The 72,089-nt window shown below is 41.9% G+C and overlaps 1 protein-coding gene across 4 annotated transcripts; it reads right to left on the bottom strand.

The window, feature by feature from the left end:
- Nucleotides 1-14,032: 14,032 nt before the first annotated feature.
- On the bottom strand, nucleotides 14,033-49,864 carry LOC116283279 (trafficking protein particle complex subunit 9-like). Of its 4 annotated transcripts, XM_072955142.1 has the most exons (8): nucleotides 49,835-49,864; nucleotides 47,126-47,350; nucleotides 43,932-44,068; nucleotides 40,419-40,540; nucleotides 23,014-23,105; nucleotides 18,481-18,555; nucleotides 16,899-17,112; nucleotides 14,033-14,284 (listed from the first exon to the last, which is right to left on the bottom strand). In XM_072955142.1, the coding sequence occupies exons 3-8, from the start codon at nucleotides 43,979-43,981 to the stop codon at nucleotides 14,250-14,252; spliced, it is 588 nt and encodes a 195-aa protein (XP_072811243.1). In that variant the 5' UTR covers nucleotides 43,982-44,068; nucleotides 47,126-47,350; nucleotides 49,835-49,864; the 3' UTR covers nucleotides 14,033-14,249. The 4 variants fall into 4 exon arrangements, 2 of the variants coding, with proteins under 2 accessions (XP_072811243.1, XP_072811244.1); XM_072955143.1 differs by lacking the exons at nucleotides 14,033-14,284; nucleotides 40,419-40,540; nucleotides 43,932-44,068; nucleotides 47,126-47,350; nucleotides 49,835-49,864 and adding exons at nucleotides 14,435-14,767; nucleotides 29,879-30,167 and having other exon boundaries at nucleotides 23,014-23,142; XR_012067195.1 differs by lacking the exons at nucleotides 14,033-14,284; nucleotides 16,899-17,112; nucleotides 18,481-18,555; ... (2 more) ...; nucleotides 47,126-47,350; nucleotides 49,835-49,864 and adding exons at nucleotides 18,876-19,058; nucleotides 29,879-30,152 and having other exon boundaries at nucleotides 23,014-23,142.
- Nucleotides 49,865-72,089: the final 22,225 nt, after the last annotated feature.

Raw genomic sequence — 72,089 nt, 5'->3', positions numbered from 1 at the left:
AGCATGTGGAGAGGCGTTCATTCATGCAGCATTGAAAGTTAAGTGACATATAAGGACACTTTCTCAGATTTCTCAGCATGTTTCTAAAAGCCAGTTTCATTTAAAGTGGTTTGCAATGTAAAAGCGCCCTGGAGCTTGTGCCTCTCCTTAGATATGTAAGTAGCTTAATTCCCCGAGGCCAGAATCTCTGGGTTCCCTAAAACCTAAATTAAAGATGGGTTCTACATAAATTCCGTTCCCAAAATGGAACATGTGGAGAAGGGTTCCTTTATGTAACCTAAACAGAAAGGCTACTTCTGAAGCACTTACCGTGATTTCTCAGCATGTTTCCTAGAGTAGGTTTAAAGCCCAAAGCATTTTTTGCTCAAAAACCTACTTAGAGCTTGTTTCTACTGTTATATATATCGGTCAGGCAGTGCCCCTAACACCATAATTCTATGTTTCCCACAGTATTGGTGAAGGATGGTTTTCATATACTTTCAGTTTTCTCTCTTCCTCACTCTTCTGCTAACAGAACCATGCAGGTTGTGTATTGTGGAAGCCAAGGAAATTTTTTTCATTTAGGATCAGCCTCGGAAAAAACTGAGGGCTGCTCCTGCTTCTTTTCCCTGCTTAATTTCCTTTTGGTTCATTTCCAGATCCTCACAAGTGAGTTCCTTTAACCAAGTAATTATTTCAAAGACAATGAGCTGTTTTCCATAGGGCCATTATTTCTTTTATATTCTTGCTTTTTAATATCTCCCTTTCATCTCTTTATCTCCAGGTGTCTTATTTCTATGTTCTTTGGTTGGGACTGATGGCTAATCAGCATTAGTGTAGAAATTGTTGCTTCATATTACTGACCTAATTTCTTTCCATGGATATTTGAATTATCATCAGATTTTAGGGAAGATAGTTTCTTTAAAAAAATTCTGGTAAGCATCTTGTGGGGGATTCTGATTCTCTTGGTCTAATTGAGAATTAAGCATTCTCAATGCTTAATTTCTGAATAAGTGATGCTTTCATAGAGTTCAAAATTCCAAAGCTTTGAGTGCCACCACTGTCCCAAAGCCTTACAAACTTTTCATTGGGGGCACTCAGAACTGCGTGTGTGTGTGTGTGTGTGTCCTTCTGGAATTAGTTTACCCTGAAATGAGCAAAGGCAAGTACCTCCCATTTTACACAAACAACAGACAACTTTCACAATTTTATAACTTTTAAAAATATATGAACTGTAATGTAGAATTTTACAAGAGGCAGTGAGCTTCAGGGCTGTCAGCAATGGAGGCAGAACAGTTGGAGGGACAGCAGGTGCTTGTGCTCAGTGGCTGAAGTCACACAACATCCACAGCCACCTCTGGTTACCCTTATAGTGTTGGTGCTGTCTGCAGGCTTTCAGGGCTGTGCCCCCCTCCCAACCAAATACATATATTAGGAAAAGTGGAGAGCCTCAGTGTGAGAAACAATAAAGAATTAGTAGGGGAAATTGAGTTTATTGTTTTTAAAAAGAAAAATTAGCATCCAGGTAGTTTAATTTCAGCTCCTAATAGGCTGATGTGATGACACTGACAAAGATGCATAGACACCTGCAAGATCATGGGGCAAGACCAGAAACTCTGAAGCAGCAATCACTGTACACAAACTTCACTGCTGTCCTTGACAGCCTTATAGAATTACTTGATTAAAAAAATGCCATAGATGCCAAATATCATCATTTTGAGAAAGCAGTTCTTCTGAAATCTTGTATACTAATGTAACTGAATTAGATAAAGAAATGCTAATTGTGTAATAAAGTATCCAAAGAGATAATGATTACTGAAAACACCACAAATTGAAGAGGACCACAGGATAATGTGGATATATATTTTAATGATCTGGAAGAATCAGCTCAGCAGTGTATTCAAGACATCTAGTGATGATGTCAAAAGGGAGTGTCCTTGGATAAATTTTTGTGAATATTACAGTGAAGTCAGGGTCAAGAACACAAGTTTAGTTTAAAAGTAAAAGGTGAAACAGACTTCTTTTCAAAAAGCTATTGTGTCTGGTTAGAAATCATCGAATCCATGGGTCAAGGGAAGAAAAAAATACCTAGTGACCACGTGACTGTTTCAGGACCTGGTAGTAAAGTGACAGTTGACAATTGTATAAATTAGATATAATATTGATGTCTAACTCAACCAACGACTTTTAGTCCATGGGCCAAAAATATCAAGGAATAAATAGTGATCTTTGTTTCGTCAGCTCAGTTATAACCCCTTCAATCCTGCATTGTGATTGGGAAATTAAGAACTTCTACTGCAGGGAGGGGAATTTTCAAAACGGAATGTCCCCGAACCGAGAAAATAAAGAAAAAGTAGATGTACACTGTAGAAACACAGGGAGATATGTTGAGCCAGATGACACTTGCTTTACTGTCCATTATTAGGAGGCGCAGCTTTTTGATGACTTGGGCACCACGTTGCTGCCTTTCTCAAGGTGTTGCCCACAGCTCTTGAGAAGGGATGAAGTGGGGCCAAGGAATTAGCCTCCAAATGTCCTTTTCCATGGATGTTGTCTCCATTTTCCACTTTTAAGCTTTAGCTTAGACAAGTTGCAGTGCCTTGCCAAGTAAGCTACAGACAGTAAGTGCGTCTTGAAGCATATGGCCCTTTCCTCCTCACTGCAGCAGAGAACCTCTGCATCGGAGCATGCTGAGATGTCATCGATGGTCATTTATCATGTTAGGAATCAGTAAAGGTGCTATGTCCACATGGATGTGGAGGGTAAGATTTCAGCCTCTAAAGTGGTAATGATGGGTTGACCTTTTCACATAAGGAGACTCACATCAACAAATTCGTTTCTGTTGTGGACCAAGAAGAAACAAATGTTTGAAAAATAATAGCTTGAAAGGTCAGTGGGACATGTCAGGCATCTTCTTCATGTCTTCAAGTTTGGGTAACAAACATGGGTTTCCTATCCTGAGTGATACTGACAATTTGTCATGCTCTGTGCCTCATGTATAACAAAGGCTTTCCTAAATAAAATATCTAGAAATGGTGTCATTCTTGATATCTGTAAAACAAGTGGAGATGAAGGAATTAAAATTAGTCCCTAATGTGCATTGAGTTTTTTAAAGACATCAATTTTATAGAAACTTTTGAAGAATTAAAGTGACAGAAAATTGCAAAGTGTGTTCTCCTTCTGGGTGAAAAGGGTTCTGTTTTCCTTTTTTGATGAATGTAACATAGAATCAGTACTAATATTGTTTGTATTGTACTTAGTGTTTACAGAGTGATTCACAGATATTCTCCTATATCATCTGTGCATTGACCTCTGGAAGATAAGATTTCCAAGTTATGTTTTTTAATGTCTATTTCTTAACTCTGTCTAAAAGCAGATTGATTGAGCTCCATTTCCTCAATTTAGAAGGCTGGACTGATTAATTGTGTCAGAATATTCCAGGAGGCAGAGGAAAGGAAGAGACAGGGGTTCTACACGATGGAAGCTGCTCCTGAAATGATTTGACCAGCAGTCTATCCATTTTTCCCAAGGCTGGAAACAAAACACAACCCAAGACAAGGAAAACAGGGAGCCCATGTGATTCCAGCCTTGGCACGTAGAGTCAAAGCTGTCCTCCTGTGCCTTGGAGAGGAGGATGTTTTGGGACTCTGCTCTACAAAGTGTGTTTTGCTTTTTCTCCACAGTGTCTTGTTCTACTGGCATATGCTGAAACTTGATTTACATTTCTTAACATTAAAACAAAAGTCAAGATCTCTTTATCATTTATTAAGTATTTGGTAAATACTTTTTGGTGAATCTTTAACTTTATCATTAGGACTTACCATGGCAATGTACGACACCTAGTTCCCCAGACAACAGCAGTGGCTTAAACATGCTCAAATTGTATTTCCCTCTTACATACAGAAGTCAATCAATCGGTACCCCAGGGCCGGTTTGCATAATGGCCGCAGGGTCAGAGAGCCAGATGCCTGTTATCTTCAGCCCATCAACCTGATGGCCCAAAGTGGCTGCCTGAGGGTCAACCTTCAGTTCCACATTCCAGGCAGCAGAGAAGAGGGAAGAAAGAAGCTTCAGTTCCCTTTTGGGATGGTTCTGTGAAGTCCTAGGTAGCTTTCCTACATTTATCTTGCTTTAGACTTAGGGCTGAGAGAAAGCTTGCTAAGAGGTAAGCTCAGCTCAAGACCAGTCATCTCCCTTGAGATTGGGGAAGGAGAGGGTGGAGAGTCACTGCTCATCCTGCACATAGTGTAAGGCCACGATGAGCCACCGGGGGCCTCTGCAGTCTATCCATTGCTTCGGGCTGCACTGAGCGGTTGGTAACGGTTGAGATTTTCACATAGAGTTGCGTGTATACTGGAACAATTGCTCGGTTTATTTCAACTAGTGACTACCGGAGCACGTTGGAGAACACATTTGTTCTCACCTTCTGGCCAGTGACATTCCGGCCAGGTTTCTGTCCTGCTGTTCATTTCCAATTTATTTTCCAAGACTTCCATAGGAAATGTAAGCAGCCTGATGCTCAAATGCTTTTCTGTGTGATTCCCCCATTGTTTTTTGTAGGAACTACAAATTGCCTAGAGAACAATGGATGAAATGCCAACCCACATTTCTTTAAATCTCTGAGATTTAGTGTTAGGAAATAGAAGAAAATTTCAGAAACACTCTGAAGAAACTTATTTTTTCTTTCAAATGTGATTTGGAACAGCAAAGAACAGTACATTCTATAGCACTAATTTTAAGATAACTGAATTGGCAGTAAGTTCACATAGTTAAACTTCCAACAAGTATTTATATTTGTCCTGGAACTTCCTTGGTTCTTGGTGTAAATTTTTAATAATTAATATCAGCTTTCTGTACTTACTTTCCGGTAGTTGCAGAGTTAATTTGAAAATAGCTCGTTGTGTCACTGAGAAAGCCCATTGGTCAGACTTCTAGTTAAACAGCTTGTGTACATTTCGGTGTCAGGTATGCTAAATAGTAGTTTTCAGGCACTTGAGGGATGCCTATCACACCAGGACTGTGGGCGCCTATTTCTCACCCACGACCAGGTGAGACCCATCTTTCCTCAGCTGCCTCGCACAGACCCCCGCATTCTGGTTCTTTCTCACGACCCATTTTCATCAGGTTCATCCCTGCACCAGCAGGGCAAGTCTTGGTTTCTCAAAGACCAGGATCTCACTTCTAGGTTTTCTGTTAAAGGAGAGTGTATAAAATCAGGCAAATTGATATGTCTTTTGAGGCCTCAGGATCTCTGCATTCAAACAAGACCTTGAGTTAAAATAGTATTCTTTTCCACTTCTGAATTTCTATAGCTCCACACAATAGCTTTTTTTCAATTAGCTAAAATTTTTCCGGAATATATTTTCCTAAGAGACACAAATATCTGTTTATTTATATTTCAAGATGCAAAATTTAAGAAATGGAAAAATTATTTACTTTTAAAAGGAATTAAAGTCAAGAAATGTATGATACTGAATGTTTACTATGAGTTCAAGTATGTAAGCTTAATTTTTGTGGTACTGTTAATAAACCACACAAAGTGAGGGTTGTGTGTTAAGTTTTATCTGGGGCAAAATGAGGACCAGAGCCCACTAGACAGCATCTCAGAGAGCTCGGAGGAACTGCTCTGAAGAGGAGGGGGAGCTCAGCATTATATGAGAATTCAGTGAAGGGGGACGTGCGGTCCAATACACGTTTAGGCAGAGGCTGCTGCTAGTCGAGGAGCAGGTGTCTCTGCTAATGATTTTAGTGCTTTTCCAGATAGGAGGAGATGCAAGAATTTGGACTCATAAGATTTCCTGAAAATGTCTAACTATCTGAAGGCTTTTCGGCCCATTTTCCCAGAGCACAGAGCACCCCATTCCTGATCTCCACCCTGAACTACTTTCAGAGGGTGTTGAAATCAACAGCTGCAGTGGCTCATGACTTAATCAAATCAGAGGTAGATGACAGGTGCCAATTTTTAGTTGACAATATGTATATATTTTAGGGAAAACTGTTACTTTCCAAACATACTGCTGTTTTACTTTTTGTTAGAGATCAACTGATAACAGTTAGATGACTTAAGCCCGACGAGGGGGTGAAGGAGTCGTCTCGTGAGCCGGCCAGTGCTCTATGTCAGCCTCCTTGATCACATTCAATTTTCTTTCTGTTCAAACACCATGCATCTGATTTTATGAAGTTTGGGGCCTGTTCTGAGCACATGGTGTCTGGAGGTGGCCCTGTTCCTGTGGTCTTTGTTTATTCTGTGAATTATGGTGTGAATATTTATGTGCACAAGTTACATCATAATTTCAAACTTCAAGGATTTAAATATGGGCGATGGATGCCAAGTTCTGGGAATAGATTTTCAGAATAACAGCCAGGATTGGTAAAAAGTAGGGAGAATGGATACAGCCTTTAAAAAAGAAATGCTATTTTACAATTTCTGGCTGATAAATTAAAGTGCTTTTTGGGATTCTATCAGGAATGTTTAATTGGGAGACTTACCTCCCATTTTCATGAAATAAAATAATTTTATTATTTGTTTAGTGTCCACTGTCTGGCAAATAAGTAGCTTCTTTGCATATAGTTTTATCTTTTAATCTCTATTAAGATTCCCTGGAGAGCACACCTGTCACAGGTGAGGGAACCAAGATCATCCAGGGCAAGTGGCAGGAAGGCAGATGGGCTGGAGGGCTTCCCCTCCTTCAGGCTGAGACAGAGACACCAAGGCTTATTGACAAGCGTGTTGCTGGAGTGGTTTATTTAATACTTTGCTTCCTTGATTAAGTGGATCTCTTGAAACTGTTTATGTCTGGCTTGTCTGCCCCTCTCTCCTCTGCCTCAGGACTTCTCCTCGTAAGTAGTATGAATTCAGCCTGAACTGATTCAGGAAAATCAGAAAATAAAAAATTAGCCCACACAAATGTCTACTTAGTCCTTGTAATTCAGTACTTCCTAAAACTCTTAGAAACGCAAGGAAGGTGAGTTACCTCGGGGACTGAGAGCATTTGGAGATTGAGGAGTGTAAGTGTGATCTGGTAAAAGTACAGGCTGTATAGACAAAGATCCGGGTTTGGATCCTGGCTCCACCAAATACTGGAAACATGACTACTCAGAGCCTCAGTTTCGTCGTGTGTTAAATGGGCTGATGGAGCTCACCTCCAAGCGGTCAGTTCAAAATGAGATGGTACGAGTTATCTAAGGCAGAATGCTTGGCATTGTGCTAGTTGCTCTTGCTGCTTTATAATGTCTTCTTAGGTAATTCCGTTGTCCATTGGCTTGTGAATACCTCCTCATTTGATTTAAGAAAAATAGCATCCCTTAAGAATTTTAAAAATGAGTGAAGATAAAATGATTAATGCTGGGTGTATTTTTATAGGTCATATATTAAGGAAAATAGTAGGAGTTCTCTAAATAGAATGTATTCAGTGTGCCTAGAATATGATTCAGTTACAAATGATTTTCCTTTAAATTATTTTCAGAAATTTTCTGTGATATTTTTATTGAATAATAGTTGCAGTTTTCTGAGGATGTGTTGCATTTTCAAAAGTCTATTCTAGTAACAACTGATACATTACAAAAATGATTCATATTCCTAGATAGAGTAAGGCCCTGGCTGTTTTTCCTTTTTTTAATATATATAACTTTGTGAGTAAATTCTATGACATTTATTGGGTAGAAGTATTTCCCATTTCCATTTTACAGACAGAGAAGATGAGTCATACGATACTCATTATAAAAGAGCAGCAGAGGCTGATTAATTTGGGCAGAGGAGGAAAAGGGTGTGGAGAAAAAAATCCTTCATTCTCAAACTGGACACGGGTTTGGATCCTGGCTCCACCAAATGCTGGAAACATGACTACTCAGAGCCTCAGTTTCTGCGGTGCTGTGCAGCTGAAACGGTTTTGATTTTGCTTCTGGGTTGTCCTAGGGTTCGGCGCATGTGACTGGAAAGGTCTCTCGGGCAAAGATGCTAATTTCAGAAGGTTGTCATTCTAAATGCTCTTAAGAGGATTGAACAAATCCTACAGCAAATAAATGAACATGTTTGGAAGGTTTTCCACCCTCATGTAATTTCCAGAAAACAGACATGATTCACTTGCTAAACCAAACACACAAGTATATTAATGAGCCTGGCTCACGTGACTGGACAGCATGGAGGAAGCTTCATCTATTGGCGTGGGTTCCGCTGCAGGAACCGCACCTGAAATTTTAATTAGAATTTATTTCCAGTGAGTGCTGCTTCCGCGTTTTTCTCCCCAAAGTAAGGAAGCGCCCTCCTTGCCTGGCCGTTAGTGTGCAGAGCCCCGCGGCTCACACACTTCCCTGCTCATCAGGAGGATATTGGAGCCAGTTTGCTTAGAAACACTTAGCTACACTCGCAGCGGGGATCATCAGTCTCGTCTGTGTGTTCACCTCCACGTGCAGGGGAGAAAATCGAGTTTTGCTGCCGACAAACGCTAATTGACCACCAGTTGTTTCAGAGGGACTGTGATGTTGAAAACTGGAGTCCCTTTCATTTTTATATGTTGGATGCTGACAAATTGCACGGCGACACCCCTACTGTAAGTACACCCACCAGGGATAGGGTCGGAGTTTGGATCTGCATGTTTTAGTATTCAGATCCTGGCACTGGTCAGCTTACAGTGTTCTCGCTGGGTTTAGGAGGCTGTTTCTGTAGCAATTTCCTTGGTTTCCAACATAAACTTGCACAGCCGTCCCCTTCAGTTGCGTTCTGATGAGTTCAGTTGGGAGGGGCATGTGAAATTGGGGCTGACAGAGAGGTGCAAGGAAAACTAGCCACCATCTGGTTACCTCTCATTGTTAATGGGCCAAAAATGCTTGTCTTGTTTTCTTTTCTCCTCCATCCACCCCTTCAGGTCAGGGAGTCATCTTCAAGAATTTCTTCCTAAAATGTAAAGTAATGATGAAGGCAGGGTGTTTCTGTGTTTGATTTCATTTCACTTGGGTTCATTGTTAAAGATTTTCCTGTGAGGTTCTTGTGAGTTCTTAGAAGCTGGAAGAGCAGCACAACCAAGGAGAGAAAGTCGGAGAAACGTGTCAGCGGCCCCTGTGCAGTCTGGGGAATTAGGGTAGGAGGTGCGGCAGAGGCAGCACCGTGGCTTCCCCTGCAGCCCTGAGGGCAATGTGTGCATGTAAAGCTAGAGTCTCTTGTCGTCATGTGTTCTACTAGGACTCCCACTAAAGGAATGCGTGGAGATTTGGGGAGGCCTTACCTTTTACCCTCTTGTCAAACATATTTAATGCTGACCGTATTTATTCAAGATGACAGAGAGATCACCTGCCGAGCTTGAGGGAGAGGTGCTTGCTTCCTGTCTTGCCCGCCCCAGGCTCACTCATCAGATACCTGATTCTTACAGGCGCTGCAGTGCCTGTGGGGGGAGCTCTGTTCCTTGGGGACTCTGCTCCTGTGGCGGGAGCTCTGCTCCTCAGGTAGGTGGACATGGGAGTGCTCACATTGGAGCCGGTTGCACCAGCGCTGATCCCACTTCACATGATGAGCCCATGGTGTAAGGAGTAGAGTTGGGACCCAGAGTCTTCCTGTGTCTATGGAGTTCTCCAGTAAAGCCAACTTGGAGGAAAGAAAGAAAATGCCTACTGTTCCATGACTGTGTCCTAAGGGTTTAAAGCTCACTGGGGAGCACACGTGAGATCTCATCCAGTAAATACTCTGGGGTCTTGACTCTGACTTGCCATGAATTTGGCATTCTCATAATGTTATTTCTCTTAAAATACATCTAATCAATAATTTTTGTGTGATGGTTATGTGTGCGTAAGGGTCCTGAGGAACTGTTGTGGATGGAAGTGTGGGCATCAGTGGTACCAGAAGGGCTGGTGGCCCTGGGGGCTGCCCGAGCTCCACAGCATTTGTTGCCAGCAGACTTTCAGATTGCATCTTATTCCAGAGCTCACAGGGGCTCCCATCTCTCACTATATGTCTTGAGAGAATATTTGTTCAGAGGGGAGGGGACGGGGTGCTTCCAAGTCTGGGTTCTGGGGTTCCCTGTCGAAAGGTGGCACTGACACAAATCCTTTACTCATGGAGTAATGAAGGCCCCCAGTCCTGTGGATAATTGGGCCTCCCTGTCCTTCTTCATGTGAGGAGATGGAGGGCTTGGGTAAGGCCCCCAAACCTGTTTTTGGTGAGCTTTCAGCCCTATCACACCACCTGGGTTGTCCCGTTTCAGTCACATGACTTTGATTTTTGCAGGTAGGTGTGAATCCTGGACAGTGCCTGGGACTTCCAGGTTTCCCCTACAGTAGGGACAATAAAGAACGTTCACCCTGTAAGGTGTGTTCGGGGGCCTCGAGGACAAGTTGGGACCCACAGACAGATACCTGGATGGGTGGCAATCAGGACCGAGTCTTGGGAGAACAGAGATTACATTACTGTTGTAATGTGAACATGAGGGAGAAATCGGGAAGGTCTGATGCAACTGAGATTAAAAATATTTTATGGTTTTTATTGTTATCAGTAGTGTTTTTTAACCCTTAGACCCAGTCCCTCCTTTTTATAATAAATATTTTGTAACCTGTCTTTTTTGGTGCCCAGAAGTGAACGTCTTCGAAAATGTAACCTAAGTATAAATATGATAAACAAATAGGTAGATGGAAATTGGGGTACCTAAATTCTTATATTATGCGGTATTTTATATTCTTTGCTAATTAGTGACCTCTCAGGAAAAAAGGAACATACAAAGGAAGTCACTTATAATAAACTATTTTTCCAAGCCTTACCTAACTGGGAAACAAGTGGCTTCACAATGTTAGAGCACCTCCCAAGTCCGCGGGAATGTCTCCTTGTCAGAGTTACACTTGCTGATGGTGTCCTGTGCCAAGTGCAAGCAGATGCGGTTTGGAAGCTGCCCGGAGGCGGACTCCGGGGATTTCTTCTCTGTCGCAGCTGTGAGGGAGCCTTGCCTTTCCTGGCCACAACCACAGAGGCGGTTTTAAATCTCTGAAAACTGCCATATCATTGTATGCCACAACACCCACAAGATATGTTGAATAAAGTAGAAAACTTTAAGTGTCTCCTTTAAGATAAAAATAGGATGTAAAATAAATCATGAATTAAAAAATTCTAGTGCCCAAATAAGCGCTACATTACAGTGGCTGCATTATTAGGTCAGACATCTTCACTACTGCTTTTCATACCACATCTTGTAGTTAGATTTTATTTATCTTTTTTTCTTAAAAAAATCATTTGATGAGTTCTTGTGTCTGAGGTGACGAGCAGAGAGCAAGTGTAAAACCAGGAATCGTGATGCTGGTCAGTCTAAGGCCAGCTCCGTCACAGCACAGATAATCTTTACTCATTTTATTGCACTTTCTGGAATCACCTTCTCGCTTGGAAAAACCCCTGTGTCAGTTGGATTTTTTAGTAAAATAATTCTTTTTCTTACCTAGAGCATCAGTGATGTTTTCAAGATGATAAAAAAATTTGCCCATGGCATTCAAACAGTTGCTTGTTCTCGTAATTCATGGCTCACTGTCTCGTATTTGTCACAATAGGAGAACAGTGTTTTCTTTGTGCAAATTCTCATTGCTTTGGTGATGCAGGGACACGTGTCCTTACGGATGGAGTATGATAGTAGTTGTTTGCATTCTCTCCCTAAATCTGGAGTCCTGTATTATGTTCCCTGTTAACTTAAAAAAATAGGAGTATTGTTATTTACCCAAATAGCTAACCTCGCACCAGTGATGCATATCAAATTGGTCCAACTAGGAATTCCAATATTAAATGAGGCAGTAATTTCACAACACACTGTTCCAAAATTTTGAATTGATGGTTCAATTATACCAGGGACATTAGCTGTTTTAATTGAGTCTATCATTGCTTTCTTCAATAAAGCTTTCCATTCCATCTGCTCTTTTGGTTTATTGTTCTTCAGTGTTTCATTTGCTTTCTTTCCCCAAAATATATGAGTTTTGCTTTTGTCATTGAAAATCATTGCTTTTTTTGCTACCTCATGCTGGAGAGGAAGCCTTATAGCTGTTTTATAGTCACTGGTTTCATGGTTGTATGAGGGCTTAATGCCACCTTGCAGGGGTGTGGAGACCTAAAGAAGTGTGTACATAAAAGGTTTAGTCTACACTGAGTGCAGGGTTAGTGTTAGCAGCTCATGTCATAAGTATCATAATTAATCCATTCCAATCATCCTCTTTTAATCAGTGTTATCCTTGTAACGTCTCCAGGAGAGGAATTCTAGTATTCTAAATGCAAATCTTTGCCAAACTTTTAGTCAATTCAACACCTTTAAAGCGTTGCTGTCAACAGGACTGTGTGCCTGGTATCCCCACTTCTGCTACTCCTGACCCAGGACGCGATCTCCAAGACTGATGATCCACGAGACCCTGGATTCTTGATCCCATGGCTCTGTGTGTTCTGGGACATCTGGGGACTTCAGCACTTTTTTAGGGGCTTTTGGTCCCAGCTCTTCATAGCGTTGCTGAGATGAGATCTGTGCGTTCACCCTCATTCTTGAGTGTGCGGTGCATTTTTTCTAGAACCAACACACACCACCATGGCAGCACTGCTTTGACCACGTGCTGGGACAGCGAGTGCTTGTCAGTTCTTGGGTTTAAAATTTTCTGTTCTAATTTCTAAAATGGGGTATATTGACAGATACACTCCATGTAAACAGAAGCTCTGTGGGGTTTTCAGCAGCTTCTAAGAGCATAAATATTCCTGAAGCAGCTAACCTTCCTCCCAACAAGTGAGGAGCAAGCCAGCAAGTCCTGGGTGCCTGTGGCATCCAAGCTGTGCAGCCCAGGCTGCTCACTGAGGAGCAAGGAGAACATCATTAAAGCCCACTTCCATGTAGTCTTTAACAGAATCTGAGAACTGAACGCTTTAATATCTAAAGAGGGGTGATTTTTTTAAATAAATTATTTTATTTGTTTCCTTTTTCAGTTTTATTAGGTAGAATTATTACAGTTCAACTCCACATATACATATTGCATGTAAATACATGTACAGAGTATACTGCATTTTTCTAGTTTACATATATGTACTAATTATTGTTTCTAAGAACAGATTAGAGCTTTAGATTTTTAAACTTACATAGTTACCAGAGGAATAAAGCCAACTACAAAAGAATAAACAAAATATGGTAATCCAATCACAAAGGACAGTCAAATGTGCTTACACATGTTCAAGAAATCAAAGTAATAATTAGTTCATTTGTGGTCTTATTATTATTGCTATTAATTTTAGATTCCTCATAAATGAAGTCATATGGCATTTTTCTTTCTCTTTCCACCCCACTTCAATTAGAATGACAGTCTTCAGGTCCATCCATGTTGCTGCAAATGGTATCTTTTATGGCTGAGTAGTATTCCATTGTATATATGTATCACCTCGTCTTTATCCAGTCATGTGCTGATGGACATTGTGTTGTTTCCATGTTTCTTGTTCTATGTCCTTTCTGGCAACAATTATTAATTTTAAATATTTTCCACCTTAAAATCCTTCCTGAAGGAGATGTGGTAACAGGAATCAAAAACATTTACAGCGCAGGGCTGTGTGTAATGGGCCCTGGGGGCTTTGTAGAAAGGTTGGCAGAAAGGATTTCAGATTCTGATCAAATGATTCCTCCTCTTGTAGCCCTGCTGACCACCTCTCTCATGGCCTGCCCTACAAGTCTGACCAGTCCCTTCTGTGAATCCTACTGTATTGTGCACAAATTTTGTCCAATTGCTGTCATCCAGCAGGGACCTTAGGTGAGGCACCTAAGCTTCTGTGTTGGTTTCTTCCATAAACCCTTAACTTCCTTGGGAGCCAGGACTGTCTCATTGCCCCAAGGATCCCTAATGCCTAGTGAGATGCCTGATACAGCTGGTACTTAACGAGAACATGGGTCAAATGGAAAAACCTGATCAAAGAAAAGGCCCTCGTTTTTCAGACATGCCTATTGAGTATATAGGGTAAAATGACATGTCTTCTGGGATTTGCTTTCAAATACTTCAACAAAGGACAAATAAAAGAAAAAAGGTCTGAATAATGGAAATATGGAAAGGTTTGTGAATTCCTTAATCTGGGTGATGGGCTTATTGTTCTATACTTATTGATGTATTCTTAAGTTATTTTATAATTTTTATAGCTGAATAGTAAGTATTAATATGTATTAATTGAAATCCTTAGAGCTGACCAAACATACCCCACACACAAAAAATTAATGTCCTACTAGTCTGACTTACAGAAATCCTTTCCCAAAAAGACAGGAAAAAAGGGAAAATCAGATCCGTGCAGCATTTCCACGTTGTCAAAAGACCAAAGACCGACACAAAATAAGAGATTCTAAAAAAGAGAGAGAGGCTGAAATCAATGTCCTGAAAACCTAGCTAAGAATTCTAAACGGCCCAACTTAACTAACCTCAGCACTGAGGCATCAAGAATGGGGCAAATAGAATCTAGTGGATTTTTTTTTAATAAATAAATAATGATCCAGTACCTACTACAGGCAATTATGGTAAGACTGCGTATAAGTTCTAACACCAAATAGTGTACAAATCATAATTTCTAGTTGATTCAAACTGCTTCTTCTAGAAAATTTGAATTTTTTATTCTTAAGACAGATTTGTGGCATATGACCTAGTGATAAAATTCTCAACTTGCTTGTATTCAAAAAGTTCACCAATGTGAGAGTTTATATCATCAACTATTGCTTTTTGGGAAACCCATGTGTCTTTGTCACTCTCTTTCATAAGATTTCCTGTGGAAAATTCAATCCCTCATTCAGGAAATGGCTGAGCAAAAGTTCTGATGGAAAACCTTCATACACTGCAACACAAGAAAATGAAAATGACTGAGCAGTCCGTGAAGCCGGCAGACACACACAGCACACAGCTGTGTTCCAGCCTCGACTTTCTGTAACCAACAGGGAAAATGTGCATTTCTTGAAATAGACATAAACACTTTTCAGGACCTGAGCACACAATTTCCCTTTCAGAGTTTAGTGGGCTTCCATTTAATTCTATGAGAAATGTTTAAAACAACAGAACAACAGCTGAGATAGGGTTTAAAGTAACTTTCATGTCTTAGTGAAAATAAAGCCAGCTGATAGTAATTATTTTTACTTTATTTGATCACACTCTCTCACTTTAGCTCCCCAACCTCCTCCACAAAATGATGGTGAACATCCTCTCCTGGATCAGAAGGCTAAGTAGAAAGTACCAATCACATGGAGGTGTGTTTTTTGTTTTATTTTTCAAAAGAAATATGTTTCATTCATGCGATTTAAAAACTAAGATCAAGAAAAAAACTCTATTCAATAAATGGTAGCCAACACATATCGCCATAGCTGCTCATCAGGTTTGGCCCCACGTTACACTCTTTTACATGGACATGTGCCATGTGATGTCATGGGACACGGTGAGTGGGGACAGGGCCTCTGCTCTTACAGGGCACACAGACTGGCGGGGGAGGCGGTGTTCAATCACTGCCCTTTTATTTGTATTTCATGTACTTACAAATTATGGGAAATGCTATTTAAAAAGAACAAAATGAGTCAATGAAAGTGAAAAATACAAGGACTGTATTTAGGCTGAGGGAAGACAGGGAACCTCTTTGAAGAGCTGACACTCCTCTGAGATGAAAAGGACAACTCCGGTGCTGCAGGTGAAGGGCAGGGACACACTGATAAATGGCTGATATCCAGAATGTACCAAAATCTCTTTAAACTCAACAAGAAGAATGAATAACCTGATTAAAAAATGAGCAAAATGCCTGAACACACACCTCATCAAAGAAGAAATCTAGATGCCAAAGAAGTCTATGGAAAGATGCTCAACAGCATCTGTCATCAAGGGGATGCAGACTGAAACAGCGAGGTACCACTGCACACCTGTCAGAACTGCCAAAATGCAGAACACTGACAGCAGCGAATGCTGGTGAGGATGTGGAGTGACAGGAATTCTCATGCATTGTTGGTGGGAATGTAAAATGGCCCAGATACTTTGGAAGACGGTCTGGCAATTTTTCACAAAACTAAATGTACTCCTAACATATGATCCGGCAACTGTGCTCCTTGGTGTTTACTCGACAAAATGGAAACTTATGTCCACACACAAATCTGCATACAGATGTTAATAGCAGCTTTATTCATAATCACCAGAACTCAGAAGCAACTAAGCTGTTCTTCAGTAGGTGAATGGATAAATAAACTGTGGTCCAGCCTGAAAATGGACTATTATTTGGTGCTAAAATGAAATGAGTTTTCAAGGCATGGAAAGACATGGAGGAACCTTAAATGCATATTACTAAGTGAAAGAAGCCAATCTGGGAAGGTTCTGCAACTGTCTGATTCCAACTGTATGGTGTTCTGGGAAAGGCAAAACCACAGAGACTAAAAGATCAGTAGCTGTCAGAGGTTAGAGGGGAAGGGGCAATGAATGATGTGCAGCACTGAGAATTTTTAAGGTCACTAAGACAGACTACTCTGTATGATGCTGTGATAGTGGATACGTGTCATTGTACATCTGCCCAAACCCACAGACTGCACACCACCAAGGGTAAATCTTCGTGTCAAGTGTGGGCTCTGGGTGATGATGACGTGTCAGTGTAGGTTCACCCATTGTCACAAATGCACGCTCTGGTGCAGGTGTCAACAGTGAGGAGGCTGTGGGGACAACTGCAGTTCACACCCCCAATGTGGCCCCAGCCACCGCTGTGAATAAAGCTCTGTGGGTGTGTGGATTGTCCGGCTGCTCTGGCGTCTGAACAGCAGAGCTGAGAAGCTGCACCAGAGACCAGGAGGTTTGCAGACCCTGAAATATTTACTCCCAGGCCCTTGACAGAAAAAGTCTGCTGAGCCCTGTTCTACACGAATCAGAATTCACCCTGATGAGGCAGGACAGCAGGGCCCAAACCAGGCATGGTTAATGGGACTGAAGCAATGTTTTAGTTCCAACACCTTTGCTGAAGTCCTGCAGGTCCAGCGACAGACTGTAGCCAGGAAGCGTCTGCAGGAGGAGTCGGTAGCAGGCCTTCCCGCCAGGCTCCGGGATGCTGGGGGACGCGCACTGCACGGGGGCCACCCGCTTTAAGAAGGCGGACTTGCAGCGGAAGCCGATCAAACCATAGAGCTCGGAGAGGATGCTGCACTGCTGAATTCTCTCCTCGGAACGCTGGAGCACAGGGAGAAAAGCAACAAGCATCTGAACAAAACGTGTAAGTGAAAAAAGGTATGTAAAAATGGTTTTCCCATGAAACAGAGACTGGATAACACAGGAAGGAAGAGGAAGGCTGACTTAGCGCACTGACGGGACCGGATGCAGAAACGCAGGGAAGCAGCGCTGTGCAGACTCTCCAGATCCCCTCTGGGCCCCACCTCTCCGCGTTCAGCCTGTCCTTTTACTAGAAAGGCCCATATTCCCTGAAACAGAGGAATCTGCTACCTAAACATGGGACACAGAGAAGGGAAATAGGAAAAGGAAGGGAAAGTAAAGGAACAACAGTTCATCTAGTCCCTAGGGTTTGGGCGGGACTTTCACCAAACACACAAACTCTCAAAGCACAGAGCGCACAGGGAGAGGCTGACAGAGTGACTGCCACTTCTGCTCCTTAAGCACCAGCTACCTGCCAGCACACGCTGCGCCCATTTCTGAATCATTACAATCACCTCAGAAACTATTACTACCCCTGCAGGACTTCAGCAAACTCGGGGAGGAATTGTTATCATCCTGGAAAAATTCCCATGACCCAGAAGTGTCAGAGCCACCGGCAGACCCTGGACTAAAATGCTCCTCATCACCACGGGCCCTGAGCCTCAGGCTGAGGCCGCGTCAGGTCTGCACGGGCCCAGAGCATGAGTCTGTGGGACAGGGAATGCTCCCACTCGAAGTGCCAGGCCAAGACCCTCAGGAACCTATGAAATGAAACCAAATCCCCAAACTCATTTCCACCCCACTGCCCTGTCCGGGAGGACTGCTCGGCACATCTGTGCTGTCACCTGTGCACAGGCTGAGCAAGGGGCCCAGACAGTCACGTGACGTCCCAGTGGAAGTGGCTCGGAGACCACTTCGTCACAGGACAGTCTCTCCCAGCTTCCAACATTAACTCTCCATTCCATTTCCAACTGGAAAGTAAGCTTAGACTTGTTTTCCTCTCCTAGAAACAAAGAGAGTGGTAACATCAGCAGGAAACTCAAGACAGAGGAAGAGTCTCCTGGCCATCTGGAAGAATAGGCCGCGGAGTGAAGAGAGACAGGAATCAGAAAGACCCGTGTTCCAGTCCGAAGTCTGCACGGCACTCGCTTTGAAAGTTTCCTTATTAATACAGGTGATAAAATCTAATTTTGATTGTTGGGAAAACTAAATGAAATAACGTATGCCATTAGCATAGGTCTAAAATCCTCCATGAGTGTCCCAGAAATGGACGTGATGGTGGTTAGTTACTGTCTGCCAAGTCTTGGGTGCAAAGCCCACATCAGCCAGCCAGAGATGTGCCAGAGAATGCCTCAGCAGCCAGCAGCCTTCTCCAACTTGGGAACTCACAGTATCTGAAGAACAGGCAGTGGTGGATGCTTTGGGACACTCTGGTGGTAGCACTCCAGTGATGACTTTAAAAAGCTGGGGAGAAATTAGGGGACAATACAGTTCAAGTACATGAAACACATTCCATGTCTACCCACATTCATCTCAAGCCATGATGATTCAGAGGGGAAATACATATTCAAACTCACACCAATTTCCCACAGAAGTGCATCCAAATAATTTGGAAGGAATGTAACTTTCTTCTATGGATCACAAAGCGGGGATTACAAGGTTTGTACTGAGAGCCCTACTTGTAAACCATCTGCTAACGTAACTGGGTCCACTATCAGTCATCATCATTAAAAGAGAAGGATGGAAAAGAACAAAGCCAAGCTCATATGTTCCACCGTTTGTTGGTTTACGATGTCACAGAGGAGACAAACAGGTCAACAAGGAACCACTCTGCCGTGATCACGGAGCCGGGGAACGGGATGGGCGGCAAGATGTATGACGCAGCCGCAGTTGTGCCCGCGCTTCTAGGCAGGTACCCAAAGTCACCTCGACAAGGTGTCAAACGTTTGTGCCCACGTCCTCATCACCTGACATGTATTAAAGAGAAATGAAAACGTATAAACTGCCAATACCCTTGGTGGATACACCGTCCAAAGAGCAAAGTCACAGTTTGACAACTGGCCATCTCGGTTCCCTGGGATTCATTCATGGAGAACCTTCAAAACCACTCCTGTCCTCAAGAAGTGCTGCCTACTTGCCCTATCTTTGGCTCAGCGATGGAGCTCGTTCACGTGGACTTTAACACCTGCACAGATTTGACTGTCTTTCCTCAGTTTCACATGTCCATTCTGAAGAGGCCTGAGTTAAGTCGATCCTCCATAAGATCAATTCCTGATGAGTGACAACTCATCGAGCCTGCAATTAAAAGCCAACTGAACAGGACTTTCCTCAGCTAAAAATGTCACCCACCCTTCACTGCTTTCTTAATCTCCTCTCCTGGCTAATTGCAACAGACTAACACCTCCCTCCACCCAGCTCCCCAAATATGTCACTGCGTCTCCCCAAACAGAAAGTAAGGTCCATAAAAGAGGAGACAACTCCATAGTCACCTCTGAATTCCTAGCATATAGTAATGTCAATAAATAGAACTATTATTATGGCTTCTTTCCTTTAAAACCTTTCTGGTTATTTAAATGAGACCTTGGAAGAGAGGTGTTTGGGTCCAGTATCTTGATCCAGGAAACTCTGGAGGCCTTTTTCGGAATGGCTGTCCACTGACTCATTCAAAACACAACTTCTCATTCCGGGAGGGGCTGTGAATTTCTGTCAGGAGTTTGTGGTCACTCTCATGCCAGAACAGTTTTAAACTAAATCCTTACTTTGGATTTGTTATTTTTCCCCTCTTCCAACAAAATTGACTTTCCTTACTTTCTTGCCTTGAGGAATTTTTTTTCTTTCTTTCTAATTCACCCTTTAGTAAAGCAGGCTTCTCAGGATGGGCTTCGCCTTACATAGGATCAGCCATCCAACTCCCAGTGTGAGAGGCCTGGGGCTAAACTCCTGCCTTCCTGTCAGGGCAACTGAAAGTCAGTTAAGGAGCCAACAGGCACCACAAGGCTTCTAAGGCTCGTGTATCTCCCAGAATCCCTGCTTTCTGGTTTGTCTTGGTTTCTGAGGATTTCCCCTCACTTTCTTGACAATTAGCTATGCAGCTTGAAAGATGAGGAAGGAATGTTTTATTTCTTAATCAGCATTTTAAGGAACTTGTGTAATGAAGGTTTTCATGAGTTTCTAGAACCATCCAGAAAACACACAAGATATTTTCTAAATTTAGTTATCATGTGCATTTTTTGTTTTCCTTTGTTTTCTTAACTGCTAACAGATATTTTTTAATTAAAAAAAAATAAGGCCCCAAATAGGATAGAACCTGGAAGGGGCAAACAAAATTAGAGGACAAAGACAGACAAATGATAAGTACTCTACAAAGTTAATAGAATACAGACACTATGGATTAGATCAGCAATTCTCAGTAACATATAATTGAAACATTACCATGAGGTAAAACGTCTCTCCTGTCAGGAGATGGCCAACAGAAAATAGAATTAAAACAACAAACTTAAATTCTAAGTCTGGCGAGGTACAGAAGGCTACCAGCTAAATGTGTCTTCTTCTGGAAAAGAGGGAGGCTCACCAGCTCTTTACAGTGGAGCCTGAGCCCAGGAGAGGGCGATGAAGTGAGCTCTGTAAGTACCCAATTAGCAAACTGAGTGATGAATAAACAGACATGAGCTTTGATGACAGAGATGATACTACTCTTCACTTGTCCTTAAAGTATGTTTCACATTCAGTGATCAATACCTCAGGGTCCTCAGTGATTGAGATTATAGGGAAATGCACAGCCCAGGCCCAGACCTCCTCTGTGAGCCCGTGACACTGCACTTAGATGTCTCAAGGGCACACCCAACTCTACCTGCAATGAGCTGACTTCACAGTGCTCCTCCCATAGCCGTCCTGCCCAGGGCCCCTGGTCGGGGGCAAGGTCTCCCTATCCCTCATAGCTCAGGCCCATCACTCACAGATGTGACTGTAGCCCCCTTCATGGCCCACTGAGTCCCACCGCCCACACCTGTTCTACCAGGTACTCACTGGCACTCACTCAGCACTGACTCTGTGCTGGGGACCACGAGGCACACTGTGCACATGTTATCTCACTGGATCTCCACAGCAGTCCTGGGAAGTCTGTACATCACTGCTTCAATTGATTAGATAAATTGTTTCACTTCCTTGAGTGCAGCATCCAAGGTGACATGGCTACTGAGCCACAAACATGGGACTGAAAACCACTTGAAGATTGAACACTGCTACACCTTGCAGCCACCCTACTTTGACTCATCACATCACCTCCTGCCGAGCCTTCTAAATGTTTCCAAGCATTCTAAACAATAGTGATCTACGAGAGCACTGCACTCCCCTACTTAAAATCTGTCAATGACGGTCCCCTGCCCTTAAGAGAAAGCCCCACTGGGCCTGAGCACAGCCCAACAGCCTGGCATCCTTGTTCCCTGTGCAGCCACGCCGCCTCACCCACCACGCAGCTCTTCACATGCCATATCCAGGACAAGGATGCTGACTCCGTACAACCCGGGGCTCGTCTCACTCGAACAATGATCACCCTCTTCAGTGGTCACCCTCTTCACTGCTGACCCTCAGAAAAATGTTTTCTCAGGATGAATCAATATCTTTTTCCTTACAGCTTGCAGTCATTGATAATGAGCTCCCACCAAAAGAGAGAAGACCTAATCCTCAGTCTCCTTATCTGTAAAGTGCAAATAAGAAGGAAATATGTGTGGTTTTAAGAGAAATAATATTCATGTGAGGCTGAGAGACAATTCCCAACAAACAGTAAGCACTCAATATGTGCTTACTTAATATTAATAAGAATAGATTCCATTCCAGCAACATTAAATCAATGTTTTATGGCTTTGTCCAACAGACTACAGACAAAGTGTTGGACGAACCCCTTTGAGCAGATCAGCACAAGCGTACTGGGAGAGGTAAGCGCTGACTCCAGTTACAGCTGCAGCCACCCAGCACTACGGGGCGGGGGCAGTTTGCTCAAACTCTTACATGTTGTTTGAGCATTTAGTTGTAGTTATTGAATAAATACAAGTGTTCTATAGTCAAAGCTCCTGAAACATGAATCTTCAAAGATTGACACAAAATAGGTTTCAAGTACAACTCTCTCACAAGAAATCATTTGAAAATGATAGCCTTAGATCCTCTGCACATCTAAAGGGCATTTTCTTACTGTATCTGACTATGTACAATGAAACGACTGGTTAAAAAAATTAAGATGAAACCATCCTGAATAAGCTCTCAGTATCATCTGCACAAAGCCCCGTTCAAGGGTCTCATTTCTCACTTCCACATATGTGTTCAGGTAGCTTAAACTGGGCCTTGGTTTCTTAAATCATGGGGGAGGGAAGAGATGTGGATAGATTTATGTAGCAAATATAAACCTAGGGTATTTGTTGTGTAGGAATCCTAGAAATAAACAAATTGATATATAGTCCCACACTTAAGAAGCTCAGCCTTTCCATTTACAACAGGATTAAAAATAAAATGAGAGATACATTTAACAAAAATTTACAAGGTTTGTACATTGAATATTTTGAAGTATCGCCGGAAATAAATTTAAAAGATCTACATATATGGAAGACATCCCATGTTGTTGGAATGGTAGACAATATTGTTAAAAATGTTAAGACTCCCTAAAGTGATCTACAAATTCAGTGGAATCCCTATCAAAATTCCAGCTGACTTCTTTGCAAAAATTGAAAAACTGATCCCAAAATTCATATGGAACTGCAAGGGACACAGGTTAGCCAAAACAATCTTGAAAAAGAAGAGCAAAGGTGGAGAACTCACTTTAAAGTTTACTAGACAAATCTATAATACTCAAGTCATTTTGGTACTGGCATAAGTTTGGATACATAAATCTATGAGACAGAATAAAAAATCCAGGGGGGGGGGGAAACTTACATTTACAGTCAGTTTTCCACAATGATGCCAACAACACTCCATTGAAAGAATTGTCTGTCTATTCAACAAATGGTGCAGGGACACCTGGGTATCTGCAGGCAAAAGAATGAATCTGGAATCTGGACCCCCCTGTAGTATATAACAAATAAAAATTAATTCAAAATGGATTACAGACAGAAACGTAAAAACTAAACCTATAAACTTTCTAAAAGAAGACATAGTATAAATATTTGTGGTCTTAGGATAGGCTATGGTTTCCTAGATACAATACCAAGAGCACAAGTGATAAAAAAAAAAAACAGATAAACTGGACTTCAACAAAATTAAAACATTTTTGTTATAAAGGACATCATCAAGAAAGTGAAATGAAAGTGGAAGGCGGTAGCTCAAGTGATAGAGTGCGTGCTTGGCAAAAAAAAATAAAATAAACTAACAAATCTAATTACCGCCCCTATTAAGAAATTGTTTAAAAATATAAAAAATGTAAAGTGAAACGACAATCTGTAGAATAGGAGAAAAACTTGGCAAAGCATGTTTTGAATAAAAGGCTAGTATCCAGGATATATAACAAATGCTTACAACTGAACAATACAGAGAAAATCGACCCAATTTTTAAATTTGCCAAGGATTTAAATAGATGCACACATGACCAATAAGCATATGAAAAGATGCTCAGCATCACTAGCTAAATCAAAATCAAAATGATATCTCATTTTACACCCACTAGGATGGTTATAATCAAAACATGGACAATAAAAGGTGTCGGTCAGGCGGCAGAGAAATGGGAACGCTCATATGCAGCCATTGGAAAGGGAAAATGGTACAGCTTCTTTGGAAAAGTCTGGTGTTTCCTCAAAAGTTTAGGGTTATCATATGGCTCAGCAATTCCACTCGTACATATAGAGTCATCCCTCAGTATCCTCAGGGGGTTGGTTTCAGGAACCCCCCACCCTGGATACCATAATCCAAGGATGTTCGACTCCCTTTACAATCAGCCATCTGGATCCATGAAGTGGAAACTACAGATATGGCGGGCCAACTGTACAGCCAAAAGAATGAAAACATTCTCACAAAAACTTGCACATCAATTTTCATAGCAGTATCATTCAGAGTAGCCAAAGTTACAAACAATATCCATCCATCAATGAATGGATAAACAAAATGATCAAGAATAGTCCCACAAACTTTTGGTCATTGAAACTTTGACAAAGGAGGTGAAAACATACAATGGAGTAAAGACAGCCTCTTCAGCAAATAGTGTAGGGAAAACAGGACAGCTGCATGTAAATCAATGAAGTTAGACTACTCCCTCACTGCATACACAATAATAAATTCAAAATGGCTTAAAGACTTAAACATGTAGACAAGACAGTATAAACCTCTTAGAAGTAAACATAGGCAAAACATCTGACATACATCTCAGCAGTGTTCTCCTAGAGCACTCTACTCAAGCAATAGAAATACAAGCAAAAATATACAAGTGGGATCTAATTAAACTTAGAAGTTTTGCACAGCAAAGGAAACAACAAGCAAAACAAAAAGACAACTTATGTAATGGGAGTAAATATTTGCAATAAATGAGACTGACAAGGGCTTAATTCCCAGAATATATAAACAGCTTTTACACTTGATAAGAAAGAAAAATAAACAATTCAATCCAAAAATGGGCAGAAGACCTAAACAAACTTTTTTCCAATGAAAACATACAAATGGCCAATAGGCACATGAAAAAATGCTCAATATCATTATCAGAGAAATGCAAACCAAAAGTACAATCAAGTATCATCTCACACCAGGCAGAACAGTCATCATTCAGAAGTTCACAAACCTGAAATGCTTGAGAGGCTGTGAAGAAAATTGAATGTGCTGGGAATGCAGTTTTGTGGAGCCACTGTGGAAAACAGTATGGAGATTCCCCAAGAGACAAAAAATTGACTTCTCATATGACCCAGCATTCCCACTCCTGGGCATATATCCAGAAGGAACCCTAATTCAAAAAGACCCCTGTCCACCAATGTTCACAGCAACACTATTTACAATAGCCAAGACATGGAAACAACCTTAATGTGCACTGACAGATGACTGCATAAAGAGGTTGTAGTATATTTATACCATAGACTACTACTCAGCCATAAAAAAATAATAAAATAATGTCATTTGCAGCAACATGAATGGACCTGGAGAATGCCATTCTAAGAGAAGTAAGCCAGAAAGAGAAAGAAAAATACCATATGAGATCGCTCATATGTAGAATCTAAACAAAACAAAACAAAACAAAAAAAGACAAACTTATCTACAGAACATAAACAGACACAGAGACATAGAAAGCAAACTATGGTTACCAGAGGGGAGAGGGTGTGGGAAGGGATAAATTGGGAGTTCAAGATTTGCAGATACTGACTATGTATAGAATAGACAGCAACTTTATACTGTATAGCACAGGAAAATATATTTAATATCTTATAGTAACTTATGTTGAAAAAGAGTATGAAAATGAATACATGTGTGTTACTATATAACTGAAGTGTTGTGCTGTAAAGAAGAAACTGATGCAACATTATAAACTGACTAGACTTCAATGAAACTATTTTTAAATAGACCAAAAACAAAAAAGAAGAAAAATGATATTATTAAACCAACAGAAAAAATTACTGTTTCAGTCTACAACATGGATGAACCTTTAAACAGTATGCTAAAATAAGCCAGACACAAAAGGACAAATACTGCCCTTTAAGTGAATTGTATCTAAGTGTTCATTGTACTACCCCTGTAAGTTTTCTAGAGGCTTGAATTCTATCAAAATAAAAATAAAGTGTATTATTCATCAAAAACATAAATCGATTCCTCACAGGAAGGCTTTAAATATTAAATGAAGAAATACATGTAAAGCAACTGGAACAACACTTTGCATGTCCACAGTCACTGATGTCACTGCCACTCAGAGGGTGGTGCCAGCGATAATGAGAGCTGCCTCCACTCATTCCCATGCAGACAGGAGTGAGGGCCTGGGCTCTGACAGGCAGGGTGACCATGAAACTGGGTCAGACACAGCCACTCCCCAGACTTGGCGTTACCCAACTTTCTTATACAAACTGCTACATGTAACGTAAACACGCTAGAGGGATGTATCTTACAACACAGGGAATACAGCCATTCTTTTACAATAACTATAAATGGAGCATCTATTGTACACCTGAAACTTATATCATATTGTAAATCAGCTATACCTTTATAAAAAGTTAAAAAATAATTTTAAAATGTTATCACTTTAATATTCCATTCAGTTTTTAAGTAACTACTAAACAGCTTAGGATATATAAAAGCATTTAAGTGTGATAATTTTGTTTACATATTTATTTACTTTCAGCTTCCTGCTAAAAGAGAAATTAAACAATTTTTTAAACACAGCTTAACAACCATAACAACAAAAAGACAAAATGAGAGTGAAGAGAAAATGGACATTCAATACTTAAATGAATCCAGGGGGAGGCAAAGTCATAAAAATGGATGCCATGAAGTCAGGGTAAGTGTTAAATGCTGACTAGAAATTCAGCTGTAAGATTCTTGGCAGCTAAAGCAAAAAGAAAAAGATGATGGGGCGGGTGGTAGAGCTCAGTGGTAGAGCGTGTGCTAAGCGTGCACGGGGTCCTGGGTTGAAGCCCCAGGGCCTTCACTAACAGATAAATACACCTAAATACCTACCCCCCAAAAGAGCCCCAAAGAAAAGAAAAAGAGAAATTTCTTTCCAAAAACACCTGATATTAAATTTAGATTAAATACTTAGAAAAAAAGAAAAATAGAAAAAGATGTGTGACAGAAGCCATAATTTCCATGAGATAAATCTGCGGTGGCTGCTAGCAGGTCCCCATGTCCCACGTGGGAAAATCTGAAACATCCTTCTCACCACTCAATCATCCTCAGCCCACCCCACCCCACGCCCTGTTAAATGCAGGAGCACAGGCAGGACCAGGCCTTTGCTCTCTCTGTGTCATCACAGTGAGACAGGATGGAAGGGGGCAGAGCACAGCCATTCAACGGAGGCCACAGTAATTAACATCAAAATGGTGAAGGATTCAACCCCAATAGGCCTTGAGGCTCAGGATGAAGAGATTTAACTTCTAGCAGATCTTGAGCTTCATTATACACCCTTTGTAACAGTAACATGGTGAATAACACGCCCCCAGGCACCATGGCAGTCCCAAGGCTAGCCACAAAAGGTCAAAGTGTGGGAAATGGCCAACTCCCTGGGAAACCCAGCCCCTTGCCCTTAGGCAGGTCCTTCTACTTATTAGCATATGAAACCACCGAGCCCATGAAAACCAGCAACACAGCTCCGCCTCTCGGTCACCCCTCTCTCTCCCTCTTCGGAGAAGTCCCACACTCTGTCCGTGGTGTGTGTACCTACTTTTAATACGAGCATCCAACCCCCACACCTCATGGCCTTTCTCTTGCCTTTCAATATATCTCTCTGAATAAATCTACCTTTACTCAACAGTGGCTTTCTCTTCAATTCTTTCCTGCACGAAGGCAAGGACCCACATCTGGCGGGGCACGTCCCAGAGGCTCAAGCAAAGCCTGGGAAACAGCCCTTCTTATGCCCTACGATTTTTTCTTGTATCAACAGGACTGGGTTGTGAAGGGAGCTCTGAGGCCCCAGCTAAGGGACAGAAGCAGCCCCGAAGGCTCGAATTTGTGGGCAGGCCCTCCACCAGCAGGGGCCCTGGGTTCGGCCAGGTTCTCAGTGGTTCTCTGTTGTGCTGACTCCCCAGCCAGGAGCGTATTCCCTAGGCCTGTCCCCACAAAACCCTTCTCCAAAATACAAGCACATCATGTCACAGTCCTCTTGTTCAAGCAGGAAATGTTCAGCCCACGTTTTCCTTCCCTAGTGAAAACCTAACTGTCCCAGCTCCCATCCCACCATTTCTTTCTTTGTGAGAACTCTGCACTCCCCACACACCATCCTGAACGCAGGATCCTTGCTGGCTGGGACCAGAGATGTTTCAGTCTCACACAGCCTGCATCCTTTCACTTTCCCCTTGCTACCTTAAAAAAGCCTTTCCTGAGTCTCCCACCCCTCTGATTCTGAACTTCACAAAGTGCGGAGGTTACAGTCACTATGTGCCTACCTCCCAGGCTTTGGCTAGGTTACCTTCGCAAGATCTTCATTAAGGAGCTGCATCAAGAAGTTTAAAGGGGCTAGTCTCACATCTGAGTGGAGGAGCCTGCATAAAATTTAAATGACCTTGAAGAGAGAGTGAACCAGGGACAGAGAGGTCGCAGGTCTTAGTCAAAAGTGCCATGAGGCAAAATGTTCTTCAAAGGCTCAGAGTGGCTTCTGAACACGGAGTCAGCAGGGAGGAGGTGCCAGGCAGTGAGTGGGGTGGGTGACATAGGGTACGCTCCCCCAGCTGGGGAAGTATTGGATTTGATTCTAGTTTTCCAAACAATTTCTTACTACCTTTTTCACTAATTGTCACATAACATTTCCTACTAATTAAAAAAAAATCAATGTCAGTCATTTGGGCCACTTGGGAGAAGCTACACAATGCCATTCACAGGGCTGGGACATGACAGCCACACCAGTCTAGGTGGAAAGACCAGTGGGGGTATTTCCATGGTGATCACGGGCATGCAGCAAACTCCCCAGCTTCAATGACCTCATCTCAAAGGTGGGGCCAATAAAACTACCAAGCAAAATGCGTGATGATTATGGCCGACATCTGCTTACTAGGTAAGTGCCCGTGACAGCTGCCGCTTAATGGGGAATGAGTATGATCAACGAGGCCCGGTCTACCTGGTCACACGCGCCCTGCCTCCCTGCCTTGGGGCAGCAGCAGAGCTTGTTTAGCTGAGACGAACGCCCCCAGAGCAGCCCCGACGGGAAAGCTCCCAGCTCTGCACGGCGAGGAGTGTTCCTTTCCTTCTCAGAGCTGATCACAGTTTGCAGTCGTCCGTTTTTACGTTTATCCCTTTAGTACCTGTCTCCTCTCCGGAGTTTTTGCTCAAGCAGCACAGGGCCAGGTGTGTCTTGCTGCCTGCTGGATATTGTGGGCTGGGAGACAGGTGACCCCACGTCTGGCTCTGGTGATGAATGGAGAGGGCAGAAAGCCCAGGGGCCCATGCTGAACTGAGGCCCCTGCACCCAAAATTATGGTCTGACTTTGGGCAAATTACACAGTCTTCTTTACCCTAAGATTCCTCATCTGTCCATGAAAATAACTGCCAATGGAACCCAGAGTTACAAGGATTAAAGGAAATCACCAAATTCATAACCTACTCAAGGGGCTACCACTGCATCCTCAACAGACACATGCTGCCTTTACGGCTCTGACACACGCCAAGTGGGGCGGACGCACACAGTGAACATTGCTAAGTGCCAGTGGGTTGTTTCATGTGTGTTATAATACTGTTTAGAACTTACAACAAACCCAGGAAGAACCAATATGATCATGCCCATTTCACAGATTCACCAACAGTTTATGGGAGGTTACATTCAAGTCCAAGGCCCTATGGTGAGAAAATGGCGATTTAAACCTGAATCTGGGCCGAGGCCTGGGCTCCATCTCTCTCCCGTCCCCCTGACCACTTGCCTATGAAATCCACCTGTCCAATACACAAGTTTGCAGCCGGCCAGCTCTTAAATGCAATGTGTGCCACAGTTTATCAATGTTGGTTAATTACCATAAACTTTTCTCAGAAAACACTACAGAAAAGAAAGGTGGACTCACGTCCCTACACACAAGGAAGAGGAACTTTGCCTTGCCTTCTTCTGTAATGTGCAGAAACCCTTCCCTACACCACCAAATCATTTTGTATGCTTCCTCCATGTTTATGTTTGCACATGGCTTATTAAAGTAGAAGTTACCTGCAGTAATTCCATCTCCGTTCTTTCCAAGGTTCCAGATTATCCATAATCAGTCTGTGAACGAAAATACTACAATGTGAATGACAATACCGCAACCATATCAGTAAGCAATACCGCAACCATATCTGAAACCAAGACATCAGTGGCTGCCGCCAGACCCCAGCAAGGACAGGCCTGCAGCCCAGCCTCTGCAGCCAGTCACAATGGTGCCCTCTGAGCAGACTCATAATGAGAAAGGACAGGATACTGGCCCTAGATAGCTAGGTGCTTGTCTAAAGGATGAATTCAGTGAGCCCAAATGTATGCTTCCTCCGGTACATAGAAAAGCACTAAATGCTTGAACTTGAGATAACTGGCTTTCTTTAGATAACAAGCAATATTTTATTGTTTCAACTACCTGGTCGTTGCTGTAAAGCTCCTATATATCCTAGCTCCTCCTCAACCTCTTGGGAGCAGTCCCTCAGAGTGATCTGAGAGGCTGTCATCCCGGCTCAAGTCCTCCCTCCAAATAAAACATAACTCTTAACTTTTAGGCTGCACATGTATTTCAATCAACAGTTTTGGACACCATGAAGGGACCCAGAGCAGGCTTCTCTCCACCTGAACTCTCCAAGTAACCGGAGCCTTGGTACCAGCAGTGGCCCTTTGTGCCCATCCGCCTGCTCGGGGAGTCCAGATGAACTTGGGTGGGTCTCTCCTGGTTCTCAGATCTCCCATATTTGTTGATGATCCTGAGTTTTATTTGGCGGTGTATCCAGGTACCTGGCCCTCCAGTTGAAAGAGACTAGGGGGAATTACCCACCCAGTGGAGACATGCTGGGTGGGGCCTGGTTGAAAAATAACGGGAAATACCCACCTTGAGGAGACGTCCGAGGTGGGGCTGGTGGAAACATACCAGGAAAATACTCACCCAGTGGAGACGTCCGAAGTGGGTCCAAGTTGAAGACACTTGGTTCAGGACTGAGTGGTTAGGTAAGAAGCTGGTCTAATGTTTTCCTCAATTTGGTTACCTCTATTAAATTTTTTGGGATAAAAGTAAAACGCTTATGAGGAACCTTTCAACTCCAAAAATGGGACCGTCCTCCTGGCTGGTAACAGCTTTCTTGGGTGACAGAGAAACTTGCAGGAGTGGTAGGGGCAAAGAATTCATGGCATAGAGTTGTCCCTGTGGGAAAACTTACTAGCAATTTTATTCTGACAACCCGAACTTAGAATGGGGAATAGAACTTTCAAAAAAAGAAAAAAAAAAACCAGAAAACAAAAGAAAAGAAAAATAAATGACAGATTGCCAGCCTCCAACTAATACCACAGCCAGGTTTATATACGTGCAAAACTTACAAAATTACTTGGGAATTAGAAAAAATAAACTCATTCTGAAAATAAATAACCAGGCCGTATAAAAACATTTTTTGGAATTCTTAACTTATAAAAACAAACTCCCCTTTAGGGGGAACTTGGATTTCTCTTCCTATGTCTTTGAAATGTAAACATTTTATCTTTCTCTGAGTATTTTATGTTTGTGTATGTATTTATATATGTGTTTCATTTTTTTTTAAAGGAAGCTTTTAACTCTGCCATACAAAAGGTACAAGTATTGTGTACATATTGTGGCCAAACAAATAAACTGGGATTCTCAACAATCCTTTGATTGTACCAATTTTTAGATATGTTGCCATCTTAACCTTCGGTTCATCAGCCTGGACCACAAAGGCCTTTAGCTTTTGGAGAGTAAACTTTTGAATTTTATTTAGGCAACACCTCCACTCTCATGTGAAAAAGCCTCTTCATCTTATTGGTTTAAAATATACATGTATATTTTATTTTATTTTAGTTAACATATATATATATATATATATATATATAAATTGATAGCCATATGATGGATCCTTTAATTTGGAAAGTTTTAAATTGGCGAAAGTTGAAAGAGCTCCCATTATAAACAGCTGTTTTATTGGTAAGTATTAAATTCAAGTTTAAAGGTAGGAAAATATATCTAATGGTTAACCTAAGAACTTAGTTAAAAAAAAAAACTGGTTTGAAAACGTACATTTGTGTTTTTCCTTTTAGATCAATGGTTTTAGAGATGCTAATAAATCTTAGAATAATTAATGTTAATTAGGTTGAATAACTGGAAAATGGACTGTAAAACTGTAGGTAAAATAAAGATGAGCTTACCCCTAATGGATACATATTTTTAAATGGTTTTTTTGAATGAGATAAATAAAATGGACATTTTTGGATTTAGATACAAGGTTTTGATACTACATTATGTAAAGTTAAGAAAAATAGGGCCAAAGAGATCACCTCCTACACCCCAACATTAAAATTCAAACAAGGCCGTTTTAATTACAACAGTTTAAAATATATGTATTTATAGGGTTAAAAATATATGTATATAGACTGAGATACTTGATCAATGATTGGGACAACAGACCAGTTAATCAAATTAAAAATTGAGAAGGGCCTGAGCTCTTTTGCTGAAACTTGGGGATCCCAGAGACATTTCTATAAAATTAGATACAATGAACACACACACACACGCAAAAAGGCTTGTGGCACTCCTTCTAGAAATAGGAATTATTGATTAAACCTAATAAATATAAAAATTAAAGGTATAAGATTTAATAAAATTGAGGTAAAAATTTGTAAAATTGGTATATTTAAATGGGCTTTATATAAAACTTTTTCTTAATTATGTTGTGGGATAGATATGTTTCAATGGAAAAATGCTTCCTCTTCTTGGTATTACAAGGCTTGGCACATATCTGTCCCTCAGATAATATTAATTGAACACAGTAAAGGAAACCAATAGAGTTACATGAGCCCTCCAATATAACGAAAAACTAAAAACTGATATTCAGTGGCAAATAAAAAAATATAATAAGAGTTTTACCCTGGGTTTAACTTATAACTCAAGGAAAAGAGACCTTACTAAATGCTTTATGCAAGGTTTCAAAGACAAGATAAAGTAAACCTTAAAGTTTTAAAACATGGAATTCTTTGTTTACAGGTCTTCTCACTGATACAAAAAGCAAATTAAGGAGATACAATTGGGCCTGGGTGACAGAGCAGTTCTCTGGGGAACTGGAAGCGTGTGTCTTTGTCTTGCAGATCAGAAATGTAAATACAGCAAACAGTGACTTAGGACTGAGCCTAATTAGCTCAAAGAGATAAAACTGTAGGCCAAAGAAATTTTTGGCATTTTATAACTCAGAACTCTGACGAGTCCTTCAGACTTTGTCAAGAAATCTTAAATGTCTGTTTCATAAATAGTAAGCCTTAGTGATTTGAGCAAGCAAATTCAGCTTACTCCAAGTATTATTATACCTATCTCATAAGTAAGTTTTAAAGTGAAGCTATGAGATCTCTAGCTTTTGTCTGTTTATAAGCCGGCATACACATTATAGATGTGAGATATTTCTACAGCTAAAAATAAAAACAAAAAACAAAGTCAAAGAGCTCTGCTTAACTGACATAAAAAATAAGAGCTTTAAAAATTAAATATTTTTAAAATAAAAAGTGACCAAATTGACCTTCCGGTTCACGTGAACTGGAAAATATTCAATATTAAGATAATATTTGATGTTGTTTCATTTAAGTATGTTCTAATTAATATAGACATCTTTAACGTCATCAATATTAAGTATTAAACCTTTACTGTACCTAGGTTTAATGAAAGTCAAATAAGATCCTGTTATATCTGTTGCAGAGTTGTCAAAACAAAAATAATAGTAAAGTGGTGTGGTAAAATTTTAAGTAAATTAAATGCAAATGAGATGAGAGTTTTGGGTAAATTCTTTAAAATATATTTTTTAAATGTATGCTTAAGATAATCTCTAAATGTTTGGTATCTTTAAATTCTAGAGATGTGCTAAATTAAGTTAAATGATAGGATTTTATTAAATAGCTATGCCATTTTCAGATAAAATAAGATTGAAATATGAATTACTTAACATTTAACTTCCTCTTATAGAGAAACTAAAGGTGTTTAGAAATATTAATAAATGGTTGGTGCCACCCTGAAATATTCTCTATAATAAAGGGAATGATCTCAGAATCCTAGGAAAGTAAGATAAATGTGTAAAGGAAGATATAAGGAATGGAATTATATTTTGTTAATGAAAAATACCTACTTTGTCCTGAAGCTGGTTACTTCCGAACGGAGGAGGAATTAAGGGACAAACTAATATGAGAATAGAAAGCTGTGGAAGGCTCGCGGAAGAGAAACCCTGAGGAAAGTGTTTTCTACGTGGTCGGAATTGGCTAAGTTTAGAATCATCTTGGGCAAAGTAAATGAATCTTAGAATTAAGCTGGTACAAGACTACATTTGGTTTTCTCTCTAAGAGGACAAAATTTTCTTAAAATGTTAATTCACCTTCAGTAACTAATTGTAAAGCTTCTTATACCACTTAGCTGATCTGTTCTGGCTTTTCCTTTGACATATTTTCTTGTTAATGAATAAGTACTACTTTACAGTGGTCTATATGTTTACCTGACCAAGTGTTTTTAAATCATTTAACAAGCTCCCCAAATATCAATTTCTAATTAAATTTCTTTTAATCTCCAGTCATCCTTGGGATGCTACAGAAGGCCCCTGAAACATCTGAAAGAGAGATTATTAACTATTAAGTTTCATTTGGCATGTTAAATAACATGGTATTGTCAAATTTATTATAAACTTTCCTAGGTTATACTATATGAGAAAATATTATTAACATAGATATTCTAGAAATTACATGGACTCCCTAAAATTCTGGTATATCTAAAATGTTTCCATTCATAATTGTGGTTATAGTGACAAGGTTCCTTTACCGATTGTAGTGTAATGGTGTTTAAACATGCTTTTAAATCTTTTGTCATTTATAGACAGTTGATTGTTTTCTTCTGATCATTTTGCAAAATGCTTTCTCTTCAAGGAGATTTACTGGTTCTAATAAATTTCAAACAGTAGCACTGAACTAAAGTGGGTAAGAAATTTTAAAGTTCTAATGAAAACTCTGATTAAAAGAATTAGTTTCATGGGACTGAGTAAAGTTGTCAATATGGTTATAATTTTTCATTTTGTCTGAAATACTACTGGCTTTTAACCTGTTTCCCAGAGATAAAGAAACCCTTCTCATTAAGCTACTTATGAGTCACAGCAATTTCATAAAGTATACCTATGTAAGCAGACTTTGAACAGTTACCTTTTCTCTCTCTCTGATCCCTCAAGAGACTAAAACCTCTTAGGTCCCCAGTGGCTCTATCAGACAAATGAGGGAGATCATCTCCTAACAGATAAAGGAGTCTCAAAGTATTTTAAGGATTTTAAAGAGAAAAGAATTTACCTAAATCTGTAAGACAGAAACCCATGACAAGCCCTTGATGTGGCTTTCCTGGCCTTAGCAAATCTTATTAACATTCTATCCTGAGACTCCTTATTCAAAGTTCCAACACAGCCAATTTGAAAAAGCCTATATGATCAAATAATCAGACTTAAATTGTAAACATATTAATCTTGATTTGGTTATATTTGAGAAAAATGAGGGTAAATTTAGAGAGAAAAAAGATTATATTTTAGTGGATATTAAATTCAAGTTTTGTTAATTGAGGTCTATATTTACTAAGACACTTCCCATATCATTCCTTGCTGTTATGTCACATTGCTGTAAAGTTTAATTGAATTATGGAAAGGATACACTCGGTTTGTTTCTGAAGCTCAGTAATCGATCCTTGGGTAAAGTTCCAATCCCCTATGACCTGCAGCCAGGGGATTATACATACTGGAACAGGCATGACTTAAAGAACTGTCTCCAACCTGAATGGAAGGACCCTCTATCAGGTACTCTTAACTAGACCATACACACCAAAGCTGGAGGAAACGGAATTTTGGATTCATTTCCTATCAGAAACAGCCCCTGCAGTGCACTGGCCTATAGAGCACTGCTCACCTTAAAACAATGCCCAAATGGAGAAAAAGCTACCCACGCCAGGATGAGAAGAAGACGTCGTCTGAGGTAGACACCTGACCCAAGACACCGGAACAGACCTGTATGCCAATTATTTTGATAATTTCTCCTACCTTTGATTATGAACTACTCCACTTGTTAAGTTTATGGTAAATTAACTATGTCTAGTACTTCTTTGTTACCTTAGTGGGTTTCTCTACTCCAAGGCTATAACTAGATAGCCCTCAGAAAATTTATTCTAAAAAGAAATTATATTTCTGTTTAGGACACTGTTGATCTTACAACGTGGGAGACATCACCTGGCCAATTAATACCTACTCTGACCCTGGCCATAAAGATGAAATTTCTCATAAGATTACTCAAACTCAACAGAAACACAAGCAGAATTTTTACGCAAAAGTATAACTTCTCGACTATTAAATTCTTACTCGTGACTTTATTAACGTTACTAGCTGTATTACTTACATCCTGTCTATTTTATAAAATTGTTGTCTGTTACATTTCTCAATGTGTAACTAGGCGTACAACAAGATTGAAGATGGCTAAACATCTTGAAGAAATAGATAACATTTATAACCCTGCATAAAATAATTGTAATAGTGTGATTCTAGGTATGGGAATGAGCAACGAAGGGTAAACATTTACTGGATCATAATAGACTAGTAAGACCGGTGATCCAGAGAACTTTTACTATCAACAGGGCCTGATAAAAAACCTAACACATTGAATGGCAGCTCAGAAGATTCTTCACCTGAACTAGGAATGAGCCATACTAGCACCGTGGGGCAAAATTCCTCATGAAATGTCTCTCAAAATATTGGTCGAATTTAGGACCAAGGGGGAGCACTGTGAATGAAAATACTACAATGTGAATGAAAATACTGCAACCATGTCAGTAAGAAAAGAATGCTGAAACCAAGTCATCAGTGGCTGCTGCCACCCCCCAGCGAGGACAGGCCTGCAGCCCAGCTTCTGCAGCCACTCACAGTGGCGCCCTATGAGCAGACTCAGAATAAGAAAGGACAGGATACTGGCCCAAGAAAGCTAGGTGCTAGCTTGTCAAAAGAATAAATTCAGTGAGTCCAAATGTTTGCTTCCTCCTGTATATAGAAAAGCACTAAATTCTTGAACTTGACATACCTGGCTTTCTTAAGATAACAAACAATCTGTTATTGTTCCAACTACCTGGTCTTTGTTGTAAAGCTCCTCTATATCCTAGCTCCTCCCCTACCTCTTGGGAGCAGTCCCTCAGAGTGATCTGAGAGGCTGTCATCCCGGCTCGAGTCCTCCCGCCAAATAAAACATAACTCTTAACTGTTAGGCTGCACGTTTATTTCAATCAAGTCCCAGAATAGACACAACTTGTCAATTCTGCAATGAAACCCAATGGATCAGGAACCAAAAGCGTGTTCTAGTCCAGAAAAAACTACGGGTCCCTATTTCTTCCTGTCATTATGAAATCCCACCAGAACTCATTACTTTGCTGTCTGCTCATCTGGCAACCAAACTCAGAGAAGAGTCAACTCAGCAGAGCGCCGTGCTGGGGAGAAACCCCCGCAGCAGCAGGTCGGGCTGCCTGCCCTCCCGCACGCTCTGTTGACCCCTAGTGTCCTCCGTGGAGAACAGGCCAACAGAGCTGTTCCCAACAGCTGCAAAGTCCCACACATTAAATAAAAGCATTTTATTTTATACGATATGTTACGTATATACCCATCTCTGAAAACAGCTTTGCCAGAAGCCCAAAGCTTCAACATTAATGTGCAAAGGCAATTCCGGCCCTCAAGGGAAAGCAAGTCTTAAGACGATGCTAAGGCCTCCAAAGTCCTCTCCACGACCATCAACCAAACTCCCGCAGGTCTGCAGCTGAAGGCAGCTACATGTGTGCTTTTAAAGCAACCCCCTCCTACCTTCGGGTGCTACAATGTCCCTCTGCTCCCTCCCATCTCAGGGTAAGAGCAGCCGCTGCGGAACCTTGCAGGGCAGCACTGACAGGACTGGACAAAGGGGATCAGAGCTAAACTAAGCCTTCTGATGACACGAGATTGTCACACTGTCACTTTACAGATGAAGATATATATAGAGAGATGTGGGGTGATATTGCTCAAAGTCACACAGCTAATAAGTGGCAAAGTCTATAACTCTAATCCTCCCTCGGGCGGGACGCACCAGCTGGGACGCCCACAGGGTTCTCTCGTGCCTGCCTGACCAGTCCTTTCCTGTCACTCATGACCCACCACACGGTCTGATCTTAGCCTGCCTTGTCAGCATCTTTCCCCTCCAGTTTCTAAGGAACAAGGCTGCTCCGGCCACTGTATGGCTTCCGGCTCCCCAAACCCTCCGTGCTCACGCTGGTCTTGCCTGTGCATCCAGCCCCCAGCTCAGAGGCTCTTCCTCCCCTGCAGGAGAACGTTTCCACTCTCCCCAGGGACACCCCCTTATGGGAGCCCTCTTCTTGCCCTCAGCACGGCAGGTGTCCCAGGCCACATCCCGAGCTGCCCCATTAGGACTGTGGGTGCCCAGGTCTGCTAGTCAGACCAGCAGCCTCAGAGGCAGGGATTATTCCCAGGTCACCCTGCAAACCTACTGCCCGCCTCACAGCCCCCAGCCAGCAGGTCACCTGGAAGTCACAGCAGGCGCCTCACCCAATCCAGAAGTCTCTTCATTTGCCAGCAACGCTAATGACTGGTTTCCAACCTTTGGTCAGTTTTGCACAAAACAGCCGCTTCCACTGTGAAGTGGAGGGTTTTCGCTTCTGCTCCCCATCCTTACTGGAAACATCAAGGGAAACCAAAAGGCCTTTTCTGAACCCTTTTCTGATGACAACTTACCACCCACAATACTCACATGCTCAAGAACTTTGGGTCCACGTGATTTTGTTTCCCTTACACTTAGTGGCTCAAAACACTGCGAGATTCTTTCTCTTTTGAGGGTATTTGTGCTCAGTTTATCGGCTTTCATCTTTTTTTGTCTCTGTCTCCATTATCCCTAGCAGTTGACACTTCTTACTCCCTTCAGCAGCCTCCCTCCCATCATTTAGCCTAGGAAATCAGCTGTGATGAGGGGCCCAGGAGCAGTCACAGAAAATGTAACTAAGGCACAGAGAGGCTACATAATTTGCTGAAGAAGATCAGCTTCCACCCCCAACAGTGTGTGCCATGTAACTCTGTTTAACGCTTATGCTAAGCATGTTAACTTTTTGTAGATTATGGTTATAAACAGATGAGGTATCAAAATACATACAATGACACTCATCAACTCTAAAATTTTCATTAACTTCACTATTTTGTTTCTATTTATTTTATTTCTATTAAAAAAATTAAGAACCTCTGCACTCAATATAGCAAATGTTACTGGGTTTTAAGTCCAGAATATACAGGTGTTAAGTGTGTCATTACTCATACTTATTTGTATGTTCACAAGACAAAATGATTTGAAAGTCGCCCTCCCCTCCACCTACTCACTAATGACTCTCACCTGAGCTCCCAGACCACACATCTATAACAGCCTTTCACTTTACCCACAACTGAACTCATCAGTTTTCCCCCAGAAATCCCTCTGCAGCTTTCCCTCCTCAGAGCGCAGCAGGACTATCACTTACCTGATTAATCCACCCAGAAACTTGGGCCTTACTCCATCCCTCCTTCACAGACAGCATTCATCCTTGCCTTTTTACCATCTAAACATGCCTTCAGTCTGTTCACTTTTACCCACTGACCATCCCACCGCTCAAGTGGAAGCCACCAACGCTGCCCACCTGGACACACGAGTCTCCCAAGTGGCCCCACAGCTGCTCTCCCCTACTTGAGACAAATGGGATTGTGTCATTCCCGCGCTTTTACGGCTCTTTCCAAACCCACTGTTCTTAGAAGAAACTCCAAGTTCTTCACTTGGTGAAGGTTTTGCCATGAATCTGTCAGCTCAGGGAGGGCAGGACCTGCCCTCTCCACTCGGCCCTGCCCTCTGGCAGAGCATCAGCTCGGCAGGACCTGCTGAGTTACACCAGCCTGTATTCTAACCCTGGTCTTGAGTTCTTAGCAAACTGCTTCACTTATCCTTACAAATTCAAGGTAGATTAGACAGATTTTAGATGTTGAGCTAGAGTATTGATTTGGGGATTTTGCACTAGCAACCTGCATGTACATGTTCTAATGATTCTGTCTTCTAAAAACCACACCCAGATTTAAGTAGTATTTGTGGGATGTCTTTAGAGTAAAAGGGACTGTACTTCTACAGACTTTATGTTTTATAACATGAACAATCCGGACAGGGTGACAAATGGAACTGCCTCACAAGTGACAGAAGACAGCTGAGAGGCATACAGCAACAGGTCACAAGGATGGTAAGAGCAAAGTTGGTTCTCCAACCCCTGAAAAAATTCCTGAAATATCCGAAAACTCTGAATTTTGAAAGTAAAATACTATCATATAAAGAAATAAAATAAATAATCCTTTTCATCAGGGTTTCAAGATCTGACGCCAGAGTTTTTAGCAGGCCATACTGAATCCTAGCACAGAAAAATCAGATGGACTAGTGGTGAGTAATTCCAGGAAAACTGCAAAACTCTTTCACTTCTAAAAGGACATACACTCACCTGTCAAAAGTGAATGTAAAGCGCATTCTGGAGAAATTTGGAAGCTTCGACTCCGCTTCTGGATGGCAAGGACACGGACAGCTTTGAAGCATGCTTCTAACTGAGTCACCTGCATTCTTACACTGCAGGGGGAAACGGAGGCCCTCAGTCAAGAGCAGAGATGTTCCTGTCGTGTCTCCCAGGCCGTATCTTGGGGACTCAGTGCCCTGCAGCAGCCTGGTCCCAGGCGAGGACCCGCAAAGTGGCCCACAATCAGGAGGGTCACTGTTCTCGAGAAAGCCCATCCCCGATGGGGGCAAGAGGGACTGGTGGGGTTGTGTGCACCTATAAATGCTCACAGAAATACACCTGCATTCATTCAAGTGATACAATTAAAAGTAGCAGGCTATTTAACAAAATTTCAAATGTCAGTGGAAATTTTACCATTCCTTTCCACTTGTCCCCTGCACTCTGAGACAGGCTTAGGCTCTCTCACACCCTCATCTCTGATGCAACAGTTGTGAAGTTATTTTACTTTGCTGCAAGTGTCCTCACTCCCTGTGTCGCTGTAACTGTCGTCTCTTAACACACTCAGTTGTCTTCCTGGATCTCTTCCTGAGTTCCTTGCTCCTGTTCCTCAGATCCTAAGATAAAGGACAAGTGAAGACACATGACCAGAAAAGGCACTGTGGACCAGACCAAAGTCCTCAGTGACCCCCTAGGTGAGTGCTTCCCACCCCTTACCATCGATTCTCAAGGTTCTGCCCAGAATGACATCCAGACAGGAGAGAGTCCTGGGCCAATTAAAGGCTGTGTGTCTTGGGCACGGGGACAGGTGCAGGAGCTGGTTCTGTAGCCGGGCCCCTCCCCACCTCTGCTCCCCTCTCTCCCGAGGCCCCGCTGCCAAGTCCCAGGCTCCCTGAACTTCTGTCCTTCTCTTCTACTCTACTCCAAGCCCTTTTCCTCTTCCTTTATTCCCTAATTATCCCCCCAGGTGGAGTGATTTTTCAATCACAGTATCTGAAAAAATTTCCTGCAGCTGAAAAAGAGGTCTCCAGAGGTAAATGCCCTTATGCTGGTTCCTGAAGAGAGCCCCTGGTTAGGGGGACCCTCACCAACACTTTCAGGACATCACACATGTTGCAGGGTCAACCACACCCAACAAGAATTTGCTGTGACCCCAAGGCCCGCACAGCATACCTGCTCACAAAAATGTAGTTTACACACTTATCCATTATTAAGAAGCAAAAAAAAAAATTGCTCATGTTTCTTACTAAAATTATTAATGAGGTGGAAAAAGCAATTGTAATAGAAAAGAACAAATTTGACTCTATGTTAGATGTGTTCCTTTGGCTTTAAACCTGTGCCCTGTTTTCTAGGCTCAGACTTGCTAGCTCTGCACCTATTGTAAAAGAAAGTTGCCTTTAGCCTGAAATATCCAGGAGAGCCTATTCTCCGGGCTCTGATCTTTAAGGATGTTAGCTCTTCTGCACTTATGTAGAGTTGGCAAGTTGCAAAATAGAGAATAAACTTTGTTTTTCTTTTTTTTTTTTGGAGGTTTTACAGGTGCACCATGATTTGACCCACATGGACAGCTGCAAGAACAGAGGATTCCAAGGACAAACAATTCCTACATCAAGAAGTTTGCAACAACCAATCACACCCCCGGCCCTTTTTAGTATAAAAGGAGACTGAATTCTGTCTTGGGGAAGAGGGTTCACCAGGATATCAGTGTACCATCTTCTGGGTCTGCCAGCTTTGCAAATAAAGTCACTATTCCTTGCTCCAACACCTCATCTCCCGATTTATTGGCCTGTCATGCGGCGAGCAGAACGAGTTTGGACTCGGTAACAAAATGAGTGCATTGGAGGTAGTATGTCTCCACTGTTTCCTCGTTTCCAATATGTCACAACCTATCAATTTTATGTGCTGTTTAACAACACAACCAAAAAACCTATTAGATGGAATTGATTCCACGGAAATAAACATATTTCTACTCCTTCAAAACTATTTTTTCTTTTCTAATTTATTTTGTTTTGCTTATTGAAAAGAACATAAAAGTCAGATTTTTTTATTTCACGTATTCTTGTTACAGGAACATGTTTTAAATACTACAAGGAGATTTATGTTGCAATAAAAAATTGTTCACATAGTAGTAGAAAGATATATACACATTCAGTGCAGATTAGGAAAGAAATGGATATTTACTACAAATCCACTGCACATCCAGGCTTTTACAAGCATATTCTGGAATATAAGCTCTATGCTCCAGGGGCCACCCCCCCATTCTCACTGCCGAGTCCCTTAGAAATCAACTACCAAGTCACCAGCATAGAACCACCTGATCAGTATTTTAGGTATAAATGAGGGAATTAGCTCATTCAGTTCTAAAACAAAAACCTTAAAATACATACTGAACTTATTTACAGACAAAGAAAATTGTACACAAAAAAGTACAGTTTCTTCCCCAAGGTCACTAAGCTAATAACTGGTAAAGGCAAGATTTGAACTCATGTGCCTGAATCTAAAAACTAAGGTGGAAATCCCATTTGATTGCGGAGGGTCCAGCAGCACAGCCTATCACCCTATCTTTGTTCAGATCTAGCCTTAGACAGCCTGAGACAGCACCCCATTCCTGTGGAACCCGTGGGCAAACGATAACACTAAGGATTTTGTATCCAGGACTTTCTTAGTTCTCATTTATATAAAGTGTCAGCAGGTCAGCAGAACAACTCTGGAAAATATGAGTGGGTCCAGAGCTTTTTGCTGATTAGAAACTCAGTCTATCAGAACAGAGTGACCTTCCCATGAGAGGCCACATGGACATAAACTAAAGGCAGCTGAGCAATGAAAACTAGCAAGACCCTGGAACTCAAGCAAGAAGGATCCCTGCCATCCCCTCCCAGTTGCCTCTTCATCTGCGTGGACATAATGGAAGGAGACCCAGGTTCTTGTCCAAGTTACACTATCATGGATTCTCGCCCATAGAAACTTACGACTCTATGCTGTCTTAAGGCCTTTCCAACTCAAATATGATGACACAAATATCTCAGCAGAATGTATGTTTCTACTTCCTCTCTTCTATTAGGAGAATATTTCTATGGCCACAAAGCAGAAATCCAACTAAAAACACCATGTACGAAACCAAGTGAAAATCTGCGTAAGAGGCTTTGCTCTCACGCTCAGTGAATGAAAATTCAGAAAAAGTGGTCCTTTTCCCTCAGCAAGTGGGAGGTAGCCTGATTGTGTGTGTGTGTGCGTGTGTGTGTGTGACTAAATCGAATACAATCAAATTTGGGATGTGTACATATTTTTTTTTATGTTACTGTCATTTCATGAGGATGAGACAACCTTTAAAGTAATTTGAATGTAGTGTTCTGAGAGAGTCTCAGGCTCTTTTGGTGGAGGAGGGAAAAGGGGAAAGTAAAGGAGGAAAGAGGGAAATGAAGCAAAGTAGTAAGGATACTGCTAGGTAAAGGCAAGACATTAATTTTGTTCCTACTTGCATCACACACAAATTAGGGTCTGGCTTACCCCCATGTCTTGTTAAGCACTGTGTTGCAGAAGAAGAGGCGGCAGCCCATGTATAACTGAGCTTGTGACTGTACGTGGCATCTTAGACACAAATCATTTACCCTGATCAAACACTCTAACAGCAGGCCGTAATTCTCCTATTTTGAGAGACAAGAAAACAGGAGTTCAAAGAGGGTATATAACTTGACAAAAGTCAGAGGACCAGTAAACAAGAGAGGATGAATTCAAACTCAGATCTGAATGCAGAGTCTGATCTTCCCACTCCCAGGACTGGAAAACCCTTAACACACCACCTCCCCAGCTCACCTGCAGTGTTCCTGGCACCAAGCATTTCCCATGGCATTGGTCTCCAGTTCTCACAGACACAGCACTTTGTGCAGTCAATGACCTAGATCGGACCTGCCACGCCCAGCAGGCTTCACCACAAAGGCAGGAAAGCTGGCTTTCAAGTGCATACAAAGCCATCCCTGGTCTTACCTTGGCACTTCTGTGGCTTCTCCAGCTTAAAGGCACCAATGAAACAGCTCACAGTTTGTACATGAGCCACACTACCTCTCTCCATTTGTCTCCCCACCTATACTACTAGGCTATGACCATTTTGATAATTTTGGAAACAAATTTTTAAAAACAGAAAAGAAAGGATTCTGAAACAAGTACTTAATAATAACAATTTTAAATGACAAGTTACAAAGTGAGTATTTAAAAACTGAATCTGTCTTCCTAAGTGTCAGTTTAAACAGTTAAAAAATCTAATAGCAAAAAAATCTCACTTACAAAATTAACAAAAACATGAACAATAATCTGGAATAAACTCAAAAATAATGCCCATGATATACTTGGAGGAACTACAGGACTGTACTGAGGGGTAAAGTAAGATGTGTGAATGTAGAGACATCAACATATTGCAAGGAGGAAAGCAGTTTTGTAAAGATATAAGTTCTCCTAAAGATAATTCAAAACTTACTAATAAATCCCACAAAAACCCTTATCTGTTTTTTTAACTTGAACAAAGTATTTAAGAATTCTTCAGGAATAATAAAGTCATAATACTAGCCAAGAAAATTTGGGATGGAAGAAAAGAATCAAAAAAAATTGCACTGTCAGATATTAAATAAATTTTTATGATATGTAAGATATAGTACTGGAGTAAGAAATTAAAATTGACAGAAATAAACCATGAGTTCAAAAAGAGACTCTAGTGTAAGTAAGTATTTTGTACAGGTGGGATTTCTAATCAAAGAGCAACGTATGAATTCAATAATTGTCCTGGGACAATCAGAGAATCACCTGGAAAGAACAAATTCTATTCCTGTCACAATGACCACAAGAAAAATTACAAATAGTGATGTAAATATTAAAAAGTAGTAATAACAGCAGATACAACTCTTTGCTCTTATTAATTCAACTTCCCCTCACTATAACAAGTACTATTATCCTCTCCATTTTAGAGATAAAAAAACCTACAGAAGAGATTTATACCATTATAAGAAAGTATTTCTAAGAATAATGCCAAAGATAAAACCCAAAAAGAAGACATTTACGATCTTAAGAATATTTTGGGCCACAACAAAAATAAACCAACTGAATAAAATGAAAGGCAAGAAATGACAAGGAAAAGATCTGTGATACATGATGATGAAGACAAGGGGTTAATGTTCATAACATACAAAGAGCTGTTACAAAGCAACAAGAAGCTCCCTCACTTAAATGTGTGCAAAGGACAAAAGGGATCATTCACTTTTTAAAAGTCAGGTGGCTAATGAGTGAAAAATGCTCAATACCTCACTGGTCATCAAATGCAAACTAAAACAATGAAAAACCACTTTTGCTTATCATATTGGCAAATATTTTCAAAAGATATTCTAGCTAGTGTCCATTTGTGAGAGAACAAACTGTGAGTGACCTTTTTGGAGGATGACATGTCAATGGATATGTAAACTCTGAAAAACATGTGTATACACAGACTCAACTCCACTTCTAGGAATCGTTTCATTTAGAAAAAAAAAATCAGTTCAAAAAGATGTACTCGTCAAGGCATTTTCACAGCACTGTTTACAATGGTGGGAAGAAAAGCTGAAGTGAAATCATATCCAGCGACAGAGAATTGGTATCATAAGTAATTCCACATCTTTTCTTTTCCCACTGGAGAAGGAGTTTCTAGGGTCACTTGAAAGGAGCCTGTGATGAATGTAAATGTCACATCCAGAGACTAAATTTCCAGAAGCCTTAACTAAAGGAATACTCATACAAGATCACAGGAATGTTTGTACAAGAAGGATGCCAGTCAAACATCCTTTCTGACAGTGGTAAATGGAGAAAACTTTAGTGTCCACCATCAAGACAATGATGCGGTAAATCACGGTGAGCTGTGGGCTCTGAGGGGGCCAGTGTTTCATCACGGTCCAGGGCCTTGTCCACAGCACTCTCCCACCTAAGGTGTCCTTTCACAAGAGACCACACCTGCACATCAGGAGACCCCTCCACTTCATCTGAAAGGACCGGGTGAGTCTGGAGTGGCAGGACGTCTATGATATTCTCCTGAGTGAATAAAGTGAGCTGCAGAAAACTTATAGTATGGCCTTATTTTTCAACAAAGCATATATACACACACATATACATAGATTTCTCACATACGTGTATGTATCTATGTATGTATGTGTATATATATATATATGTCATAGGCATAAACGTCATGAAATATATATACCACATTGTCAACAGCTTTTACTCTCAGGAAATAAGGGGAAGTGATGAAGGGGACTTCTGGTACCACCAGAGTTCTCTTTTCATTATTTCAGTAAAGTATACTTGGAATTTAAAAGTTTATTTAAGTTTGAAGTAAAATGGACGATGCCTCCACAAGACAGAATGCTATACTGGTCATTAAAAATCATGCCAGGGGAGATAGAATATTGTAGAAAAACATGTAATAAACCGAATGGAAAATGGAGGTCTCCACACAGAAAACATGCACAGAGTGCTCACTGGTTTTTATGACAGAGGTGATACACATTGACGAAAAGAACAGAAAATAGATGTTATAGTGTTAATTATTATCTCTGAGTAGTGGGACCAGGATAGCCTCTTTTGTCCCTTTTTTCATACATTATATTAAATACACATTATTCTTCATCAGAAAAAAGCATTTTTAGATGTATAGTACCACACATTGTAGAAAATACACAAGTACTTACAGAAACAAATAACTAGGAGAGACCGCAGCAGCGTCACATTATGTAGAACGGGCGATCCTGAATAACGCCTCGCAGTTACATAAGGACCCGCAAAGTGAGAGCACCTGCTGTAACAGGGCGTGGCCCCCTTCTATTTGTCAGTTGTGTCTTCAGGGCTGAGGTAGTTTTGAGCCCGGCCAGTGTCAGTGCTGGTGTCTGGATGGATGCCACTGGAGGTGAGGGCACCTGCAAGCCGAGAGGAAGAACAGAAATCATCCTCTGGTTTTTCTGTCTTGTTTCTTTGTTACTTTAAAAGAGAGGCATAAATAAGATAAACTGAATCTTTCCTACTGAAATTTCAGTAATGAAACGTTTTTTAAAGTCTTCACAGCTTATATACTGCCTACAACTGTCTTTTCAACAAAGCATCATATTTATCAAATGTTAATTAACTCAGTTTATTAACTCCCTGTTTAAACCTTCTATTAAAGAACATGAAATGCACTACATAAAAGAACCACGCCTGTAGTGACTACCTTAGCTGTCTTGAAGGCAGTGCAGTCAGTCCGCAACATCCCGTGGCCCTGAGCTCCTGATGCTGGTAAGAGAGCATGCTGCCGCCTCAGATGAAGAGAAATTGAAAACATTTTCTTAAATCTACAGCACTGACAAAACATAACTCTCAAATCCCTGGCTCCTTGGAGGCTGTGATTTTATGTTTCTGGCCAAACCCCGTCAATGAGCAAAACCTCACCATTCCCGAGCCATGGGACTCACGTGGGAAGCAGTTTTGGAGAAATTTCCAGGTATAGAATGTAACCAACTATACACAGAACTCTGACAAAAGAAAAGATGAAATACTCTGATTTCAGAAGACACTCAAAATATTTTCGTAAGACTTACTAGCTGGAAATGCTGGGCTTCTCCTAACCACAAATTTATTTCAGAGCCAGTGAGCATCTCCCACAAACCCTGTTTCCCTGTGTCTGCTGGGAGCCTCAGGTACACTCTTACTGTCGATCTTATAAGTCACAGGGCAGAGGCATGTGTCTCACACCTGCAACCCTCAAACAGGCTCACCTCCTAGCCTCACTGTCTGAACTTGGCCCCATTCTCTCACCTGTTTATTTGGTATCTGTTATTCTGTAAGCTACCTGAAATGATTGTTGGAACAAGTCAGAAGAATGAGTCGGTACATAAATGGATAGTTGGACAGGTGAGAGATGGGCAGACAGACAGGGAGACTCGAAGAAAAGGGGAACAAATATAATATCCTATGCAAAACCCTCTTCTATTCAGGGAAGGAAATCACCAGAAAAATGTGTGAAGAGGCAGGTAGCTTAGGACTGGTTCCTGGATTCCATGAATAGTCATACCAAGAAATGAGAGGGTAGAACTGTAAATAATAAAAGAAAAAAAGCACACATGGTTGAAAAACATATCTACAATATGTACTTTCTAAAGAATAGATTCAAATCAGAAGGGCCCAATAATACAATCCTTGGGTATTTACAGAAGTGAGAACCCCACCTCCAAACCAAAAGGCATCCCTTTGGAGCACTGAGAGTCTACACGGGGCGGTCATAAAGCCATCACCGCAAAAGCTATGCGATCCTGCACTTACGAGGAACGAACAGCTGTGCTTGGGCTGCCCACTCGCGTCATTTACACCTGTCAGCACCTCTATGGGGGAGGGACGCCTAGCGAGCCCCATCTCTGTGGGACACAAAACAAGTCCGGGAAAGGCTAAGCAACCTACCAGTTCTCCAACTTACAGGACTGGTCACTCCACAGCAGGACTCGAACTTGGAGCCATGTTTGTAACCACAGTACTACCGTGCTTTGTGTGCTTTTTGTATGTATAATACATTTGTTTCTGGCATGAAAGGATATTTAATAAATATTCGGTTGTCTTGTCTATCTCATTAGCTCACAATCAATCTTTATACTGTTGAATTGTACTCTTTTCCCCTGGAGAAAGGAATGGAAAGAGCAGGGGTCAGAATGAGGTGGGGCTCCATTCTTTATGTGGTGCCTCATCTCATCCAAGTCCCCAAGCAGGGATAAGGAGCAAATGTTCTCTTCATCTTTTAAAGAGAGGGCTCCACTGATGGTGACTTACTCACCTCGAAAACCAAGGCTGGGTGAAGGGCACATGCAGCAACCAGAGCAGTATCACCTGTAGGAAGGCGAAAAGAGCTCATGGGAGAGCTCAGGGGGTCAGCCTGATTTAATTTGAATCAATAAAAGAATACCACAATCTAAAAATGCTGCCATGCAATGGATTTGCTCTTTCTTGACATCTAGCAAGTTTCCACAGCCCACATGTAACGTTATCGTGAACCAGTGAAAGGAAGAGTCTACAGACATGGAAAATCAATGCCACAGGTAGGCTGAAACCCAGGCTGGAGTTTAGGAAGAGAAAGGGCATAGTTAAGGAGAAGGGAAAGGCTAGGAATAAGACATCATCACAAAGGCTCTCAAGCATCATCCAACAATCATTTTATCATTCATTCGAGAGTTACTGAGGTCCTATTTTGTGCAAGATTGTATAGAGGGTGAAGCAAGAGTGCAGAGACTATGGTGGCAGCAAGTGGCGGGGCTCAAATACACTTCTGATCCCAGTACCTTGCACACTTCTCCTCAGTATAAAGGCAAAGAAAAAAAAGTAAAATAATACTATGTCAACTCAACGCATTGTTGAAAAAAAATTAAAGAAGACCTAAATACCTGGACAGACACATCATGCAGATTCCTGGATCAGAAGACAGCACTCTTGGAATGGCAGTGCTCCCTAGAGCAATTCATATAAACAATGTGGTTTCGATCACAATCCCAGGGGGCTCCTCTGCAGAAACTGACTAGCTGCTGCTACAATTCATATGGGAATTCGAGGGTCTCAGTAACCAAAACGTACTTAAAAAAAAGAACAACTTGAGAGGACTTGTAATTCTCAATTTCAAACGTTACAACTGTATGTCCAGGTGAGATTAGAGGCCATTATTAAGTTATTATTATGTTTATCCTTATTTTCTAAATTCTCTACAATGAATATAACTGTTACAATAAGAAAAATAAAAGTAAGATATGTTTTAAAACATACACACCGATTCATTCATTGGAAAAATATATTTTAACTATAAAGAGGTGAACAAATACCTAGTGTAAAAGAACTACTTAAAAACAAGAGTGCATTTCCATTTTTCATAAACTGAAAACTGAAAAGCACAAACACATCAAGTTTCTAGGGAGACCGATGCAACATACTAATAGTAATTTTCAAAAATTCTAATTAAACAATGAAAACTCAAGAAAGGGAAAATCGTGATTGACAGCCAACTGCAAACACATGGAGAGAGAATTCACAGTTCCTTTAAATCTGCTACTGACCCAATAGGAGAGGAAATTCCTCACTGAGGAGACAGTGGAATCCCATGCATAAGACAGGATACACAGTACAAACTGCACTAGAATTGGGGGTGATTTTCTTAGAAGAATTCTAAAGTTACAACATTGCTGAAAAACTATAAAAACACTGACAGAGAGATTAAAACACAGTCATATATATTATATAGCAACATATATAGTCTGTTCCCATGTTACATAGAAATACAAACATATTTGTTCATTTATGGGCACTGGTTACTTTATCCCAGGTAGAATATTTCAACTAAAACAAATAATAATACACTCCTCTTGTCAAATCTAGTTGATACGTTACTCTGCTATGTAACCATAATGTGTCTAAGATAGATCTAAAATTAGTGGAATAGATCATTCTATGGTTTCTTGAACTCCTCTCAAAATTCCAAGCTTAATTTTAAAATAGATCTGAGTAGTATTTCTATATGATCTTTTCCCTCGTGAAATGAACAACACAGTCTGTTGTCAAAATTCTGTCCTTACAATGATTCACGAGCACCGTATCCTAACAAAACTGCTGGGCAGCAAGGCACTATCCAGACACTGTAACCAAACAAATGAAACACAAGAAGACAGTGACCCTATAGTGGAGGGCTTATAATCTGTGTCAACACCGGGGTTTTTATTTGATTGGTTTGATTGGTTAGCAAAATAAAATCAATCAAGTACTTTCTTCTTTGAGCATTCTGTAAATCATGACTCTGCTTTTAGTGTCATGAGCAGGAAAGACTTAAGCATGACTTGGTTAGGTCAACTAGCAACAATCATCACTGGAGAGTGAGGAATAAAGAAGTTAACTGATAGCAATGCTTCTGACTACATGAGACCTAAAAATAAACCTACACTGATCTCTGCAAGGAAAATTAGGAGATGAGATCCCCAATGAGAAAACAGACTAACAAGAAATCAAAAAAGGAAACAGTTTTTCATTAACGATTCCAGGAAGGAGTGGAGCATGGTGGTGAAGAGCACAGATGCTGGGGACAAACATGACGGTCTGAACTCCCACAGTAGTGGGTAGCTGTGAAACAGATATATCATTGAAAATTTCTGCATATCAGTCTCCTATCCATAGACAGGGGACAAGAACAGCACCCGTCTCCTAGAACAGTCATAAGAATTAAGTTATTTTATATATAAAAGCTTAAATAAAATACCTCAGATTTTAAATATTATCCCCCCAAAAAAGGAACAAAGAAAACAGAGATAAATTGGAGTTCATCAAAATTTGAATCTTTGCTTCAGTGGACAACATCCAGAAAGTGAAAAAACATTAGACAGGAGAAAATTTTTTCAAATCATTTATGTGATTAGGAATTTGTATCTCCAAATATAAAATAAATCCTACAACTCAACAAAATAAAGGCAACTCAATTAAAAAGTAAATAAAGGATCTGAAAAGGTATTTTTCAAGGAAAATATACAAATGGCCAATAAGCACAATGAAAAGATGTTCAATATCATTAGCTGTAAGGGAAATCAAAACCACTAAGAGAAACCACTTCACACTCACACAATAGGTTATAATTAAAAAAAGAGTAACAAGCACTAATGAGGACACAGAGGAAGCGGAGTGCACAGCCGTTGTTGGTGAGGACGTTACGCAGCATGACCACTTTGGAAAACAGCCTGGCAGGTCCTCAGAGATTTGAACATTTGGTTTCTGAATGACCCAGCAATTCTGCTTCCTGAGCACACACGTAGGGGAACTGAAAAAAATGTCAACATAAAAAATCCTACAGGAATGTTCACGGCATCATTACTCATCACAGCCAAAAAGCAGAAACAACACTAATGTCTATCACCTGATGAATGAGTAAATAGAGGGGCCCAGGCATACAGTGGAATATTATTCAGCAATAGCAAAGCATCGAGTACTGACCCAGGCCACAACTTGGACAAACATTGAAAAAGTTACTCAGTGTGAAAGAAGTCAGTCACAATAGACCGTTCCATTTACATGAAATGACCAGTAGAGGCCAATCGACAGAGAGAGAAAAGTGTCTGCCTGGGGCTGGGGGAGGATGGGGAAGTTGGGAATGACTGCTTATGCATACGGAGCTTCCTGTTGGGGGGATGAAAGTGTTCTAAGATTGACTGGGATGCACAATTCTGGGCATTAAGTAACAACCGCTGTACATTTTAATGGGTGAATTGTATTAAAACTGTTAAGAACAAAAGCACCTCGGGCAAGTACCTTCCCATAGTAAATGTAAATTGCTAACTTTTATTACAGGAAGAAGAAACTGCCCTCAGCATGAAAGCAGGAGATCAGCAAATGTGAGTTAACCAAAATTGGACAGGAGCATTTCACTTGAAACAGTTGCTGAGTGCACACGAAATATTCAGAAATAGGAAAATCAGTTTGACATCATGAAGAAGCATTCTGCTTCAAATGTAGATCAAGGATTTGGCAAGCCCAGCTGCTAGAAATGACCAGAGAAAAAACCTGGTTCTTAAAACAAGCACCAGAGCCAACAAGAAAATAGTGGTGAGGAAAGCAGGTGGCTGAAAATCTTTAACAGTTCACTACAAATAATTTCTCCACTGAAAATTCAAAAATAAAATGAAAGTGATGCAATGCTGTGTTGGCCTCACGTGAATGGGCTCCCTCCGGTGCTCAACATTTCTGTAATCCCGAATGAGAGACTCAGGGGAATCAGAATGGCTCCTGGCAGTCCCCAAGTGTCAGCCCACCAGCACGCTGACCACCATCACATCAGCCAGAGTTAAATTGCAGACAAGAGACCAACTTCTGAAAGGCACAGGAAATGTTGACAAGGGAAGAAAAGGCTGCGGTCAGTCCTGGGAAAGAGGCCCTGTGATCAGAGGCCAGAAGTCTGCAGGTGAAATGGAGTGGATCTTGGGCAGGAAGGGACCACAGGGGAGCAGATCTCAATTCTCTTCTCTCTCTCCCTTGGATAGGAGAGATAAAGCCTGCATCTTTCTCACCTGGAACTGTGGGTTCTGGCTGGCAGAAGTATTACCAACACGGAATGAATTACTCAGTACTCTGTGGGAAAAATAACAGAACAAGAGGGGGATTAGGGGGCCAACTCAATGAGCCACTCAAATGCTCCCATATTTATTGTGTATAATCAAAGGAAAAAGTCATTAACATTTGTGTGATAGTAAGCAGCAACTTGGGGAAAGGCAGAATGAGATAGAGATTGTAGAATCCAAATGAGTACAAAGGCTTTGTGGATCTTTAGGGAAGTCATGGTGTGAGGGGAACAAGATACATTCTGTAGATATATTAATTAAAAGCAGACCACCCGACCAACGAGGTCCTTGTCTTGGGGATAATAGACTAACAACACTGAAGCCCAGCGTTTATAGCTGAGGGCCTGGGTCCTTGCTTTCCAATGAGCAGAGTTGCTATCTAAAACCTCAATTATGCAAGCAAAGCATTGTCTCTGCTTTTTCAGGCAAGGAGACAGGAGTGAGTATGCACAAGCCCGTGTTTGCAAAGCAGTTACTAAGCATATTTTTTCTTCTTAAAGTTGACAGGCGGCTGTGGTCTGTTATAATTTGTTAACCCAATCTTGGGCTCCCACATGGAACCTTTATTGAGGCCACCCTCGGAATGCAAATCCTGGCTCTGGGCCTTTTCCTGCCAGCTTAAGCTACTCTAGCAGGGTCTAGGCACATCCGTGAATAGGATCCTACAGAACCATCCACACTCTTAACTCCTGGTGCTTGAAACTTAATTTTAGCTCTACACAACTTAACGTAGAAAAGTTTCAGAAATAAAAGATATTATATTCTTTTTATATCTCACCATAGGACTGACTTTTCTGATTGCTCTAAGCTGCTTCTACTTGGTAAAGCACCTAATTCTTCAGGTGAATTCAGTACTTTCCACTGGGCATAACTAGCAACTTTGGGCTTGCTGAATTCGATTGGTCAAATACCGATATTCCTAATTGATTTCATTGTTCACCAATTATCACCGGGAGGAGAGGGAGTGTCACTCTGTTCCTCAGCCCACCCTCAACTCTTTTCTCATCAGCAACTCAGGCCTCCTGAAAACAAAACAAAGCATTTGTTTCCCTTGTTGTACACTTTCCACAAACCCAACAGGAAACATCAGCCTAGAGAAAGAATTCAACAAAAATTTTAAAACAAAAATCTACAAACCTGAACACCTCCCCTTTCCTGAATCATGATACACAATGACATGAGAGTAAGTGTGTCAGGCACAAAGCATGTGTGAGACTGACCACCTGATTTCTACTCTTCAAAGGAAGGACTGTTTTCATATTTTTATACTCTGTCATTGTATCTGATTAAGCCAAAAAATAGTTTATGAAATAATTAAGCACTGTAATAACAGATTTTTGCTGTATTTATTACAGAAGGCATTCAGAGGGGATAGGAAAACCCACCTCTGTAAAAAATGCAAAATTTCTTCCCCTGTGAAGAACACATACACAAAATGCAACAGAGAATTCAAATTCTTGTAGAGAGGAGAAAAAGCCACAGAATCAAAGCAAAGTTATTACTATGAGTAAATTCAATGCTCACTGGACAAATATGCTCAATGCATTCAATGAATTTTAAAGGCACACTGGAAGCCATTCACTTAATTATCTGCAGGCTAGAGGAAGAATTTCCCTCTTTAACAGACAACAGAAATCAATAGGGAGCCCCACCAAACAAGGACCAAAGAACAATCAGGTTTCAACAGGTCTGATAAATCAGCATGTTCTAAAAATCAAAATCCAGAAATTTTAAACATTCATTCACACCAAAATGAAATAAACACTTAAAAAAAAACCCAAAGAAAATAAGCACATAAATCATGTACCTGGATCAATGAGAACTTCTTGTACCACTGGAAGGAAGTACAGCCTGTAGCCTTTTACTTGAAAAATAAAACTACTTTTAAAGATAACTGCTAAAACACATTTCATCATTCATGTTGCCTTGAAAAATCTGAGGCACTTGTACCTGATCAGAAAAGCAATTCTGAGTAATAGAATTTTACCATTCAGTGTCAGTTTGCTTTTGAAGAAAAAAGAAAAGCTACTTTTTCTCATATCCTGCACAAAGTGTAAAGTGCCTCCCTGCCTTTCTCCTCCCATTTTCTAAGCTTATGCTCCCCAACCCTTCTGAAACAAGTATGAGAACCTTGTATTCCCACTAATATGCCAAATGTCAAAAGAATATCAGTTTATTTCTGTAAATATATGCCTACACCTTAAACTGGAGGAGAAATGTATCAGAAGGCTATATGGAACTTATTTCTACCTTCCTGAAATCACACACACAGATTCACTGAGACATAGACATAGACGCATACCCCCTGAATTACTGGGCACTTCACCAGCTTAGGACTTCCAACTTCTAGAAGATAACTTTGCAGTTAGTTTACAATACAAAATGGTCAGCTTTTGAAAGCCTTAATCATCTGCTAAACCATCCAAATATCAAAGAGACCCAATTAGCCTTCTCCGTAGAATGTAATTTCTAATGATGACAAAACACACCCTAAGAAGTACTGGATCCAAGACTTGTGTTTATCACTAGCTATGATCATTTTTAAGCACATTAACAGATTCAGAAAGGTATGTCCCAACAACATTCATTCTTATTGAAATAGTATACATATTCAAATGTCTATACAGAGACAAGATCCCATGTTGGTGTTTAAGAGCTATTTTGTGTATTGCAATATTTATTTTTAAGTGCAGACAAGGAGAGTGGGTATTACTCCATTGTAGACCACCTGCTTAGGATGCACAATGTCCTGACTTCAGTCCCCAGTACCTCCAAAAATAAAAATAAAAATAAGTGCAGATTTAAAAATAAGAATAAAGTTATAAAAAATGCAGACTAAAAACCACTGTAATCTAGGTGCCACAATTATAATAATAAAACAAGTATTTCTATCAAATATTGACTATATTCCAATCACAGAGACAACCACAAATCACACCTGATAACCATCACGTGTGACTCTCAGCAACCGTATTAAGAAGACACGGATGAGAAACCCTGCTCTGCGGATGAGGAGACAGAGTTTGGAGGAGCCGGGGACGCTGACCGAATCCTGCTCCCTGTGACACCACATCAGCCCAGGACAAGCGCTGACACAGATGCACTGAGGGAACACCCAGCTGCATGGAAACTTGGGGCACTGGGGAGACCCAGAAAGCACTAAAAATTTTCAGTGAAAAACCAGCTCAAATATATTACACTGTGCTGCATCCTTTAAACAGGGAACATGACTGAGACCTTTTTGATGCCCCCGTGTCCTTTCTGTCATCATCAGTTACTTGCCCTCTCAGCGTGACAAGTGATGATCTGAACCCCTTATGAAGTGCACTCAGATGGCAGAGCTTTTAAAGCTGCTTTATGAAGCTTGTAAGACTCTGACTATGCCTCACACAGGCGGTCACCTATCACTTCTCACAGGTGTGGATGTACCACCTGAAATCACTCCTTTCTGCTTTATAATATCCCTTCATCTACTCCAGATCTTTCAACAGTAATGAAGTAGCTCAACCACAGACAGTGCACAGCGTTTCACCAAATGCACTCGAACAGCCCATCGGACAACCTGGAAGCCCTTTTCTTCTACTAAACCCACTTCCAGGTACTTCATCATTTTCTGATTGGTGGACCTGGCCTCTGACTGGACTATTCAGACCGCTCCCAGCCTCACATCCGAGGGAGGGAGAGGACCCTGCTGTTGCAAGAAATCAGTGAGGAAGGTGGACATCCTCCAGGCAGGTCTGCATGGGTACAAGTGCCACAACGTGCTCAGAAATTATACCGTCAGCACCCCTGGGCTCCCATGGACTGGTTTCACATTAACCAAACTCATGAGACACTGATGCAAGAAAACCAGAAACTTAATTTATTAATGTAACAGAAGACGTGAATCTATGAACCAGACTGAAATATCAGAGTTCAACCATGAGTACATATTCTCCTCCACAGCCCAATAACAGGCAGGCAGTCACATGGAAAGGATGGACAGAAGCAGAGCAAGAACGGTTTCTAGATTAACTCAATGGACTAAATTTCTATTATACGAACAGATCTACTGCCTGGAAAACAATTAACGCTAATCACGGTGCACTCTTAGTGGACAGTGTCCAAGACATGACTGTGAGCACCTGTGTAACTCTCCTTTCCCTGTCCTTTCTGGGCTAACTGATGCACAGAGGTACAGAGATCCACAGCTGCAGATACCTCTAAACACCCAAAGCCCATTCTGGGAGCCTCAAAACCAGACAGCCAGGGTTTAAATCCCAGCTCTGCCCCTTACTAGATCTGTGACCTTGGCCAATTTACTTACCCTCTGTGTGCCTCAATTTCCACATTGTAAAACTGGGATAACAATCAAACATTCATTACTCGCTTGTTGAGAAGATTGAAGGATTCATTTCTGTAAAACTCTCAGAAAAGAATGTAGCACATTTTTGGTGCTCAACAAATGTCAACTGAATATTAAAGTGATTTACAAGTCTCCTGTCTTATCATCTTCTGTGTTTCCTGGCTAGTCTAAATCCCAAAGAAAATCCTTATTTCTGCTTTTATAAACTCTTGGGGAGCACCCTTCTTTTCCATCCCACCACCTGTTAAAGCTGAGGGAGGGGATGCCTCCTCCCTACTCCTCTAGGCCATGGAGAGTGCTTCTCCCTTCACATCTCTGACCACTGGCCCACAGCTAGCCCTTGTCACACTAACAGAGTGAGGTGTGAGTCCGGGGAGACAAGCAGGGCATGTGAAACCCTTCCTTTCCCTCCAGTGTTGGCCACCCTCGGGAAGCACCCGGGATGCTCAGCTCCATGGCAGGACAGCCCTGCGCATGATGGGGCAGATCCTCTCAAGGGAAGGCTCACTGTGGCCCAGAGCTACCTGGGACAGGGTGAGTCTCTTCTTCTGGGACACAGTATCATGACACGCATTCTCCCACAGCCCTGAATTTCATGGAGAAAGCAGCTTCATCAGTAACAAAGAAGACATTTATCGCCTGCCTAGTCTTTTGTGTCATCCATCTCTCAGATGGCTGCTGGAGACAACATGTGTATAAGTATTGGATCCCCATTAGCCCTAACATATATGAAGTAACAAAAAATTCTGTGGCTTAAAGTTGGTTCAGGGCGACTGTGTAACAGTTCTGACTCTGCTGATGCTAAATTATGGGTATAGGAACTATGGAACCTCCTCAAATATCTTTCATCATAAAACCAGCTTTTCTTATTTTCCTGTTTCTTAGTAATTGCCAAAGACTGTAAAATGATGGCTTCACACAAAACAGCAGCTAAAGTTTATGGCCCTCTTGACATATCCACTGTGGTAAACACTTTACATAATTTCTAATTCTCACAATTCTACAAAGCAGATATGAGCGTCCCCATCTCACAGACGAGGGAAAAACTCAGAACGAACTGACTCAGGCTCACGTGGCTCAGTGGCAGCACGTGCACGCAAACCCAGGTCAAAAAACTACACACTTTCGTATATGCACCAAATCACCTCCCACCAATTAACACACAGCTGCGGGGTCAATACTCAGGGAGCTCAGTACACTTTTCAGCTTTAAGGTGCTCCAGAGGGCGCTTCTAGCTGTTTTATAAAATCCCGGCTCCACTGGTTTCTAACACTTGAAGAAAAGTCTGATTTTGCCATTGTTTGCACAGCAAGTCTGAAATGTTCACAGCGAGATGACAGAATAAAACTAAGATGTAAGAAGAATAATTTTTCCAGTTAGACAGACATAAAGGACATTGTGCTATTCTGAAGCAGTAAGCAAAGAAATCAAAGTAAAATCAGGTTGTTTAAGCATTCTTTTACAAACAGGAAAATTAAGACTGTAAGAAGGTGTAACAGCGCCACCTATGGCTAAAAAAACCTTCCAGGTTGCCGGGAAACATGCAACATAAAAATTGCCTGTAGGATCAGAAACAAGAATCAGATAAATAAAAGCTTATGTAGTACATACTGCACTTAGATTGGGGGAAGGGCTGGGTATTCAGTATTTAATCTGATATTGCTAATACTCCTGAATATAAACAAAAGACATTGGCTCATGGAAACTCATCTTAGAAGAGGGAAGAATACAGTCCAGCCACTTCATCTTACAGGAGGGGAGACTGAGACCTGGGATCTGTCCTTCTGGCAATCGGCAACAAAGCTCTTCTAGGCCTCATGTCTTACACTGTAGCAAAAACCAGCAGATCTGTACTAGGATTATATTCATAAAAGTCACGTCTCTATTTTTCCTACACTAGGTAGTCAGAGTATCTTGCAAAATACTTCTCAAAGAGCCAGGAAATCATAGAAGTTTGTTGAAATACAAAAACATTTATTTACATATTAAAACAGCATGAGTGTTATTCTATTAAAAAGTGACATGTCAAATCAATGTTTTGATATTTTAAACCTGTTAAGAGTGCAGAAAAAATCAAAATTTTCTTTAATCACTAAAGAGAGAAGCTTATTCCCTGAAAATGATCTATGTGGATTTTTCTAAACTTAATGGATCTGGTCAGAATCCCACGAATTTAAATGTCTGAGTGGTTGGTTAAACGGCAACATGGATTCTGAGTTGTAACAATACACATTCTGTGTAAATAATCTTCAAAGTCATCTGCTGAAGACAATTTAAGTAGTTCCTGTCTCACTAGAATGATACAGGTTTCATTAAAACTTCATACTGCACTAAAAAAATAATGAATACTTGTATTTTAAGCCATATGGATATATATCATATATATATACATATTGAATATGCATCAGAAATAAGCCCTTTTTAGTATTCAGAGTTGATAGTTCTAAAATATCTGTCATTGTGACAGCACATTTTTATTTAGCACCTCTTGGGTGCTTTGTATATAAGGCGTCTAACTCACAGTCAGACAAGGTAAATGATATTACTCAAATTTCCCAAATGAGGAAATGTACTTAAGCCATGAAAACAACTTACATATTCATCATCAGGAAGGAAGAGAGTAAAGATTTTACTTACAATATACACTGTCAATCTTTTCTTCCATACTAAGACTACATAAATTTAATTCAGTCTTTGTAAGTATTTCTGTCAATTAGGGCCACTAGAGAAAAACAAGTAACATTATTAGCAAAGGTTGGGCTATCAAAGCCCACTTCTATTTTGCACTATAATTATTTTTAATGTTTTGTTTTTAGGGCTTACAGAGCACTAAAATAAAAAATATATTAACATTCAAAGTCATTGCCTGAGAATAAAACATTTGTGAAAATGTACAATTTTAATTTATGCCACTCTGTCTCACATTCTCACTGGTGTCTCTCCTTTGAAGGCCTCATCATGCTGAGATCACTAAAATCGGTTATTTATGGACTCACAGGGGTTTGGGAAACCACTCAACAGGAGGCTGATTAGAGGAGCAATTGAAAAGGCATCCTGTGCAGCCTGGGTTCCAGCCCTGAGCTTGCCACCGCCAGCTGCGTGTGATTTGGGACAAGCTGCCCCATCTCTCAATCCCTCAGCTGCAAAAAAGGAGACACTGATACCTACCCTCAAACACCTGCTATGAAGTAAAACATGAGGAAAGCACTTTAGCCTTAGTTAGGCGTCCACTCAGAGCGAGTTTGGTCATTATGATGATGAGGAGGGCTGTTAATAAATTAAGCTAGACCAAAAAGTAGAAATAACCATAAAGGAGAAAACTTTTATGTCGATGAGCATTTCCTTTTGGATATATTGGAGAATATTCTATTGATTTTTTAATAAAGCAAGTTTTGTCCATTAATTATAGCTTAACAGGATCATAGACAGTTCTCCAGAAAAAGAATTAGAGGCCTCTAACCTCTGAATACTAAGAAAGTAAAGTTTAAAAAAAATCAGGGGGGAGATTATACCTCATTTGGAAGATTATGTGCTTAGATGCATTCGGCCTCAGTTCAGTCCTCAGTAACTCCATTTAAAACCTTTTTTTTTTTTTAAGAAATGGAGAATTAAAGCAAAAAGATGGAGGAATACAGAAATTTTTTAGAGACTCAACTCGGATTTAAGATGGGGAATAAAACATCCATTTCTCAGAGGAATTCTTGAGAACTATGTAAACTGGATCTGAGATGTTTAGTCTTTTAAAATTATACATGAATTGATATTACCAAGTCTTAAAACTACCTGATAACCCACAGTGGTGATACTGATCATAACAGCTGCCAATATGGATCGAGCTCTGGCTAGGACTGCTCTGTTCTGACATCTCTTCCCCTGAGGCCTCACCAGGCTGAGAGCACTAAATTTGGTCATTCATGATCATCTCGTGTAAGTCCTCCATTTGTGCTTCTCACTCCCCCCTCACCAGCCCCCCTGAGGGAAGCACTGTTATCATCTTCCCCACTTGCAGATAAGGCCATTGAGGCACAGAGACTAAACCCGTTCAGGTCACATTGGCATTAAAGGACGTCTGTATTTCTGCTGTTTTGCTTTCTACGGGGAGCCACTCATGACCTGAGGACTGCCGAGCACAGAACGGGACGGAAAATCCAAAAGTGCTGGGGTCAGGCTCTGAGATTGATCTAGCAAAGACAATCTCTGTCCCGCCACCCCTTTGAAGAATGCACCAGGTGTTCTAAAGCTCTAGGAACATCCAGAGCTATTAAGTCACTGATGACCTTAGAACAGAGAGATACAATCAGCATACAAGTTAGTGATCTCAGTTTACTTGAATAATTATCTTAGTTAGTGAGCTTCGTATGCGGGAACATTAACTTTATTGTATGGGTACTATAAACAATGTTAATCTATAGACAATAAACGAGTTAATGAGCCCTAAAACAATACCTATGCCTACGTGCAGGAATGCACAAGGTAGCTAGTTGAAATTCTATAAATTAACTGCTGAAAATAAACGCAAGGTCCATTCTTGGCTTAGCGTCTTGCGGGCTTAGAGTGAGACCCTCTCAACCCCATCTTTTAGTCTTGTCTTTCTTTTCTCAGTCCTGCAGCACAGGTTTCTGGACCTGATCGATTGTCGGCTGGCTCCGACAGCTTTCAACAAAGGAATCTGAGATATGAATTCAAGAGAAACTGTTAAATTATCAAGTCTGTCTGGTCTTCACCTCAAAGAGCAGATACTATAAATTCCTGATGTAGGATGAGGCTGCTGCCACAAGCTGACTCAGCTTGAATTTAATATCCATGTTGAAGCAGCGCATACATGTAAATATTCACGATTGTCAACTCCGTTCACGGGTTTGGGCCCTTTACTGCCTAAACGGGGGTGAAATCCTCACCCGTGTCAGGGAAGGAAGCGTGGCTCTTACGGGTCTCTCCCAGGCTTCAAGGGCTATTTCCCCCCACAGACTGTCCTCAATGATTAAAAAGCTCTCAAGATTTTTACACCATGCAAAACTGAAAAACATTTCTGCAGATGGAGCAATTTCTCAGGCTTAAACCTTTTTTGCCTACACTCAGCAAGGGGGAAAAGAAACATGACTCTGCAAAGTCTCTGAGCCTCACCACTCACAGGAGTAGAATGGCCACAGCACAAGATGACTCTTCACATTGCAGGGTGAGAACAAAATAAAGCGCCCCAACAACAGGCACTCCCAGAGACAGCGCTCAGCAGGTTTCTGCACACTCTCGGCTGTGCAGCCCTCACCACCATCTAATTCCAGAATACTTCATCACCCCAGAAGAAACCCCTTGTCACTAACAGTCACTCCCTAACCCCCCTCCACCCAGCCCCTTGCAACCATCACCTGCTCTCTGCCTCTGCATGTGCCTATTCTGGGCATTTCAGATCACTGAAATCAACAATATGTGGCCTTTTGTGTCTGGTTCCTTTCACTCAACATGCTGTTATCAAGGCTCGTCCATGTTGACGTGGTATCAGCATCTCTCACTTTTGTTTTCTGAAAACGTTAAAGTTTATTAGAAGGTGGTAAGTACTATCAAAAGGGTAGACTGGAGTATAAGAGATTGGGTTTCAAAGGGAAAAGGGCTGGTTGAGCAGTCAGTGTGGACTTCCCAGAGCAGGTGGCCTTTTTTATCTTCCCCTTTATTTATTTATTTCTTTTTTATTCACTCTTACGTCTGAATAATGTTCCACTACATGAAGATACTACATTCTGTTCATCCATTCAGCAGCTATGCATGGACGAGGTCCAGAAGAATGAGTGTAAGAGGTGACTAGCAGGGATGGCATTTAAGAAAAGGCAAAATGTGCTTTAAAAAAAGCAAACAAACAGAGGCACAAGGAAATTCAGTGCGTTTCTTAACAAAGTGCATGCTTGCTTCGGCAGGACTACCGTGTAGGGCTGGGGCGGATATTGGCAGGAATCATGGTGAGGGAGTCCCCTGAGAAGACTCCCCACTGCAAGCAGCTCAGCCAATTCTCCTCCTTCATCCTGTACTTTTGGAGCCATGTTTCTAGGTTTCTCTTATTTCAAGTAGTAGCACTTTAACTACACATGTGATCATCTGCATCAGACCACCTTACCTCCAAGCCACAGAAAGTCATGCACTGACCGGAGCAGCTCCAGGACATAACGGTGATGGATCAGGGAGTCCTGCAGCATCCCAGCCTGCAGGCACAAACCCCACATGTGCCCTGGTGATGTTCTGAAAATAAAATGCATGGAAATATCTCACTGCTGGTGCACGATATCTTCCCAAAAATTGCCCCAAAATCATGCTGGCAAAGCCCTACGCAATTCTCTCACTACAAAAAAACAAGCTAAGAAGGCAAATTTAGGCTCTTCCACTGAAAACCAGCAACCATCACTGCCAGTATCTGAGCTGCAATGCTCCTGGCTTCAAAAACCACTGCATAGTTACTATTCAAACGTGAAAGGGATATATGTATTCCACGTAGATGATATTACAGAAATTTCAAAATTTCCAGTTGCAACATTAGCACAAGAAAGTTTGTTTCAGTTTTAAAAAAATTAATTATATTCCACTTTCTTAATTTTGAACCTATTATTATTTTATAAAGGGAGCTATGCTGCATATTATAAACCAACTGTTTGGCTTCTGCAAACAAGATCTTTATGACTTCACTATTTCAGAGCAAGCTTTAGTGATGCTTTGAGAGGTAGAGCCTGGGGCGTTCACTAACAGCTCTTTAAATACTGACATGGGTGTGCTAATAAGTAATGCAAAGCTCTAATTCCACATTTACTCAGAAACCAAAGAAACTACACCAAAGCCTTACTTTATCATTTTTAAATATTCCTATTCTTTTGAATATTAAAGTTCTTAAAAGATATGATTTTTTGAGAAAGACAACAGCTATATTAAATTTTCTCTCACCAAGAAGGCAATCTTTATCAAGAATAAAAACCCCTATGGAAATCCAAAAGGCAGGACGTTTCTAGCTAAGTGAACATGCAGATCTGAACACAAACCTAAATCCTATCAGATCTCACACGAACGAGCTCAACAAAGTCCTGGGCTACCCTGGAACTTAGCTCTTCTGTTCCAAATGTTGGCTGAGCTAAGATCATCACACAAGGCAGGGAAGGAGAGAAGAGGAAAGTCCACCTGGCGGCCTCCATCTGTTTTCTTCCAGCCACAAGCTAGGGCGGTCCCACTAACAAGCCCTACCCATAAGGAAATCCAGCATCCACACTGCCCCTGCCGTCCCCAAGCAGCCCAGATGCTCCTGTCCCACTGGTCGCCTGCCAGCCTCTGAATGGTCTTCTAATGACCCCTCCAGTTGGTGGCACCCTCCCCCTCTTCCCTGTTACACACATACATACACTCACACACACACACACACACAGAGCCAGGGCAGCCTTCCCAAAGCACAAATTTGATCACATCACCCCACTTCAAACACTTCAGAGTCTCCCTGGTAGAGTTCTAGACCCACCTGACCCTGACCCTGCTCACCCAGCCTCACCTCAGTACCCAGGTCCCCAGTGACCTCAGGGGCCCCCTTACCTGCTACTACTTCCCACTTGCCTCCAGGCTCATTTTGACTGTTCCACAAGGAAGCCTTCCCTCCCTCCACCCTCTGCAATTTGTTCCACTGTTCCTAGAACATTCTAGGCTAAGTCAACTTCTGACACTGGTAAGCGCCCAAGAAGCAAATACATTTTGCTTACTAATGTGGGTCCACCCTCTCTCCCCTAAACACTGAGAAGTGTGCTTGTTATGAATAAATGAATGACGAGGTGGGTCTCAAAGGGACTGACAGACCTTCTCTCGCCCATCCCGACCATTCTTTCTGTAGAACATCAGAAGCAAAACCAGGAGTACCTTCCCTGAGGGTCACATACAGCTGACACCCTTCACTGCCTCCTGTGTCAGTTCTAGTAAAACCCAAGCTCCTCCAAATCCCTCCACACCAGGCCCTATCCAGTGTCCTCCCCAGCAGGGCACACTCCACCCTGGACCAAACAAGGCACTCTCCCTGAGTCCCCACCCACAAGCCTCCAGGCCTCTGCCCGGGCTGCACATGTCACATGAGCCACCCTCTTGATTCCTTCTCCTGGCTGACACTTACTCTGTCCTCAGAACTGGATGTAGAGCCCATTTCTTCCAGGAAGTCCTCTCTGATAATGTCCTTTAGGTCTTGGCAGGGCTCCAACTATAGCAGGAGTGCATGGTGACCAACTGGGTGTTTGTCCGCTCTTTTGAGACCATGAACTCTTGGGGGCCACGTGGGAAGGAGTGAGAGATTACAAGAGGGGTGGGAGAAGCAAAAAGCAAAAATCACAGCCCAAGTCCCAAATTCAAGGATTCTTTCTCAGAAAAAATAATACAATATTTCACACGTGTGCAATTTGGCTACTATTTTTGTGGCTTGTGGACAGCAAGAGCTTGGTGTTCTAGTCCAAACCCCAGGTTACATGCAAAGAAATGTATATATTCATATCCAAAGGAAACTAGAGCTGCTCAACAACAGTTTGCAGTTAGAATTGAAAGGAACTTTGATAAAGGCAATCTCTCTCTCTCTCTTCTTCCTTTTCTGGCATCATATAATTTTAGAAGTATTTGCGTGACTAAGAGATGGCTACAGCCCTTGATTCTGCACTGGAGTGTTTGGGGCTAAGAAAGCCCAGGTTACATTCACTGTGTAAATGCAATCACAACAACACCCTGACAGATGCCCTGGTGGTGGAGCTGATGTTTGAAAGCAGGCAACTTTATGCTGTAAGAGAACTCTAAATAGAAAGTAACAAATGCAATGTTCTGTACTCAATTTCATTCACTATATGGGCCATTAACTGATAGTATATCTTGTCTAATGAAACCCAAAAATAAATTGTCAACGTCGATTTTCTTCATCTGACCATTTTATGCTAAATTTGGATAGCAAACCCTCACTCCATATGGAAATCTCAGGCCTACACTGCAGCACAGTTACATCCCCTGGAAGAAAGTCTATCAAGGGAGAACTGGAGCATTTCCCTTCAGAAGCTGCTGAGTCTGGTTTTGCACCTGTACCTCATTTGCAACCACGTCATCATCAAAGGAGTAAAACCTTACATCTGTGGGGCATAAAGCACTGAGGTGCTTCCGAACCATCAAAGAACACTGAGCTTTGTGAAACAGTCCTGAGGCACTTAAATCGCACTTTTTCAGAAAGGATCCAAAATTGACCCGCTTCACCATTCCACGTAGAACATTGAGGTACAGGAATTGGTAGAGAAAACACGCCCTTGAAGTCTGACAAGACCCTGCTTGACTCCTGCTACACCATTTACTAGCCTGTAAATGGACCAATTCCTTAACCTCTCTGAGAAGGCTTCCCAATCTGCAAAAGGGGGCTGCCACCGCCCACCTGGGAGGCATGGATGTGAAGGCAACACGCAAGAAGGGCGGCCGACTGGTACCTGACACGGGGCCTGGCTAGTTTCCCTCCACTGCCCTTCTCCCCCTTTAAACTTGCTCTGTTCCCCCTGGTAAGGGTCAAGCCCCAGAACAGACTGCCTGAATCTTCTGTGTATTCCTGGATGCATGCCTTAACCTTAGGAGGCCAGAAAAACAACTGCCTCCACCCTAATTACAATCAATATTCTTAAGAGTCTGGGTTTTTTTATCTCTATTATCCAGGGAGACTCTTCAAAAACTTTCCAAGCACCATTCTCCAGGTTGGCCCCCTCCCAGCGCCCAACCCTTCTCACCTCAGATCCTCTGTCTTATTGCCTTCTGTTCATGGGAAATAGAGTCCGGTAGTGTGGGGACTCCCTAGGCCCCCTGCCCTCCCTCACAGGTGATAGTGACTACCTTCTCCCTACTCCAACTCTAGCTTATGAGGTGTCTACCCTCCCGGACATTGCAGCCTCTGCATCTTCCCAAGAGACACACGTGGCCATGACTCTCCCTTCAGATTTCTTCCTGGCTGGTCCTGCCCATCCTCTGGCCCCTTAAGGATAAATGGCATTGCTCTGAAAATCACAAACGCCGCTGACTGACACACCAAAGCTGCATGGTCTGGGCTTTCCTCCAACCCAGGCACAGCCCTGCCCCCCCTCAGCCTTATTCTGCACCCCTCGAGATGAGCTAATCCACATGCAAGGCTGTGAACACCAGCTAAGAATGATGGCTCCCAACGTATATCTCTAGTCTGGCTCCTTCACCTGAGCCCCAGGCTCATAGACCCGAGTGCCTCTTTGAAGTCCTAACTTGGATGAAAAATGGCATCTTAAAAATGCCTCATGTCCACCATTTACTCTGGAATTCGATTCCTGGCAGGTACCTCCCAGGCTCTTCATTTTAGTAACAGCCCCAGCACCCACCTAGGTGTTTGAGGTCACATTCAATTTCTCCTGTTCCCTCCCCCCCAGCCCGGCCCTGGAATCAGTCCTGTTATTTCCATCACTAAGCCCATCTCAAGTCTGGTTCTGCAGGGACCACAGCCAGAACCCTACAAGCTCACAGCATGGTGAAGTGAGCCACAGTCCTCCGAAAGGTTCTCCCTGGAGGGGGAGGCATCTCCTGCCACCGGCCACCTCAGAAGAGACTGGATTCTCACAAAGGAGGCCCAGGAGATGGGACTCAAGCTTCTCCTGTGGTCTGAGGTTTGAAGGACCCGAAGTCTGGGGGAGCAGCTAATTAGCAGCCACACCTTCCAGTGAGCAGATGAGGATGGAGGAACCCAGGCAAGGCTGCTCTCACTCCGACCCCTGGGCTCTCGGGAGCCAAGGGAATTACCTGTTTGCAGGGCACAGCCCTGCCATCACAGATCCCAGCCTGCATTTGCCAACCCGGAGAGCCTAGACTCCTTCTACTTGTGACAATTCTGTTCTGTTCCCCACCCAGAATGTGATGGACCCTTTCAGAAAGTCTGGCCTGTCTCAAGGAGACCAAGTCAGTGAAAAATGAAGTGTCCACATTTGGACCACAGCATGAAAGGAGAAACAAGGCCTCATGGTTAGCATGACGGTTTTGGCCAAACCCTTCCTCCGACTGAGATGAACCAGGTTGGGGGTGAGAATGCAAGGTCCTAGGCTGACCAAAGCATCTTCCTTCACGGCTGACTGGGGTGTTGGAGACTCACTACTGCAAACTAATGACACGGCCGTCAGTGGTGGACGTCAGCTGCGACAGACACAGAGTCAGCTATTTACTGACAACATGCGTTAAAAACAATGGCCGGTGCAGGGAGGCCTGCACGGCTGCTGAGGCAAACCATAGACCCGGCACTTAATGCCCACTGGCTGAGGCAGAGAGGAAGCCATGGTCCCCTTTAGCAGTCCCTGTGTCCACCAGACACAGGTGACCAAGCTTCTTAGGAGAAGGCCATGTTGTTCTGATACTCAGAAAAACCAGCCTCATAAAGGGAACAAAAGAGTGGCATGGATTTTAGACCCGCTTCTGCCCCTTTATGAAGACAAAATAAAGTAAATGGCACGGGGAATTTGAATGCAAAAAAAAAAAATGACAAAAAGGTGACTGTTTCCTCTAACAGCGTCACCTGCAGTTGCTCACCCCCGAGCCTGCCACTTCCTCACCAGTGACCGCCGGCCAGGAAGCTCCATCACGCACATCGCACAGCGACAGCCAGGAACCGTGTGATGAGCACGTTTGTGTAAAAGCAGAAATAGAGCAAGATGCTGCAGACTTTGACTTTCCAACTTTAAATATTCCATGAAAAGTATCCCTCAGCAGCCACCTAAATCAATTTGCATCTAACTTCTTCAAAACAATCAAACTTATTTAATAAGGGCGCATTTGTCACCAAATATAATGAGGACCAAACAGGTTCCTCAAAGCAAGGATTTTAACAGGTATCAAACACCAGTGGGTGACGTGCTAACAAAGCAAATATTCCAAAATATTAGAATATAAAAAATGACTAGGATAATACATGGATCAAGGCAGCTGTTAAGTTTTTGCTTTTTAAAGCGATGGAGACAGCACGGAGGGCAAACTGGCTATTTCCAATGCAGGGTGTGCACAGCCCACCTTTTCAGACCCAACAACATACTCACAGGGCAGTACAAGAGAAAAAGGAATAAAGAAAAAGGAAAAGAGGAACAAGAGAAAATTAGAAACACACAGGAACAAAAATGACTTTGACAGCATGTACAAGAATTTACATGAGTGTGTGTGGCCAGGGACGCGGGGACGGTGAGACCCAACCTCACCTCCTGCTCCAGGGAAGGCAAGGGACTGAGGGGAGCGGCGCTGCTGGGGGACCCCAACGTGGTCAGCGCCCCTAACCAAAACTCCACTTACATGCGTCTAGACAGCTTTTGAGCTACAAAATGTGGTAGCATTTCAGGCTGGACAGTTTTACTCACTCCCACCAAGATTAGCGGGAGACAGCTAGGCTCTGCTCCTGCACCAAAGCATTGTTTTAAAAATTAATGACTGTGGAATTGTAAAAGCAACAGTGGAGTAAAAGTGACTGGAGAAGAACGTGCTTGACCCGAGCTCACTGGCCGCGTTATCTCACTCACGTTCAGATGCTGGCTGAGCCCTTATGGTACCAGAACAGACAGACCCACCGAGAGGGAGGTTTAATGCGCTGCTGTATTTTGATGCCGAGAGCCATGCCTGGTACACGAGGTTCTGGGTGAACAATGGTGATAGTGTCAACCACTACGGGCTAAGCAAATATCCAGGTACTCAGCCAAATCACAAGGACAGATTTCGAAAGGCAAAAACAAGCTGGCATTCTCTGGTGGGTCTGCAGACTCAGAGCCAAGCAGTTGCTGAGCAAAAATGTCACCAGTGCCTCCTATGACAAAAAAGGAGGCACTGGCCAGGGGGCTAGGGCAGGGATCCAGGCTTCCACTGCTCACCCACCAGTCTGTCCAAGGGGAGAAGGTGGCCCCTGCTTACGTTGTAATGATGTACCTACCTTGACTAATGCCTGGGTGCTCAGCAGGAGGTGACAGGTGAGGTGAACGGAGCCAGCCTCGGTGTAGAAGGAGCAGAAGGGGAGTGCGGACGTGTAGCTCACAGGGCCCTGTGTGGACAACTACAGATCATGGCCACGACATGACTTGCCCCTTCCTTAAACCATAGAGACATGTCCGGGGAGGAACTGAAAATTAATCAAAAGCCCGCCAGGCACAACATACAGGTGGGACTCAGGTCCCCTATGCCTCTCATTCACAGGGCTGGTCTGGACTTTCTTTTACCAATTCTCTGGCATCTTCTCCTCCAACTTACCAACAACCGGAAAGTAGGATTTGATATTAGGTAAGTTCAGGAATCACAGAGCACCGCCTCAACAGCGGGCACGGCAGCACATGCCAGGTCCCCCGACCGTCACCTGTGGGACCACCATGAGCGCTCTCCAGACTCAAGGCCCAAGGCCATAGGCAGGGGGGACACAGCTTCCCTCACTCTCCCCAGCAAAGGGGGACCGCATCTTGGCAAAGGCATCTCACCCTCTTCTGCCCGAGGAAAAGCACGATAGATACACAGGGAAACAGAGCAGAAGGTGGGAGGGGTAGGCAGCCCAGAAGAGCTCATCTGCCCTTCTGAGGCAAAGTGGGGACGTTGACTTAATCACAGGGGCAAAGTGAGGATGAACCTTTCCCTGCTCTGTCCCATACTCTGTGATACGCCTTTACCTGCGTAAGGACTTCTTTCGGAAGTCCCTGGCGGTGTTTCTGATGTCCTAACTTGGCAGGGTGGCTGTCAGATAGGAAGAGAGGGCCTGAGCTGTGCAGGTGCTGGGCCTGGGAGGCAGGAGACACCGATTCCTCCCCCAGCTCAACCAGCACTTCATTCTGCATCACGGGATTCAGCATCTCATCTATAAGCAAAGGGATGAGGCTGTCACAGGACAGGCTACCCAACAGGAATGAAATGAGAGCCATGTAAAGAAAGTTTCCCAGTTGCCACATTTAAAATGGTAAACAAACAAGCAAACAAAAAAACACACAAATACTAGAAACTGATTTTAAGAGCAGATCTTACTTAATCTACTGTATGTAAAATACTATCATTTTGACATGTAATCAATATAGAAAGTAACAACATAGATTACATTCTTTTCACTAGACAAGTCTTAGCACCTGATGTGCATTTGACCTACAGCACATCTCAGCTAAGACCAGCCTTCTCCCCAGTGCTCCTAGCGTCAGTGGCTGTGGCTACTCTATTGGACAGCAACTCCAGGGGTCCCACAAAAGT

This window comes from Vicugna pacos, chromosome 35, assembly GCF_048564905.1.
Source record: "Vicugna pacos chromosome 35, VicPac4, whole genome shotgun sequence".
In the NCBI taxonomy this organism is placed as follows: domain Eukaryota; kingdom Metazoa; phylum Chordata; class Mammalia; order Artiodactyla; family Camelidae; genus Vicugna; species Vicugna pacos.
This window is presented reverse-complemented; position numbering and strand designations above follow the sequence as displayed.

Coding starts and splice junctions, on each gene's coding strand:
- LOC116283279 (XM_072955142.1), bottom strand. CDS start 43,981: ATGGGCTGCCGCCTCTTCTTCTGCAACACAGTGCTTAACAAGACATGG. Junction 40,541..43,931: donor GTGCTTAACAAGACATGGGG/GTAAGCCAGACC, acceptor TTCCCCCTGCAG/TGTAAGAATGCAGGTGACTC. Junction 14,285..16,898: donor CCTGCAGGACTTCAGCAAAG/GTGTTGGAACTA, acceptor TCTCTTTTTTAG/AATCTCTTATTTTGTGTCGG.